Source organism: Lampetra fluviatilis, chromosome 1, assembly GCF_964198595.1.
Source record: "Lampetra fluviatilis chromosome 1, kcLamFluv1.1, whole genome shotgun sequence".
Taxonomy (NCBI): domain Eukaryota; kingdom Metazoa; phylum Chordata; class Hyperoartia; order Petromyzontiformes; family Petromyzontidae; genus Lampetra; species Lampetra fluviatilis.
Genome location: NC_136275.1, coordinates 5698451 through 5770539, shown reverse-complemented (window position 1 = coordinate 5770539; position 72089 = coordinate 5698451). Strand labels below are relative to the sequence as shown.

The 72089-nt window shown below is 50.6% G+C and overlaps 1 pseudogene; it reads left to right on the top strand.

Annotated features, from left to right (window-relative positions):
• The first annotated feature begins 38694 nt into the window (after nucleotides 1-38694).
• LOC144936397 (uncharacterized) lies at nucleotides 38695-53703 on the top strand (annotated as a pseudogene).
• Nucleotides 53704-72089: the final 18386 nt, after the last annotated feature.

The window sequence follows — 72089 nt, the reverse complement described above, 5'->3', positions numbered from 1 at the left end:
CATTTAGTCCTTGATGAACCAAGTCTTCAATGATTGCGATGGTGTCAGGCACAGGCACCTTGGTGAACAAGGAAACCACATCAAAACTGACAAGCAGGTCGTCTGGGGACAGGGCAATCCCCTTGATTGTCGATACCAGGTCAGTAGAGTTTAGTACTACCTTTCACTGGAAAAACCACCTCTGCAGTACTAAACTCTACTGACCTGGTATCGACAATCAAGGGGATTGCCCTGTCCCCAGACGACCTGCTTGTCAGTTTTGATGTGGTTTCCTTGTTCACCAAGGTGCCTGTGCCTGACACCATCGCAATCATTGAAGACTTGGTTCATCAAGGACTAAATGCTGGGGTACCCCCCCTGGTGAGACACTGCTTAACCAATACATACTTCACCTGGAATGGAACCTTCTACAAGCAAATTGAGGGCACCCCAATGGGCTCCCCCCTATCTCCGGTTGTAGCCAACATCTTCATGGAGAAATTTGAGACGGACGCCATCCAGACTGCCACTCTACGCCCGACCTTATGGAAGAGATACGTAGACGACACTTTTGTCATCTGGCCACATGGCCGGCCTGCTCTAGACCAATTTCTCGACCACATCAATTCCATACACCCAGCCATCAGATTCACCATGGAAGTCGAAAATGATGGCAAGCTACCCTTTTTGGATGTCCTAATCAAAAGGAGACCTGATGGTTCAATGAGCCACTCTGTCTACAGGAAAGCCACCCACACGGATGCTTATCTAAAACCGGATTCCCACCACCATCCATCCCAGAAGAATTCCCTCATCAAGACTCTATATCATAGAGCCCAATGCATCTCCGACCATGAACACATTTCCAGTGAACTCAAACACGTACGCCAAGCTCTTAAAGCTAATGGTTACTCCGACTACACAATCCGCAAAGCCATCACTCCAACCATCAAGAAAGATCCTGTTGAGGAGCCTTTCAAGACCATCACCTTACCCTACATTGCTGGGGTCACAAAAAAGATCTCCAAAATCCTGATTAAACACAAGATCCAGGTCCGATTCAACACAATACATAAAATCCGTGATCTGGTACCGTCTGTAAAAGATGTGATTCCAGACATACAGTACCCTGGCGTCTACAAACTAAGTTGCCTCTGTGGTAGCAGTTACATTGGGGAAACCAAACGACACGTCTCAGACCGCATTCGTGAACATAAAGCTGATCTAAAACACGGTAGGACAAACACCTCAGCCGTGGCAGACCACTGTTATAACTCAGTGGGCTCACATGACATTGACTTCTCCAAGACGGAGGTTCTCTGCAAGCCATCTGGCTATCATGAGAGATTCGTTCATGAGGCGATCCACATATACAAACACAGAGACAATTTTAACCGAGAAGATGGATTCAGGCTTAGCAATCATTGGAAGGACGTAATAAACCATTTCGATACACATTAGGGTGAGTTGAATAATACATAGTGTTATATTAAAATGTATAAAGTATAGGGTGGTTTACAGCAATAAAGTATATAATTTAATGTTGGGTTTATCTATGGCAGTATATAGTACTGTATATGCTAAGAGAATAAAGTTTAGATGGAAGTATATTATATACTTCTAACGACGTAGAATTGTAATTTATTATTTGTTGTTAGTAACTCAGCTTATTGTAGAGTATAGTAAGTATCAGTTTATATTTTAGTTTTTTATGTAGTTTTCACTTTGGTTTTCTACGTGGTTGTTTGGCAAATGCAGCTACATATCACTAACATTCCTTTCCTTTATTAACGCTGTTCCTTGCGCCCCCCCGTGGTGCTGTTGATCCTGCATAATGCATGGGCATAATGGGACTTTGAAACCCCTCCGCCCACCTCCTATGCATTGCCCATTGGTATGCTAAATTCCTCTTCATATGCACATTCTTTTGTTAAGGCGCTCCTCCTCGCTACACCTATATAAGCTCCTAGCTTGATAATGTTCTCATTCTTCGCCTGAGGACGGCTGCTTGCGTTGTGGCCGAAACGTCGTGAGAATTGTTTTATTATGTTTTATTTTTATTATTTTATTACTTCCCTTCTACGTGACTTTACCGAAAGAACCAAGAAGATAAATTTTGAAATATTAGTTGTCAGCACTTGAACATTAATATTTTAATATTTCCAAGGTGAATATGAAATTAATAGGTTTCTATGTACATGAGTTTAGTGAAAGAAACAAAAGTATAAATATGAGTTGTCTGCACACAAACATAAATTAAATAATTGCAAGGTGATTATTTAAGTAATAGGTTTCTATCTACGTGAGTTTAGCGAAAGAAGCAAGAAAATAGTACTTAACATTGCGGTGGTGAGGCCTAGTCCCGCGCAGAGCCTACAGCCTCACCTAGATTGCGCAGCCAGCCGAGGTGGCACCTTGGCAGGCTGGGGGCTGGGCCGCTACCCCTCACCCATCCCCCCAGCCATGATCCCCCCGCCCGTTCTGCAGTAATATCTACGGCCTATAGTAGTAGCGTCTACCGACTGTATAGTAATAATTCTAGATTTGAAGCTTTCGTGACTGCAAGGAATCATCTTCTTAGGTTTTTTCGGTAAAGTCACGTAGAAAGTAAAATAAAATAAAAACAAAAATCACGACGTTTCGGAGGCAACACAAGTCTCCGTCATCAGGTGGGACCGTCACAGCCAGATTAGCTGTATCAAGTGAGGCAATGATTCAAGATGTAATCCCTTAAAAGCGAGTTGAGGGGGGAGGGAGAGGGAGGGGGGAGCTCATCAGACTATGGTAGCCAATGAAAGGAACGTATCGGGAGGGAGGGGGGGCGAGGCCAAAAGGGTGGGCGATGGACGTGGAAGCGCTTGTGCGCAAGCGGCCAATTACTGCACACGCCAACACAATGGAGCGATTGTGCGCAAGCGGCCAGCCACTGCACCCGCCAACACAATGGGCAGAGAGGAGGAGGGGAGGTCTAATACACATGATAGACAAAAGAACGAAAATGATGATGGGTACAAACTTAGGGGGAGCTCATCAGACTATGGTAGCCAATGAATGGAACGTATCGGGAGGGAGGGGGGGGGCGGGGGGGGGCGAGGCCAAAAGGGTGGGCGACGGACGTGGAAGCGCTTGTGCGCAAGCGGCCAATTACTGCACACGCCAACACAATGGAGAGAGAGGGGGAGGGGGGGTCTGATACACATGATAGACAAAAGAACGAAAATGCCCATGTTTATACCAATGCTGGCTGAACAATGAAGAGAGTACTGTTAAAATAACTGGGGATATTAACACTCGGTAAAGTACAGTAAAATAGTGCCTGTCAGATAAGATGGTCCAAAACATTTGTGATTAAGTCTTTTTTGCGTGGTTGATAACATCTTTCCAATGATTACTAAGTTTGTACCCATCATCACGGTTGAAATTATGTCTGTGTTTGTATATTTGTATGGCTTCGTGTACAAACCTTTGATGGTAGCCGGGAGGTTTGCAGAGAACCTTGGTCTCGGAAAAGACAATTTCATGAGAGCCCACCGAGTTGTAGCAATGATCGAAACGTCATGTTTCTGATCCATCCATCAGATTCACCATGGAAGTGGAGAAAGACGGTAAACTACCATTCTTGGATATTCTGTTTGAGAGGAGTCCTGACGGTTCCTTGGGACATTCTGTCTACAGAAAAGCCACCCACACAGACTCCTACTTGAAACCGGATTCCCACCACCACCCATCTCAAAAGAACTCTCTCATCAAAACGCTATACCACAGAGCACATGGCATTTCTGACAAACACCACCTGACCGGTGAATTAAGACATGTACATCGGGCCCTCAGGATGAACGGATACTCTGACCGTACTATCCGCCAAGCTGTCTCTCCCACCACACAGAAACAGCCACATGAAACTCCGACCAAAACCATCACGTTACCATACATAGCTGGCGTGACCAAAAATATCTCCAAAATTCTAAACAAACATAAGATCCAAGTCCGATTCAGTACAGTGCATAAAATCCGTGATCTGATTCCATCTGTGAAGGATGTCGTTCCTGACTTACAGTATCCTGGAGTCTACAAATTGAGTTGCATTTGTGGTGATTGCTACATTGGAGAAACGAAACGTCATGTTTCTGATCGTGTCCGCGAGCACAAGTCAGATCTGAAACACGGCAGAACTGATTCTTCTGCCGTGGCCGATCATTGCTACAACTCGGTGGGCTCTCATGAAATTGTCTTTTCCGAGACCAAGGTTCTCTGCAAACCTCCCGGCTACCATCAAAGGTTTGTACACGAAGCCATACAAATATACAAACACAGACATAATTTCAACCGTGATGATGGGTACAAACTTAGTAATCATTGGAAAGATGTTATCAACCACGCAAAAAAGACTTAATCACAAATGTTTTGGACCATCTTATCTGACAGGCACTATTTTACTGTACTTTACCGAGTGTTAACATCCCCAGTTATTTTAACAGTACTCTCTTCATTGTTCAGCCAGCATTGGTATAAACATGGGCATTTTCGTTCTTTTGTCTATCATGTGTATCAGACCCCCCCTCCCCCTCTCTCTCCATTGTGTTGGCGTGTGCAGTAATTGGCCGCTTGCGCACAAGCGCTTCCACGTCCGTCGCCCACCCTTTTGGCCTCGCCCCCCCCGCCCCCCCCTCCCTCCCGATACGTTCCATTCATTGGCTACCATAGTCTGATGAGCTCCCCCTAAGTTTGTACCCATCATCATTTTCGTTCTTTTGTCTATCATGTGTATTAGACCTCCCCTCCTCCTCTCTGCCCATTGTGTTGGCGGGTGCAGTGGCTAGCCGCTTGCGCACAATCGCTCCATTGTGTTGGCGTGTGCAGTAATTGGCCGCTTGCGCACAAGCGCTTCCACGTCCATCGCCCACCATTTTGGTCTCGCCCCCCCTCCCTCCCGATACGTTCCTTTCATTGGCTACCATAGTCTGATGAGCTCCCCCCTCCCTCTCCCTCCCCCCTCAACTCGCTTTTAAGGGATTACATCTTGAATCATTGCCTCACTTGATACAGCTAATCTGGCTGTGACGGTCCCACCTGATGACGGAGACTTGTGTTGCCTCCGAAACGTCGTGATTTTTGTTTTTATTTTATTTTACTTTCTACGTGACTTTACCGAAAAAACCTAAGAAGATGTATAGTAATAACTGCACGCATCAGGGTTGGGGGGGAGAAGAGGACATCACACTGTGAAAAATGTACCTCAGCATTTTGTGTATTTTTATAGCATTTTAACGCATGCATACCGACTGTGGTGGAACCTGCTATCACTACAGCAGTGCATACCGACTGTCGTGGTACCTGCTTTCACTACCGCAGTGCATACTGACTGTGGTGGTGCCTGCTTTAACTACAGCATTGCATACCGACTGTGGTGGTTACTGATATCACTACAGCAGTGCATATTGACTGTGGTGGTGCCTGCTATCACTACAGCAGTGCATAGCGACTGTGGAGGCACCTACTTTCACTACAGCAGTGCATACTGACTGTGGTGTTACCTGCTACGATTACAGCAGTGCATACTGACTGTGGTGGTACCTGCTATGATTACAGCAGTGCATATTGACTGTGGTGGTACCTGCTATGATTACAGCAGTGCATACTGACTGTGGTGGTACCTGCTATGATTACAGCATTGCATATTGACTGTGGTGGTACCTATGATTACAGCAGTGCATACTAACAGATGGACAGACAGACAAAAAAATACATTTATAGGTAAGATAACTCTAAATCTCAGACGTAGTGGCTCTGAGGCCGAAAGTGGAACTTCCGAATGACCACCGCACTGTGTACGGCATGGGTGAGTAACACTACAGGACAACAATGCAAACGTTAACGACCCAGAAAGTGGTTCTCATTTATTGACCCATGAAGCACGGGAAGCTGAGTCAACTGCTGAGCGGGGATTAGAACTAAAACACACTTTTTTATTGTGAGAGCAGTGCTCTACCACACTACTATGTGGCTAGATTTGAAGTATAAACAAGATTCTTTGTAGCTGTTGACCCGAAAATAAATCTTAGCTGTCAAGTTCAAGCCATTTGTTCAAAACTAAATGAATAAACCTGTCAGCGTGTCCCTGATGTATACACAGACGACAAACCCTGGCAAGTGCAGGTGCATTACATGAAGGGATGTGAGGGGAGGGAGTGGGAATGGCCCTCTCTAGTTACAAGCATATCTTAACATTACATGCTCCACTGAGAACATGAGCCATTAATTTTTTTTGCGACTGCAACATTGCCCTTGACCTGACTGCACCTGGGACGGGGCAACCCTCACTTGTCATTTCCTTCAACGCATAGTCCATGTCATCCTGCTCAACGCAATTCAGAACTACAAGATGTCCATTTGTTTTTGTTGATTACAGTAACAAAGTCAATGCGTGTTCAATTAACGTACGAGAAAGAACAAAATATGTTTAAACACGCATTGAAGAAGTCTGAAGACATTAATACTGTTTCGAAAAGTGGGCCTGCTTCGGAGGAAAATAAGAATTGTAAGGAATAACACATTGCATTTCTTCGATCACAAATCTCTATTTAAAGTTGTCATTGCTAGAAAATATGTACGACAGTAACGGAACACTTTAAAAATACAAACTATCTTTAAAGTGTACTTTTTGTTGTACGAAGCACCCCATTGTAGAATGTGTCTGATTGTCAATGACTATGGTTGGTTGCCCTCTCTCCTGTGATTCAGGGCCACTGTCCAAAATGTTGTCTCACTTTTTTTTAAGCTTAAGGCAGAATTATTAACGTTGGTTGTGAGGTGTGCTTGTAAAAACACCGCTACCAACTCTGTCCCTTAAGATTTGTTCCAGTGCAACAAAACACATTCTCCTTCTTTCAATGAAGGAGAAAAGTGATGTTTCACGAAGTATATGTTTATAAAGATTCAAATCGCTTGTGAGCAAAACCAACTTGCCTTCAATCCTACCAACACTTGCCATCTAAATTGCAGTTGCTATTTTTCTTTGGAAAAAAATTCCATACTTGCCTTTTGGTGGTGGCAGCCCGACGGAGGTCTGTAATTCTGCGGCCGGTACACAGAGGGTGGGAGTGCCACCATCACTCCCTCCCCCTCCCTGCACCCTGCAATTTACATTCCTGCGAGCAGGACCCCGGGCTCCTCGGTCATGAGCACCAATGTTTTAGTTGCTGTAGAAGTCAAAACAGACAATAGGGCATTTCACACGACACACATACCACGAGACTCTAACCTAGGGCACAGGAATTAAGAATACAACTAAACTGTATCCCAGGCAGCGTTGTGTGCGCGTGTGTGTGTTTAATCTGAACCGATCATTGGCGTCCCATAGGTCGACTCAGCCTCAAATGATTACCTAGTGCAATGTGTAAACACATCCACGTGGGAGACAAAGGTGGTCGGCGTGGTGCTGGCCACTCACTCCCTCGTGTGCCGTGCCGGCCTTCATAGGTGCTCGCTGACAGCACTTGCCCCAAAAGTCTGTTAAGGCTACACGAGGGATCTTTGTTTAACACCAATTTCATGCAAGTCGACAAAATAATATTTTCGTTTGGCAATCTCAGCGTTTGAAATGCAACAGCTTGCTGTCTTAATAAGCTCCTACACCACGTTTATCACACATTAATTTGCTGAAATGAACTGTGTTATGTAGCGGACTAAGTTCTGTTTGCTTCTTGTCACCCATAACCTAAATGGGTGGATGGGTATTCTAGTGATTAGCCATCAAGGATTTGGTAAAACATTTCAAGCGGGAATAAAAAAAAATCACGATCATGTTGGAGGGTGTGCTTCGATCTGACCTTTGAACAGGGTGGCTGTATGGTGCCTCCAATCAAGTTGTCCATACTCTGCAGGACATACATTTGGTCAAAACCATATGCACTGCAGTATAGGCCCGTGCACTACAGCCAGCCATCCCATTGTCAAGAACATGTGCAGACAAACAGTTGAAATCACAATGTGCTGACGTGTGGGATCAGCGTAGTCAATAGCCCAGCCATGACCGAAAAAAATCCCTGCTCAAACAAGCAATGGGATTCTAGATTTGAAGCTTTCGTGACTGCAAGGATTCATATTCTTAGGTTTTTTCGGTAAAGTCACGTAGAAGGGAAGTAATAAAATAATGAAAATAAAACATAATAAAATAATTCTCACGACGTTTCGGCCACAATGCAAGCAGCCGTCCTCAGGTGAAACCAGGTCTGTCGAGGCGACAGCGTCTGAATGAAACAGCACACGTGCTTGGAGCATATATATAAGCTGGGTTGGAAGGGGGGGGGGGGGGAAAGGGCGTCTTTGACAAAATAATTTGCATATTAAGAGGAATTTAGCATATTTATGGGAAATTCAGGTATGTGATTAGTACTACTTATGTCCGTGCATTATGCAGGATTAGCAGCATCCAAGGGAGGGGATATGGGAAATGCAAGTATGTGAATTAGTGCTACTTTGCCCGTGCATTATGCCGGATTAGCAGCATCACAGGGAGGGGATAGGGGTAGCATTAATAAAGGGAAGAAGTGTTAATAGTATGTAGCTGCAGTAACTAAAACCACCACGTAAACAACTAAAGTATAAACTACATAGTATTATCATTATACTAAATATACTCTACAATAAGCTGAGTTACTAACAGTAAGTAATACATTACAATTCTACGTCGTAAAAAATATAATATGCTTCCATCTAAACTTTATTCTCTTACATCACACGAGTCTACACCGTACTATATACTGCCATAGACAAACCCAACATTAAATTATATACTGTATTGCTATACACCACCTTATCCATTGTAATATTACACTATGTATTATTCTACCCACCCTAATGTATATCACACTGCTGTATATTCACTATACAATTACAATATTATATATTACTTTGTACATTGTCTTAAGCATATGCATTTTTATACTATTTGTTATTATACATTGTACCGTTGGCCGTCGTGTGAAAGATACTAAGAGGAAGAAACAAGATATGTCAATGCAGCGGAGCAAAGAATCCATTCCCTGCGGAGAATACAATGCCAGTGAGTGGAACGCGGTCTGAAAGTCACCGTAAACGTGAACACAATCAGTTAAGATCCGAAATGGTTTATTACGTCCTTCCAATGATTGCTAAGCCAGAATCCATCTTCTCGGTTGAAATTGTCTCTGTGTTTGTATATGTGGATCGCCTCATGAACGAATCTCTCATGGTAGCCAGATGGCTTGCAGAGAACCTCTGTCTTGGAGAAGTCAATATCATGTGAGCCCACTGAATTGTAACAGTGATCTGCCACGGCTGAGGTGTTTGTCCTACCGTGTTTCAAGTCTGCTTTATGTTCACGGATGCGGTCCGAGACATGTCGTTTGGTTTCTCCAATGTAACTGCTACCACAGAGGCAAATTAGTTTGTAGACGCCAGGGTACTGTATATCTGGAACCACATATTTTACAGACGGGACCAGATCACGGATTTTATGTACTGTGTTGAATCGGACCTGGATCTTGTGTTTTATCAGGATTTTGGAAATCTTTTTTGTGACCCCAGCAATGTAGGGTAAGGTGATGGTCTTGAAAGGCTCCTCAACGGGATCCTTCTTGATGGTTGGAGTGATGGCTTTGTGGATTGTGTAGTCGGAGTAACCATTAGCCTTAAGAGCTTGGCGTACGTGTTTGAGTTCACTGGTAATGTGTTCTTGGTCGGATATGCATTGGGCTCTATGGTATAAAGTCTTGATGAGGGAATTCTTCTGGGATGGATGGTGGTGGGAATCCGGTTTTAGGTAAGCATCCGTATGGGTGGCTTTCCTGTAGCAGACTTGAAACACGGTAGGACAAACACCTCAGCCGAGGCAGATCACTGTTACAATTCAGTGGGCTCACATGATATTGACTTCTCCAAGACAGAGGTTCTCTGCAAGCCATCTGGCTACCATGAGAGATTCGTTCATGAGGCGATCCACATATACAAACACAGAGACAATTTCAACCGAGAAGATGGATTCTGGCTTAGCAATCATTGGAAGGAAGTAATAAACCATTTCGGATCTTAACTGATTGTGTTCACGTTTACGGTGACTTTCAGACCGCGTTCCACTCACTGGCATTGTATTCTCCGCAGGGAATGGATTCTTTGCTCCGCTGCATTGACATATCTTGTTTCTTCCTCTTAGTATCTTTCACACGACGGCCAACGGTACAATGTATAATAACAAATAGTATAAAAATGCATATGCTTAAGACAATGTACAAAGTAATATATAATATTGTAATTGTATAGTGAATATACAGCAGTGTGATATACATTAGGGTGGGTAGAATAATACATAGTGTAATATTACAATGGATAAGGTGGTGTATAGCAATACAGTATATAATTTAATGTTGGGTTTGTCTATGGCAGTATATAGTACGGTGTAGACTCGTGTGATGTAAGAGAATAAAGTTTAGATGGAAGCATATTATATTTTTTACGACGTAGAATTGTAATGTATTACTTACTGTTAGTAACTCAGCTTATTGTAGAGTATATTTAGTATAATGATGATACTATGTAGTTTATGCTTTAGTTGTTTACGTGGTGGTTTTAGTTACTGCAGCTACATACTATTAACACTTCTTCCCTTTATTAATGCTACCCCTATCCCCTCCCTGTGATGCTGCTAATCCTGCATAATGCACGGGCAAAGTAGCACTAATTCACATACCTGCATTTCCCATATCCCCTCCCTTGGATGCTGCGAATCCTGCATAATGCACGGACTTAAGTAGTACTAATCACATACCTGCATTTCCCATAAATATGCTAAATTCCTCTTGATATGCAAATTATTTTGTCAAGACGCCCTTCCCCCCCCCTTCCAACCCAGCTTATATATATGCTCCAAGCACGTGTGCTGTTTCATTCAGACGCTGTCGCCTCGACAGACCTGGTTTCACCTGAGGACGGCTGCTTGCGTTGTGGCCGAAACGTCGTGAGAATTATTTTATTATGTTTTATTTTTATTATTGTATTACTTCCCTTCTACGTGACTTTACCGAAAGAACCAAGAAGATCAATGAATATGCCTGTGCAACATAGCAAAGTCTGGTGGTAACCACTGAGACAATCCTATAAAGTGTTTGAGGATGGTTTGATTTGCCGTATAACATTGATATATTCACTCCAACAAATGCGAAAAGCTACACTTTCCCTTCCTGACCAAATGGAAATGTTTCTGTAATTTAACGTGTATTATTTTCAAGGTACCTAAAACGAATAAACCTTGTTACTAGAAAGTTAACATGCCACTTCCCAACATACAGAATGCATGGACCCTCTGTATACAGGGACGTTACCTGCAAACATCCTGGTATATAAAATACTTGCATGGCGTTTGTATCCATTAAACACATTTCATTTATATAAACGCCACAATGCTGATTCCATCCTGTCAAGCTACCTGATATGGTTCTGTGCCTCACACAATTACACAGAATCTTAAAAACCCTAATACATCTTGAAGAAATAAGAGCTTACAACACATACCACGTGATAAAAAATAACGCAGACTTTGCCTGCTGCCACACACATTGCACAATGTGCTTGCTTTTAGGAATTGTATTTCAGTGTGTGACGTGCTGTGATCTGTATGCACTATACACATTCCGAGACTGCATTCTCGTTCGGTTTCCCATTAACAGCAGAACCATGGCAAAGACACGGAGGCAAAACGCCAGGTCTGTTTGGGTTTTTTTAAAAGAGTCACACCCCTGCGGATTCCTAAACCAGCACTACGTATGTATGAAATTCAAAAAATGCACAGCCCAAAACCCCCTCATAAATTACAAAAGCTCTTTCCTGGCCCTTCAGCAGAGTCGACAGAGATCAGCAGAAGCATCACATTTCCTGAACACAATGTTGTTTATTATATGGATGGGGGAAAAATGCGAATAACTTGGCAAATTTGGAAAGTAAATGCACTGGTTCATTCTTTGATTATTTTTCACAATTGCTTAAGTGCGTAAAAGGGTTTAGTACAGAAAGTTTACAATGGGACACAGGCTCCTCTTGGCCCTGCCTATTAACAGAGGCATTTGGGCATTAGAAGATCAAATTTCTGGAATTTCAACCGGGCCACCGATTATGTCAGCACACGTTCATTCACCAATGCCTCTTAACCCAGTCTCAAAGCCAAATGTTGAAAATATACTGTCAGTAGGAACCAGACTGCATTTACAGTTTTAAAGTTTCACAATATATTTTTGTATTGTTCATGAATATTACAACTTGACTGAATAAGTTTTGACTTAAAACTTTCGTGACTGCAGGAATTAATATTCTTTGTTATTTCGGTAAAGTCACGTAGATAGAAAATTAAAATAAATTAAATTAAAAATAAATTTAAAGTGTATTTGAATGAATAAGTTTTACATTTCAAATTAGATTTTGGAAGTGCTACGGTGTTTAATAATGGTTGTCTTCTGGACACTGTCCCCTATTCCCACCGTAGTAATGTGGAACGTTTACCAATTTTTCAGAGCTGCCAATGGAGGTGAGCAATGCCTTGAGCTCATTTTAAAAGGAAGACGTTGACGTTTTTAGGGCGTTAGAATGAATTAAAATGAAACAATGAACATCATACTGAGTTTGTGATCTTAAGAGCCATTACATTCACACTGCCTGCATGGGGAACAATACAGTAAACACATAGGGCAGGGTAACTTTTATCTTTGAGCAGGAAACTTGGTTTTTAAGTATAATTATTTCTCTAGGTTTAGTTTTTATTTCAAAAAGTTTCACAGGATTTTAGTATGGGTAAGCAGTGGGCGATTTTTTTTCTCTTTAAATCTTAAAGCTAAAATGTCTGGAAATAATTAAATCCGACACAAATGGATACAAGAACATACGTGTGATATGTGTGTGCATTAGCAGGCATTTATTTTCTGATCATGTTCTGATATGATGTCACATAATGATACATGTGTTATGAATTACAGATTATAAAGAAGATGATCATATTGGAAAATTACTCATGGGTGGGTATTAAAATCTTAAAATCAAAGTGTCTGTCAAACTAAAATAAATGTTGAGTGGAATTAATCTTCGTTGGTGATCCTGCGCTACATTCCTATTGTAGGGGTGTCATGGGAAGGATTCCCACCAATAGGTGGGTTAGTGGGAGGGGTGATTGAGGAGATATAAGGAGAGAACGGGCGGGAAGAGGGGGCCTTTGGCGGGAACGAGATTGGGACGGCTGGGGACAGGTGTGGATGGGAGACAAGGATTAAAAGACGAAACCCCTGCAATCTTGTGTCGGCTCTCCTTTACATCTGGTGGCAGCGGTGGGATCTACAATGGCTACAAAGAAGAATCCCCGCGGAAAAGAGCCAAGAGAAGAGGAAGCAGGGGCCGGGGATCCTTCCCATCCCGGGCAACAAGGGGGCCTGCTATCAGAAGCAGCAGCAGGGGGCCTGGATCGCCTGGAGGACCCCATAGAGGACCGCATGGCCCGCGTGGAGAGGGCACTCCAGGAGCTACTGCAGAGGCTCCCTATGGGGGGCCCGCCAGCACCGGGACCCCCACCCCCACGCGTACTACGGGAGGAGAGGCCACGGGACCCGGAGGCCGACCAGCCGGCCGGGCAGGAGCCGCAACCAACCTCGTCACGCCAGCCGCCGCCGCTCCCGCCAAAAACCCCCAGGGCTAAACACCCAACATGGAGAGCAGGTGGCAGGACGGCCACGTCGGCTGGGGCCCGTCGACAAGTTCGTGGCTGAGGAAGAAGATTGGCAGGGGTTTGTCCGCCGAATCGAGGCTGCCTTCCACGCTCTCGAGTGGACAGATGAAGAGGCACTACGAGCGCTGCCATCTGTTCTGGGCGAAGAGGCACTCTCCTCTTACACCTCCCTTCCCTCGCACAGCAAGACCACACTACAGGCGGCCTACGAGGCTTTGGGGGAGATCTATTGCCCGGCGGAAGGAGCCTTTAAACGGTTCCAGGATCGCCAGTGAGGGGCTAGAGAATCCCCTTTAGCCTACAGGGGTGCGCTGCACGTGTTGGCGAGGAGGGCTTTCCCTCGCCTGGCTGAAGAAGCGCTCGAGGACCTCGTGGTCGAGCACCTCATCGCCTACACTTGCCGCACTGGCGTTGTAATGCCTGTGGTGACGCCGGAGGAACGCACCTCGCTGTGGGCTGCCCGGACCATCCAAGCCCACGAGCAGGTCATGGGCCGGGCGCCACCCGTGGGTCGGGTGGCTGGCGCGGCGGGGGGGAACAGCCGAGCCGTTGCCGCGGCGCTACTGGGTCCAGCGACACCAACCGCCGAACCTGCACCGTCGCCACAGGCTGCCTGTGGGGCAGCTGGGAACGGACCCCCAACGTCTGAGCCGGAGCCATCGCTGCGGGAGGTGTACGCGGCGATCCGGGGACTGGCGGAGGAGAGGGACCAGGGCCGCGACCAGCCGCCGCGTCGCTGGCAGCCGCCACTACAACATCGCGCTGAGCCCTTCCGACGGAACGCCCCGTGGGTCTGCCACCATTGTGGTCGAGAGGGGCATGTGGCGAGGGGGTGCCGCACGGAGCCGGAGGCCGCCAACGTCACCTGGAACCCGCCGGGGCCGAACGCCGACAGGATCCAGGCGAGTGACGCCGTCCCGCCCGGCCTCTCGGTCGGGCCGAGCAATGACAATTCCGATGCCGCGAACTCACCGGGAGTCTCCTCTGGGTGGGCACCGTTGGTGTCGTTCCCCGGTCCCCACTGTCCGGGTCGGGGGAAGGGGATCGCGCCGGGGATAGCGCCGGGGCCGGTGATCGCGTCGCGACCAGAAATGGCGTCGCGACCAGAAGTGGCATCGCGAACGGACGTGACGTTGCATCCGGAAGTGATGTCGCGGCCGAAAGTAGTGTCGCGGATTGCGCCGGGAATTGCGCCGGGGCCGGGGACCGCGTCGGGGATCGCGCCGAGGCCGGGGACCGCGTCGGGGATTGCGCCGAGGCCGGGGACCGCGCCGGGAATCGCGCCGAGGCCAGGAGGGACGTCGCGGGCGGAAGTGACGTCGCGGGCGGAAGTGAGGTCGCGGGCGGAAGTGACGTCGCGGGCGGGAGTGACGTCGCGGTCGGATGTGACGTCGCGGCCGGGCGTGCCATTGCGGGCGGGCGTGGTTTCGCGGGCGGGCGTGACGTCACAACCGGAAGTGGCGTCACTAGTTACCTGCGACGCCGGCGAGTTGCCAGGGGCAACGGCCCGTGGGCTGAGGCGGCACACAAAATTGACATTGCGCCCTGGAGCAGTTCCACGGCCCGCCTCACCACCGCTTTGCGGCGGAGCGAGACGGAACCAGGGGGACCACGCCCCCGTGACAAAGGAAGGGGAGGGGAGAAGGGAGGGGAGAAGGGAGGGGAGAAGGGAGGGGAGAAGGGAGGGGCCCACCCGAGGGAGGGGCCCACCCGGGAGGGGCCCACCCCCCAGTCCCCACCACCCCCTACAATGGGGGGGCCCCCCCACACCACAAGGGGGGCCCATCCTACGTCACCAAGGGGGGGCAATTTGCACCACATAGAGAGCCCAGCCCGCAACCCAGGGGGAAGCCCACACTATGTAACAAAGGTGCATTCACCCTGCTGCAACGCACTCCAAGGGGAGGAACCCCATCTTCGGTCCATTCACATCCATCCCCCATCATCTCACCATGCACCACAGGATAACGAGACTCCGCCTGGTCAGTGGCCGGACTCAGCCACACAATGGAGGAAGTTGGCAAGGCGGGTGGTAGCGGCCACGTCAGGAACCTCGGTCCTGGTCGGTGATATCGCGGGAGTGTCGGCACGTATCTTGGTGGATACGGGGGCATCAGCCACGATCATCTCGAGCACCATGCACGAGATGCTGCCGGATAAAATCCGACCTTTAGTCCCCGTCAAGACAACGTTCATTGCAGCAAATGGAGGCAGCATGGGCTTCCTGGGCCAGGTTGAAGCCCCGACACAGATTGGGCAGCTTTCGGTAGCAGGACCCATCCTTGTCTCCGCAACGTTGCCCATACCCTGCCTGTTGGGGACGGACTTTCTGAGGCGGATGCCAATGAAAATCGATCTGGCCAATGGGCGGGTGGAAGTCCAGGGAACGCATTTCCATTTCCTAAAGGCGGAGGGGGCCAGCCGGGGTGTACCCTACGTGCAGGCTCTGGTCAGTAAGTCTGTCTCCATCCCCCCGGCAGCCCAGATGCTGATTTTGCTGCGATATCGGTCCCCCCTCGTGACAGCCCGACCAGACTCACCCATCCTGGTGTCTCCGGCGTCAGCTGCCATGGATTGCCATGCGCTGGTGGGAGCCAAAACTATTGTACAGAGGAACCAGCATCTGTTCATTCAGGTGCTGAACACCTTCGATAGAACAGCGACGGTGCAGGAGGGAACAGTTCTGGCCCACGTTAGTCCCTTGTCACTAGGAGCCCCAGGGACAGAGCCCGAGCTTGTAGGCAGCATCAGCCAGTCCGAGGACAGAGGTGCTGAATCGTGGATGGACCAGCTGGCGGGGCCTGAGCCAGGATTGCCGCCCGACCAGAAACTCCAGCTGCACTCGTTATTGCATGAGTTCTCGGACGTGTTCAACCGGGGACCGTTCGACCTAGGGCGCACAAATCTGTCGCAGCACCACATCAACACGGGAGATGCCGCACCCCTGCGCCAAAACACATATAGAATGAGCCCAATGGAAAAAGGCCACATTCAACAGGCGGTGCAGGAGATGCTGCGGGCCGACATAATTTCTCCATCCTCGAGTCCCTGGGGGGCACCGGTGGTCCTAGTCAAGAAGTCAGATGGGTCACTGAAATTCTGTGTGGACTTCCGACGCATCAATGCCGTCACGCTGGCCGACGCATATCCCCTACCACGTATCGACGACTCATTGGATGCACTGGCGGGAGCAACATTTTTCAGTACGATAGATTTATTGTCCGGGTTCTGGCAGGTCCCACTAGACGCGGACTTCCGGCCTAAAACAGCGTTCCGGACACCACAGGGCCTGTTCGAGTTCAACTGCCTGCCTATGGGCCTCCAGACTGCGTCGGCGACGTTCCAACGCATAATGGAGTTGGCCTTAGCAGGCCTCCAATGGGAAACGTGCCTCATCTACCTGGATGACGTCATTGTCTTCAGCCGATCATTCGAGGAACACATTGACCGATTACGTCAGGTATTCCTGCGGTTCCGGAACGCGAACTTGAAGCTCAAGCTGTCGAAGTGCCACCTTATGCAGTCTTCGGTACGCTACTTGGGCCACGTCGTCAGTGAGTCTGGAGTGGCTACAGACCCGGAAAAGACGGCCTGCGTGAGGGCCTGGGCTGTTCCCACAACGGTTCCAGAGGTACGCCGGTTTGTGGGTTTCGTTTCTTACTACCGCCGGTTTGTACCCAACTTCGCAACTATTGCCAAGCCCTTGCACCTGTTGACGGCGAAGAACCAGAGGTTTTATTGGGGCCCTCTGGAGGAAGAGGCATTCCAACAGCTGTGCTCAAGTCTGACAGATGCACCACCATTGGCCTTTCCGGATTTTGGCCTCCCCTTTATCCTGGACACGGACGCCAGCGATGTGGGCATCGGCAGTGTTTTGTCGCAAGTCCAGCAGGGTCGGGAGGTGGTTATTGCCTACGGTAGTCGCGTGCTTTCATCAGCGGAGCAGCGCTACTGCGTCACACGTAGGGAACTCCTGGCAGTCGTTCACTTCGTGCAGCAATTCCGACCCTACCTGTATGGTCGCAAATTTACGGTCCTCACTGACCACGCGGCCTTGCAGTATTCACTCCGCATCGACCAGCCTTCGGGCCAGCTAGCCAGATGGATAGAGCGCCTGCAGGAGTACAGGTGTAATGCGGGCGTAAATGGGCAGGTCGGATGTGACGATCCGAGAGGGAGGAGTCAGAGTCACGTGGGGGGAGGTTGGAGAGTGGCGAGATCGCCACAGAGGCCACGCAGGGCGGAGGTTGGAGAGTGGCGAGATCGCCACACACAGTAAGACTCGGCACCGTCGGCCAGCGGTGACCGAGCACGGAGGAACGGGGAGCAGCGGTGGAGCTGCTGTGAGAGCAGCCGGAGGACTGCACAAGGGGAACCTACAGCGGAGCTGCACCGGAGTGAGAAAGGCTATGGGAGCGAAGGCAGAGGTCGAGCTGCCAAGCGGGGGAGGCTCTGAGTGAGGGCCGTGTGGGACAAGTGTAAAGAACACGAATAAAGGACAACGGAGACAGACCCAGTAAACGAGTCCTTTATTACACAGGTACCAAGTAGTGCATCGCAAAGGGACCAGACATGCCAACGCAGACGCATTGTCCCGACTGGCGCCCCAGGGCCCTTGTGCATGCACCACAGGCGGGGCACGCTGCAAGGAGGCGAGGCCGGAGGGGACGGTCATCGCTCCCGTACGCACGGTGGAGGGCGCACAGGGTGAGGTCTAGCTGACCGACCACGACCTGGGGCTGACCTTGGACGATTGGAGACGGCTACAGCTGGAGGAAGCCCCACTGCGAACGCTACGCGCCTCAGCAGAGGCAGGGGGGGAGGAGTACATCGTATGGGAGGACCTCCTCATGCGATGGGACCCGACAGGGCGCCGGCGATGCCTGGTAGTTCCGGAGTCGCTGCGTCAACAATTGGTTATGGATGTACACGGCCGCCAGCTGCTGCACCTGGCAGGGCGGAAGACACTGTACACATTACAGCGTCGGTACTTTTGGCCAGGTATGACCGCTGACGTGCATCGATGGGTCGCTACCTGCGTCGAATGTGCACGGCGAAAGCCGCCACCCCGGGTAAGCCGGGCGCCCCTACAGCCCATCACGGTGACCAGGGTCAACGAATTGGTTGCGTTGGACATCCTGGGACCACTGCCGGTCACGCCACGGGGAAATAAATACCTCTTGGTCGGAGTCGAGTACTGCACGAGGTGGCCGATGGCGTGGGCCCTCCCTGACCAAATGGCACAGACCATCGCCGATCCTTGATAAGGGGGCACCGGAGCGGTTGCTCACGGATCAGGGCAGGAATTTCTCCTCACAGCTATTGAAGGACGTCTGCTCTATCCTGGGCACTAAAAAGGTCCGAACATCTCTGTATCATCCCCAGACCAATGGGATGGTAGAGCGGCTTAAACGCACCATAGCGGCCATGCTGTCCCAAGTGGTGGACGAAAACCATTCCGACTGGGACCTCCACATTCCATCGGTCTTAGCGGCGTACAGGGTGGCCCCGCACGCGGCGACGGGGTTCTCGCCGTTTTTCCTGATGTACGGACGGGATCCCGTTCCGCCTATTGAGGTGCAGCTGATGGACATTCCCGCAAGAGCTGACGCATGGCCGAAGGCACTAAAGACCTCCCTCATTTATTTGAGAGAGGCCCGCCAAGCAGCCGAGGCCGCATCGGCCACGAGCCAAGAGAGTAATGTACGGATACGGGAGAGGACAGTGACAGCCAAGCCCTTTAAAGTCGGGGACCAGGCATGGCTACACTGTCCTCAGGTGCCGGTTGGCCTCTCACCAAAGCTGCACCGACCCTGGAAAGGGCCGGTCGAGGTCATTAAAGCACTCCGACCGCAGTGCGTCCAGGTCCAACTGGGTAAGCGACGATGGATTGTACACCCCACCCGCCTTAAGCCATACATCTCTCCACTGTCATCTTCACCAACATCACCACCAACATCACTGCCAACATCATCATCATCCCTACCCAGGCCAAGGTCGCCGACCACCACACGCCGACCGGCAGGGGGTTCAGTGCCCTGTGTTCCCTTGTCACCTACAGCACCCCATGTGAGGCCTGACGGAGCGGCGGCACGAGCGGGGGCCGGAGAGACAGCGGCGCCAGGCAAGGCGACACTGGCACCACCGAACCAGGGATCGCGACGAGAGGGCCTTCGAAGGAGGGGGCCGCCATGGTCATCTGCTGCCTGTGGATGTCCGGGCTGTTACGGGACGCTGGCTGGAGACCCGGGCAGGCCGTGCAATTGATTTTGTTGTGTTATATTGCATTGTATGGTTGTGGGGGGGTTAAGGGCTGTCGTCACTGTCAGTGGTGGGAGGCATGGGGAGAATTAAATGGTCCATGGGGGAGGCAGAACCGAGGACGGTTATTTTTTCTCCGGGGGGGGGGGGGGGGGGGGGTGATGTAGGGGTGTCAGGGGAAGGATTCCCACCAATAGGTGGGTTAGTGGGAGGGGTGATTGAGGAGATATAAGGAGAGAACGGGCGGGAAGAGGGGGCCTTTGGCGGGAACGAGATTGGGACGGCTGGGGACAGGTGTGGATGGGAGACAAGGATTAAAAGACGAAACCCCTGCAATCTTGTGTCGGCTCTCCTTTACACTATTATAGAGAAATATATATCATTAGGTCTACATTTCACAAAATGGACAAGTATCTAAATCTAATTTATAAAAAAAAAATAGAGGACAATCATTTTCAGGCAGCGAGAAACTCTGTTGTAGAGCTATATATCCATTCCTGGGGAAATTTATAAACTAGAAATTAGAGTATTACCGATATAATACAGATTTAATAAAGCATTATTAGGCTATTAGTTAAGGTGGTCAAGTATTAAACAATAAAATGAAAACATGTATAGGAATAGTCTCCCTTAAAATAGAGATATGTTGTCTCAATGAGTTGTTACCTGGTAATCAGAATCTGTATTTATCCTGGACAAACATGATGAGCCATGAAACTCTTTTTCAGAGATGTCCAGTAAATTTAAGTGAATATGCCACGTCGAACTACTATATATCCGTGCTCAAATGGATATGGTACAGTGTTGATCTTGCTGGTGGTCCTAAGGCAACAGTGGAAACTCCTTATTCCTATGGCAGAGACAAGGTTAAAAAGAATGGCCACTCGACATTCAACAACATTGTCCGAACTGTATCAATTGCAAATGGATAAAGGGTTGAGTCACCCCTCGCCATGATTTTAACTTAGTTATCTACAAGCACCGCAGTCATCACAAGCATCACTTTGTTGATGGTGCAACAGGCAGCAGAACTATGTATGCGCTGGATCATTTCAACCAGTACTTCTGCTGCGGCATGGCTTAGAAGACAAGTGGCGTCTGCTACGCATGTGTGTTCAGATTTATCAAGCAGCATACTGAGTGAGGTCATCATTTTCTTATCTCTCAAAGTAATTACGTTCATATCTGATGATAGAAAAAAACTGCGAGACGCCTTATGACATCATTTGTAAAACCGATAAGTCAGGGATGGGAGAGTCAGTTACTCGTGCTCAGCACCATCTGCCTATGGCTGGCGGCTGGCATCTGTGGTGGGAAACTCAATGACATCACCTCCGATGAGCACGGTTGGCCACGTACGGTGCGAAAGAGGCTTAACATACACACATACAGCCCCGAGGGGGCACGTGGGTAATGGTCACATTTTTCAGGACGTGTCATTTAACTTTTCATGAACTGTTTATGAGTGTGTGTGTGTGCAGGGGAAATGGTCGCTTACCACTGAATGCATTGCGCTGCAAACCCCGGCGTCTTGGTTCGATTCCTGGCCATAGATAACATCAGCGGAAATGTTTATCTTAGCCTGTGTTGGGCCTCACCCAGACTGGACCTTAAATTAGTACCTTGTCGGATACGTAAACATCAGCATTGGTTGGACAAAGGCAGCAGGGTCTAGTTCTGGCTACACCATCCCCTTGTGTGCTGTGCTGTCCTTAATGGATGCTTGCTAATAGCACTAAAGTCACTGAGGCTAAATAGGGTTATTTGATTTTGTTTGTGTAGGGAGTGGTGGCATAGTGATTTTCACACCACATTACAACCCCAGAGATTCAGTTTCAATTCCTAGTCAAGTACTGTACAATAACGGTCATTGATATTTTAAGGACTGGGATGTTTGTAGGTTAACTCAGCCTGAAATTAGTGCCTGGCATGTGGGTTTAGTATAAACGCCATCATTGGGGAGAAACGGCGGCCCGGAATTAGGCTGGCCACAAAACCCCTTTTTAATAGTTGCAACTCTAACAGCCCCTTCCTCAATCGTTAGCACAGTTTAATGAAGAGTTAACTTCAGCACTTGCGTGTGTATGAGTGCAAACATACTTCAAGGACGTGTTTCCCTCAAAAGGCCTTAGCTAACAGCGCCTATGTACCCAGACAGTCTGTATGACTAAATAATGGAATCCGCGTGTGTGCTTGTGCACACGTACACGGTGCTCATTGTGCACTCTATGTAGTTTATAATCAATTGTTACTCGAAGAAATAAGCAAAGCACACTTCAAATAATGTGGCAGACTATTTTATACATTCCGACTTTATAAAATGTAATAATATAAAACACGTAAATTATGAAGTCATAGACCTGAGGGTGTTCTTGCCATTAATTTGAAGAGTAAATATCAAAATAATGTTTCCTCAAACCAGTTTTGCTTGAAGGGTTTATATTAGAATAGTATATTAGAATAGTATAATACACAGACGATATGATGGTCCTTTGATCAAATAACCACAACTTCCATTCATCAAAACAAAACGAGAATATGTTTGCAATGGGTCATGCAATATTTCAGGAATTTACTCTATTGAAACATTCCAAGAAAAATCTAAGCCTGTTTCCCCCTTTCATTAATGTAGTTGCTAAGCAGACCTTCTAGTCCAATGAAACACAGCAACCAGCAACAAAGAGAGCGAGCAACAATTAAACCGGGGTGAGAGTTGACAGGCTTCTTGAATTGAATCAAGTTGAACTAACCTGGTAAAAGAGAAAAACAAGTTTGACTCTGGTTCTCAGCCAGGTCAATCACCAATGACATTTCATTTGACTGAAATTGGCTTATTCCAGCTTTCGACATTAAACATTTCAGTTTGCCTCACATGGACAAACAAAACTCGCTGGGCATACACAAGGTGAAACCCCCAGTTTGGGAAAGGAACATTTTTGAAGAAAGTTAAAAAGTATATCTGTGAATACTCTTAGTTTTTTCGGTAAAGTCACGTAGGTAAAAAATTTAATTAAAATTAATAAAAATAAAATACATTTATTTTATTTTATTTTTATTAATTTTAATGAATCCTTGCAGTCACGAAAGCTTCAAATCTAGAATTAGATCTGTGAAGTTATTGCCCAAGTCAATTCTCTGACACAGGATGATGCTCTGCTAGCTGCAAGGGTTTTGAAGTGAAATGTCATCTTCTCATGGCATGACACCAACAGCACAAATGTAATCTATGTTACTCATAGGGGTTTGGCAAGTAACAAAAAATATAATTGTAGAAAACAAGACATGTTGAAGAATTACGATGCAAAATTACGTACCATGTACAGCTGTGTTAGTGATTCTCAAACTAAAGACTCAATACTGTAATGCATTATCCATGTAGGTGCACTTCCACTGATTTCTAATGGCTCTGCAGACCATTCTTTTCCTCAAGCAGCACCCCCAGGCTCACGGAACAGACTCTTACGCAAGTAGTGCAAAGTGTGACATTTAAAAGATTTCATGATTCACGCTGCGATAACACAGACGTCCATCTGCAGATATACAGTAAGTTCATGCACCTGGCTACAGTAAACAAAAATAAGCACACGCAACCAGTACCTGATGATAGCTGACCATAAATCATTATTTTTTTACTTTGACTTTGATTATAATCAAAGTGACTCTTTGCCCAAACATGCTTTGCCTAAATCATGATTCTTATTTTTTGGTTCGGACCCAGTGGTGGAAATTCCATATGTTAGGAGCCAGTCTCCCCATGGATAGGTTGCTATTGACTCCCGAGAAATTAGTACGCATTTCCTTGACCTCTGATGGATTAATTACAATTGCATTTGAAGAGGATTTAAACGTACAACCCTTCAATTATGCATCAATCACTTTAATCGCAGTGCGACCATGGCTGTACATCTGAGCAATTTGAAACAATCTTAATGCCATATTCGATGGCTGGATGTTGCTGCTTTTTACTCTTCAGGGCAATGACCATGCATACTGGGAGGTGAACCCATACGTGTTAGGATGCGATTGTTGGCATTTATTTTTAACACTAGAAAATAGGTGTTTTGGCAGTGTGTGTGACACCATGGGTATGAGACTCCTATTTACAGAGGCAGTGCGGTGATTTGCAGTTCACTATTTTGTAACAATGCTTGAGTATTTATGCCCTATAAAGGGGATAGTGCTTTTATGCACTTTGGCTTCCTCTCACATGCAACAATACTAAATGAAGGAGTGACTAAACTTCCCAAACTGAATACTCATGACAAAGTAAAAAAAATCAGCTATGAGGCTTCCCTAGACAAATACATAATTAATGATGCATTACTGTAAATTACCCAATGGAAATCTATGAAACACACATCTACGAAACACAAAATAAATGCTTCTGCCTGAGACCTGAGGGAAACTTGAAAACATGGCACCAACGAAACCTAGAATATGGATGGCACAAAATTATGTTTTTTTAAAGGATTATTACAAAAAGGTAGAGATGTAGGAAACGTTTGCAGGAAATGTTTTCAGGGTTACCTGCAGGCAGTTCACACGACCGCAGAATCATAAGGTTTTTGGCGACATTCCTATTGCAGTTCAATAGCTTCTGAAACTGCTATACACAACAGATAGCCATGTGACTGCACGAAAACATAGAGCCCTCCTATAGATCTACAGACTGTTGGGGCAAGTGCAGTTAGTGAGCACCTACAGTATTGTCTCCCCAATGTTGATGTTTGTGTAGGGGTGTTAGAGAGAGAGCCGTTATGCATGGCAGCTTATGGGAAACAAACACAGTGGGCGGGGCTACGTGAGTGCACGGGGGGGGGTGCTCTCAACGACGTCCGCACCAGGCGGCCCGGGGCCCCACCCCTCAGCGGGGGTGGAGTATAAAGGGGGATGTGTCAGAGGGCTCAGGGCAGAATGTTAAAGCTAAACCAGTGAAGACCGAAGATCGTCTAGCTAGAGCCCTGGACTCCCCTGGGACGCCGCCCTTGTCAGGGCCGCGCAGGACCGAGCCAACGGCGTGGTCCCGAGAACCAGAGCTAGTGCTCTGGGACTCCGGGTACCGTAGCCCGACTTACCAGTGTCAGGCCAGACAGCCTCCCCTAGCCCGTTAGTGGAGGACTAGGAGGTAAGTCAGAGATAGTTAGCAGTGTATTCCCAGCTAGCCGGGTGAGGGGGCCGATACCCCCTCTAGTATTGTATGTCCACAGTTGTGACTACTTGTACGGAATAAATACGTGTGCCTCACCAACGGTGTCCAAGAGTCATCAACGGTACTTCATCTGGTGTCAGAACAACTACGAACATGGACACGCGCCGGACAGCTCGAGCCGGAGTACCGCAGGTGGAGGATACCGCTGAAATTGTCGAGCCCAAGACGGCTCAACAAGACATCGTGCAGCCGGGGCCGGACGCATTCTTACCGGGGCATCAGGATGAAGAGGAGCCGCCATGAGAAGGGCTGAGGCTGGCTCACGCGAGGCTGGCGGAGCTGCTTTACGCCGCTGCCGCCACACTCGAACACATCACGCGGCTGGGGGCTGGTGGACCACCACGGGGCGAGGAGAACTGACGTCCGATGCGCCTTCCCGCCATCTCAACGGATTCAAACTTTGAATCTCCCGCCATCGCCGCAGCAGCTGCTGAGGGCGTGGCCGGCCTGAACCTCGGGTCCAACATCGCTCTCGCTGGGGCTGCCGCGTCACCGCCAGCGGAGGGAGCGTCATCACGGCTGCGACAGGCGATACCATCTGCCGTTCGCGCCGAAGCGCAGCCGAGTTACGGGGACAGCAGCCTGCGAGCTTCCATGGCGACCGCTGCGCTGCACCAACGGCTGCCTCCGCTCAAAGAGTTTGTTGGCGCGGAGGGCGACTGGGGCGGCTTCCAGCGACGCTTCCTCGCCCACCAAGAAATGGCACGGTGGTCGGATGCTGAGGCTCTCTGCGCGCTGCCGGCGCTCTTCGACAGCGACGCACTCGCCGCCCTTACATCGGCGCCGAGGGAGAAGCGCTCCATGCTACAGATGGCGCTGCAGTTGCTGGCCGGGGTCTACGGACCTTCAGCGGAATGCAGACAGCAGTTTTACGATCGCCAGCGGGGTGCAAAGGAGTCGCCCCTGGCGTACAGGACGAGTCTCCTGGCACTGGCGAAGATGGCCTTCCCTCGAATGGATGACGACGGCGTGGACGCCATGGTCACAGAAAAAATCCTCCTGCTGGCAGACGACCTGGACATCGCTGTCGTTGCACAGGAGGACACGGAGATGAGTTCCCTCCAGGCTGCGCGGCTCCTCCACGCCAACCTGCTGTCACAGCGTCGGAAAGCCAGCAGGGCAGCGGCCGGGCGTGCGGTGGCTGCAGCCACCCTCCCGGCGGAGGAGGTTTACGCCGTCGACCATCGACGGCAGCAGGGGACGGGAGCACGGTCGGGCCGGGATGGGTCGAGCCGCTTCGACCGTCCGTCATCGCCGCCGGCGCTCCCGCGTTGCTTCAACTGCGGCGTCCGGGGCCATGTCGCCTCGGGGTGCCGCTCTCCTCGGCAGCGCGGGACGACGCCTCGACAGGACGCCGGCACTCCTCCTCCCAAGCTCCATCAACATAATCCGGCGAGTCGCGGCACCCCTCATGTTTGGCCCAAGCACACACTCGTCACACACTCGCACACCGCAACGAACGGGGGGCCGACATTGCGCTGCGACGGGCCAACACGCACCACTATGGGGACTCAAATCGAACCCAGGCAGTGGTCCATGTTGGCCCATCGCGTTGTGGCCGCGTCGTCGGGGTCGTCGGCCGTGGTGGGACACATTGACGGGGTGGAGGTACGCATCCTGGTCGATACGGGGGCATCGGCGACCATCATTTCCGAACTCATTTACAATATTCTACCTGTCCAGAGCCGTCCTTTACTGCCGGTTAACGTCCCATTCTATGCTGCTAACGGGGGCTCTCTTGGCATCATTTGACAGATTCGAGCGCAAATTTGTATCGGGGATATCAAATTGTCGGGCACGATTTTTGTTTCCTCCTCGCTGGCGGTTCCGTGCCTGCTGGGGACGGACTTCTTGGGCAAAATGCCGATTCGTATTTTAATAGACCAGGGATGCATTGAGCTCCCGTCGGGACGACGCATGGCGTTCCTGCCTTCCCCTAGTACCAGCGTTCGTTGTTAAAACAGTTCGTGTGCCGCCGGGAGCTCAAATGTTGGTGCCTCTAAAACTTCGTCGGCCCTTCGCTGAGGGCATTGGGGACCAGGGAATTCTGCTGGGACCATCTAGGGCCGGGGTTAGTGGACCTCATTTGATTCCGGCCCAGACCGTCGTAAGAGGGGACGGGGACCCTTTCATCGCGGTCCTCAATGTGGGGTCGCAGACAGTGGTAGTTCCTCAAGGGACAGTTCTTGCTCACGCGACGCCGGTGCCCTGCGAGGAACCTGTTGCGAATCACGTCGGCACTGCTCCCCGGCCGCACCCACATTCGGACAGCGATGGAGGGTGGCTCGATGCGCTTTGTGCGGGATCGACGGACCTGTCAAATTCAGAGCGCCAACAGCTTAGAACGCTACTGCGGGAATTTTCCGACGTTTTCAGTCGGGACAAATACGATTTGGGTTGCACTCATCTGCTGCGTCACCATATTGACACGGGTGACAGCGCGCCAATACGCCAGAATCCGTTTCGGTTAAGTCCCGCCGAAAAGGACCATGTCAAATCGGCTATTGATGACATGTTAGCCGCCGACATCATTTCTCCTTCCACCAGCCCTTGGGGAGCGCCGATCGTCCTGGTTAAAAAGCAGGACGGCTCGTTGCGGTTTTGCGCTGATTTTCGGCGCCTTAACAAAATTTCGGTTGCCGACGCATACCCGCTCTCACGGATGGACGAATCGCTGGACGCCTTGGCGGGAGCGCGATTCTTCTCCACACTGGATTTACTTTCGGGATTCTGGCAGCTTCCTCTGGACGATGATTCAAAGCCTAAAACTGCTTTCCGTACACCGCACGGCCTGTTCCAATTCAACCGGTTGCCGATGGGCTTACACTCAGCGCCGGCAACTTTCCAGCGTTTGATGGAATTGGTTTTGGCTGGATTGCAATGGGAGTCGTGCCTGATTTATTTGGATGACGTTATCGTCTTTAGTAAAACTTTTGACGAACATCTCCAGAGGTTGCGGGCGGTTTTCCTAAAGATGCGGGCTGCTAATTTGAAATTCAAACCCCAAAAATGTCATTTGTTACGCGATTCGGTGCGTTATTTGGGGCACATCGTGGGGCACTCAGGTATTGCTACCGATCCCGCCAAAACGCAGTGTGTCAGCTCCTGGCCGACTCCCACCTCGGTGGGAGATGTCAAGAGTTTCATTGGCTTCGCGTCGTATTACCGACGGTTCGTCGCTGATTTTGCGACGATTGCCAAACCCCTACACGCTTTAACATCAAAAGGGGTTCGGTTCCACTGGGGTCAGGAGGAGGAGGCTGCTTTCTGCTCCCTTCGAGACGCCCTGGTAAAAGCTCCTCCCTTGATTTACCCCGATTTTTCGGAACCATTTTTGCTCGACACCAATGCGAGCAACACGGGTATTGGGGGCATGCTTTCCCAGGTGGTTGACGGCGTGGAACGGGTGGTTGCGTATGGCAGTCGGGTGTTGTCTCCAGCGGAGCAAAGATATTGTGTCACCCGTAGGGAACTGTTGGCAATTGTCTATTTCATCCAACAGTATCGCCCATATCTGTACGGTCGGCATTTCACCGTCCGCACAGATCATGCGGCACTGCAGTACGCCCTGCGAGTTCAACAGCCATCGGGACAATTGTCCCGATGGTTGGAGATCCTCCAGGATTTTGATTTCGAAACCACCTACCGTAAGGGCGTTCGCCACACCAACGCGGACGCTCTGTCGCGCATGCCAACCACCTCCGAATGTGCATGCCTCCTGGGGTCGGGACGTTGCAAGCCAGCAGGGGACATGCCGGTTCCGGTCCTGGCGGCCGCCGCCGACGACGAAACATTGCTTCCAAATTCTATCGCACAACAGGGAAAAGATTCCCTGCTGGGTTTGCCTGTTAATGAATGGGGGCGCCTCCAGATGGAGGATACCTCCCTCCTCGCATCGCGTCGTCGCGCCGGGGAGGCGGGGCGGGGGATGGGTGATGCCGACGCATGGGAAATGCACGCGGGGTTGCTGATACATTGGGACGGGAAATCCCATCGACACCGGCTGGTGGTCCCTTCTGGGTTACGGGGTAGGGTGGTGTGGGCTGCTCATGAGCGCCTCCTCCACCTGGGTACCCAAAAGACCCTCGCCTTGCTCCAGCTTGATTTATTTTGGCCAGGCATGACGAGGGATGTCGCAGATCTGTTGGCATCATGCCCTCGGTGTGAGCAGCGAAAACCACCAGCACGGGAGTCAAACCCGCCTTTGCAGTCTATCAGAGTCTCCAGAGTGAACGAACTTGTCGCCCTGGATATTCTGGGGCCATTTTCCGCCACCCCTAGGGGCAATAGATATTTGTTGACCGGGGTGGAATACTTTACGCGCTGGCCTATGGCCTGGTCCCTGGCCAACCAGTCGGCAGCAGCCATCGTGGAGGCCTTTGTCCAAGGTTACGTCATGGACAAAGGTGCTCCGGAGCGGCTGCTGACCGACCAGGGAAAAAAAATTTCCGGCAAACTCCTCCATCAGGTCTGTGAGCTCCTGGGAACGAAAAAAATTCGTACCTCTCCCTATCACCCGCAAACTGACGGGATGGTCGAGCGTCTGCATCGAACCATCACGTCTATGTTGTCGCAGCAGGTTTCGGACTCACAGACCGATTGGGACTTGCAAATTCAAGGGGTCCTGGCAGCATACAGATTGGCCCCCCATGCTGCGACGGGATTTTCACCCTTCTTCCTCATGTATGGCCGCGAACCTGACCCACCTGTTCGGGCACAGCTGCAGATCCCCGCGCCGCTGGGAAAAACTAAATTGGCCGACCATGTTAAATTTAACCTTGCAAAATTGACTGAGGCACGGGATGCTGCCATGCTAAATTCCGACAGGCGTCAGAAAGAGAATGAGCGCCTCAGACTGGGTCGCGCGCACGTGCTACAGTGGAAGCCGGGGGACAGGGCATGGCTGCACTGTCCCCAGGTACCACTCGCGACCTCCTCAAAACTGGTGCGGCCGTGGCGGGGCCCCGTCGAGGTGGTCGAGGTTTTGCGGCCTCAGTGCGTTCGCATCAAATGGGGGAAGCGCCGGTGGTTTGTGCACCCCTCTAGGCTGAAACCCTTCGTTGCGGTGCGAGGCCCCACTCCACACACGCGTGGCCAAACATGTGGGGGGTCGGCCGACTCAAAGGGTCCGTCTCTGCTGCTCTCGCCTGACGTGTTGCCGGCTGTCCCGCCCCCAGGTGCACCAGGAATGACGGGCTCCCGCCCAACAACCCCTACGGGGGATGCCGAGGGTCTCGCGACATCAAGCGCAGACTCACTTCGAAATGGACAGCTGCCACCGGATGGTCCGCCATCCGGGGTTGCCCCGTGTGACGGGCCTGCGGCAAGGACGCGCGCAAGAATGCGCAGACTCTTGTGATGCACAAAAAGAAGAATTTTTTTTATTTTTTATTTTCACGTGTATCGTTACTGTGCGCTGCGTCGGTGGTGTGCTCCTGGCACATTGTTGTGTTGTGTGTGTGTTGGGGGTTCCTTGCGATTTGTATATACGTTGCTTTTACGGAATTCGTATTTATTCGGGGGGGGTGCGTCGGGTTGTTTTCCCTTCGGGGTTTTCTGGTTCTTGTTGTTGTTCTCTTCGCGTTATGTTGAAAAATAGTGAGGCACACGCGCGGTCAGGGGGTAAATGCGCTTTTATTGTTGTTTTTTTTGTATGTTGGCAGCCGGGACGGCTGCAAGCTATGCGGGGGGGGGGGGGGTGATGTAGGGGTGTTAGAGAGAGAGCCGTTATGCATGGCAGCTTATGGGAAACAAACACAGTGGGCGGGGCTACGTGAGTGCACGGGGGGGGGGTGCTCTCAACGACGTCCGCACCAGGCAGCCCGGGGCCCCACCCCTCAGCGGGGGTGGAGTATAAAGGGGGATGTGTCAGAGGGCTCAGGGCAGAATGTTAAAGCTAAACCAGTGAAGACCGAAGATCGTCTAGCTAGAGCCCTGGACTCCCCTGGGACGCCGCCCTTGTCAGGGCCGCGCAGGACCGAGCCAGCGGCGTGGTCCCGAGAACCAGAGCTAGTGCTCTGGGACTCCGGGTACCGTAGCCCGACTTACCAGTGTCGGGCCAGACAGCCTCCCCTAGCCCGTTAGTGGAGGACTAGGAGGTAGGTCAGAGATAGCTAGCAGTGTATTCCCAGCTAGCCGGGTGAGGGGGCCGATACCCCCTCTAGTATTGTATGTCCACAGTTGTGACTACTTGTACGGAATAAATACGTGTGCCTCACCAACGGTGTACAAGAGTCATCAACGGTACTTTATTTGCACAGACCACAAGAGGTACTCATTTAAAGCTGAGTCCATCTAGGCTCTAGGGGGTATTCAGGTGAGTGTCTTCCACACTTTGATTTTAGCATGATCCACCAACCCTATCTAAAAATCACGGTATCAAAAGCATGAGTTCGTGCAACTGATCTTAATTTTAGCAAACTGGGCATGGGTAATTTTCTATATTAGCTACGAAACGGACAAAACAACATGCCATGCTTGTGAAAAATGTCACTTGGTGTTTAATGTCCACTGTATATCAGATGGTGAGCTTTGGTAATTCCAAGCAGATATCACTGGGGGATGCCAGAGTAATTTGTATCCAGTTGTATGCTGTCTTGTCTATCCGCTGCAACATGGTCTGGTGTTTCACAGTGCATAGTCACATAAATAATTACTTTTCTGCATCCATGACATCATCTGATAGGACTCCAAATAGACCAATGTCACTTAGTCTACGTGTATCCAGATAAACAGCTGGCCAACTTCCGAATTTTTTATTGTATCCTGTCATTATCATTGGTCTGTGCAACCTTGGCATTGTTGATACACAATTGAATTCCGAAATGTTTACTACGGCTGGATAAACACAATTGATTTAAGTACAGGATTATATAAGGGAAGGCTTTAGACAGCCATGAGTCATGGGCATTTTGGTTTAAATGTCTTTTCGGTAAAAAAAAAAAATGCACATGTACGTGCACAAACCAACATAGGGTTTTTTTAAAATATATACATTTTATATAATATATTTACAAACTAATACTTACACTGCTTTACATATGCCACTAAATATAATATATCAATATGAACTCATTAAATATTGTTTACACTAATGATAAAAGTCTCCATAGTATCTTGTAAAATTATTCATATTTAAACAGTCCTGTATTACACGAATTAAGTAATATGTAAGCTGTAACGTCTCGAAATAGTCGATATAAGGTGTACTATTTTGTGAGACGTCTCCAATGGGTGTCCTTGAGGAGATGAACTCTTGAAATGGGGCCGTGGAGTGACCATCGCTCACTGTGGGCCAGTGCCGAATTAAGCTAGTGTATGGCCTGTAGCACATGTTATAAAGGGGCCCTAAGTAATAAAAAACAGGTAAATATTAAAACACTATTTTTTTTACTTGCATTGTAAATTGTATTTTTTCATTAGCTATACAGCTAGATAATACGACAAATCGCTAACCTCAAACACCCAGTCTTTCATAAACGTTGAAGGCAGTATAGTACTATAGTAATATAGCAAGTGCAGAATCACTGAACCGGAATTGATAGCATGAAAGCATTTAGCGATGTGCCCTTGAAAGTGCGGGGCCCGTAGAATGTTACTTTTTCTACTTGGATAATCCTGTACTGCTGTGGGCTGACAATTGATATGGGGTATCTCTCCACGCTCTTTTGAGCCTGGAGATATTTTCAAGTTTAACTTTTTGAAAGTCCCGTTGAAAGTTCTGAACGAACATGCATAACAATAGGTGCAAATGTCATACGCATGTTATGTCTTCATATGTACAGTAGTGCACCGAGGAAAAAAGTTAGAACAATGTTGAGAAAAACAGATACTTCTAAAAGTGTATTACACGATACAAACTGTTCACATAAAACCCCCAGAGAACGTTATCATGGCCAATTTAGTGGCCATTAGACTATGAATGCAAGCTGGCTTTAGAAAAAGGTTGTTCTACCATTGAACAAATATGATTGCACACTACTTGAGCTGAGGCCCCTTTATTGTGTCACGCGATATTTAGGCCACACCCATAGGCCAATGAAAGAGCGTTGTGAGGTCAGAGTGAGATGAAGTTCAGTTATTGCCAACGGCAGGTGTACGATTTCAGTTTCGGGGCAGTGTTGAGACTACACATACACATACGTAGCAGTGCGTATTCTGCAACAGTGAACATACACAAGAGCGCACATGGGTGGATTAATCACCGCTGGAGGGAGAAAAAACACTCCAACGCAAACCTTAGCAGCTGGGTTTATTAAAGTGCCACCTGAATGTGTCTTTCATAAATATCTGATTCAATTCAGATCAGTCATCAGTGACCTTTTCCAAGCTGCACAAACAGTGGTGCTATCAGGCGAAATCGCGGAGGAGATGGTCTGTAGCATTAATAATGTCTCCTTATATCTTATTAATAAACAGCTGCTCTTCAGAGTTTGGTGGATTGAAGAAGACTAAATATTTTTTAATGTTTATCGCAGTTGTCACAGCCTTCAATGGCTTGGCCATAATTCCCAAAGGCCACTTATCTTTTTCATTATCTTTGTTAGCTTTCTAAGAGGGCTGCTTGAGTAATGTCCAGAGCACCGTGGCCTTTTATTAATTCATAATTATCACAATACTGTACACATGATTTGAGGCTGGTTAGCATTTAAAACATTTAAGTCACAGACTATTACTAACAGCCTAATTGTTTACTACATCCATTGTTCAATAGGGCACCAGGACCAATAGTACTAACAAATATATTCTAGGTGGATACTTTAAAAATATAAAGTGATAACTACACATGCATTGTATGACCATACACCACCGTGCTCGTAGATGTGGGTTTATGAAGCATGGGAGGTGACCAGGACTGGTTTAGACATCACTAATCGCTAATGCTAGCCATGTCTCGGAATATAACTCATGTCAGCAGCACAGTGCACTAACCACTGCACCACCTCTCCAACCTACGTAAACATTATGCTAAGAGAGTATACTAATGCTGTTTAAATGATGGTTAAAAGAATAAAATATAAGTCCAGTTCACAAATGCTTTTCAATGTTTCAGCTATTACGTTTTCAAGAAAGGCACGAGGCAGTGAGCGAGCATGGGAGAGATAATTGTGAAACATACACTCCATTCTCATAAGCAGTTGTAACACCATTGTGAGCCTCCGTAAAATGTGGAAGAAATGTAGAGACCTTCATGACAGAATCCGTGTTACCATGGCAGTGTTAAAGCACATCGTTAAACTGTACTACAGACAACCAGATGAATGACACGGAACACATCTACACCACTACAGCATAACTCAGAGACAGTTCGAAGTTATGTTTTTCTATAAAAAAAAACAATTGGTGCATGGATGACATTTAGGAATGACTATCATAGTGCCGTCAAGAAACACATTTTTTTTTAACAATGCACGACTTTGGTGAATTGAGTAATAATAAACACGATTGGGATTTGTATATTAAATATGTATATGAAATGTAATTTTAACGTACGGGTATTTTGGACATGAGGATCAATTTATCTCAATGGCATATACTTGTGTGATGCCGCCGCCACGAAGCCGTTCAGCAGGCGCCCCATCCCCGACCTCGCCACCACCAAGGGACGGAGCCGACCCCTCGTCCCCCTCACCTCACCTCACATGAACACACCCGCACGCATTTCCCCCCCCCCCCATAGAACTGGAAGGGGAGGACACCTGATCGACCGGTTTTTATCCGAGAAACCCTTATCGGGATTAACTCTCACGGTTTCCGGCGATCAGGGAGTTGGATGACCTCCCCCGACGCTACGTTGCACCGCGGCGCTGCGACCGACCTTAAGATGGTATGGTTGCGGCGAGGGGCATTCGGCCACTGCGGTTGAGGCGCACCCCCCACACCCACCCCCACGTGTCGACGAGGCAAGCAGGGACGGGACGGCATAATTAGCAGGAATGCGGCGGCTCTCGCATAGTCACGGAAGGTTGGGATGGTTGCGCTTGAGCGCGCAGGCACAATTGTTGGGGAGGGTAAATGATTAAGCTGAAGGTATGAATAGATCGGGAGAGGGGAGGCGCGCGGGGAGCCGTGCACAGATTCCCACGACGGGCCTTTGTGATGGACACCGCCGCATGAACTTCAATAATGGGGGCCTGCGTGAGAAAGGGATTGATTGGAATTTGCGCTAAGCAACGCCGCACATTGATTAGCATATCACAGGCGCCCGGAACCACGGTGCGCGTGCTAGAGGACGCGAGCCCATTGTTAAGGAAAAGCTGTGGGCCACCATCCCGCTCGGAGCCTTTGATGTAGGGAGGATAAATAGGGGGCGCAAAGGGGAAATCGGGCTCTCACTCCAGCGCGAGGCGACAAGACACAGCTCCAGCCCAGCGACCCGGACGTCCGTGGGACGCACCGAGGTACGCTGCGAGCAGGGGATCAACGGACCGCCGTGAGCACCTAACAGTGAGTAAGGAGGTGAATTATAATCATAGCAGATAAATCGGGAATAGGCATAAAAGTATGAGCGTGGGCCATCCTCGTCGACTCACTGATTTAACACCTAGTTCCAGGTATCGGACAATAAATCATTAATAGCGAATCGTGGCCTCGTGTGATCTCGTGGAGAGGTGTGCACGTGTGTGGTCCTGCGTACACAGTGGTTCGCCACGTGAGTGACACGCGGCGCGGAGCTGCGTGTGTGGGTGCGCGTGTGTTCACTACGTGTATGATACAGGTGTAGGGTTGTTACGGGAGGGCTGTAGGTGCATGGGATCCAACGGGGAATAAACACAGTGGGCGGAGCTCCGGGAGTACACGGGGGGGGTGCCCGCAGCGACGTCCGCATCAGGCAGCCTGGGGGGTTGTGATCCTGACGGGGGGTATAAAGGGGGAGGACAGAGAGAGCTCGTGGCTCAGTCTGGGAACGAAGGAAGAAGAAGGAAGATCTTCTAGTTAGAAGCCCTGGACTCCCCTCGACGCCGCCCTTGTAAGGGCTGCGGAGGATCGAGCCAGAGGCGTGGTTCCGTGAACCAGGGTCAGTACCCTGGGACTCCGGAGACCGTAGCCCGACTCACCAGTGTCGGGCCAGTTAGCCTCCCCTAGCCCGTTAGTGGAGGACTTGGGAGTAGGTCAGGATTAGCTAGGGTGTATCCCCAGTTATCCGGGTGAGGGGGCCGCTACCCCCTCTAGTGCTGTCCTGTACCGACAACTTGTAATAAAGATACGTGTGCCTCAACCTGGGTGTCCAGCGTACTTACCGGTACTTCACAGGTGCGCGATCACAACGTGAGTGCTCCGTGGTGAGTGAGTGCCGCGGGGAGCTGTGTGCGTGAGTGCGCGTACGTTCACTACGTGTATGATACAGGTGCGCGATCACAACGTGAGTGCTCCGTGGTGAGTGAGTGCCGCGGGGAGCTGTGTGCGTGAGTGCGCGTACGTTCGCTATGTGTCGGATACGGGTGCGCATTGGTAACGTGGTTATTCGACGTGGAGGCGAGTGCCGCACAGGGCTGTAGACGGGCGCACGCTCGCAGCGTGCGCGCACTGTACATAGCGGCGTAAAGAGGGGGAGTATGGCGTTTGATTGATGATGCCGTGCGCACTTATGCTTGCGGCGTGGGAGCGCTGCGTGAAGCCGTATGGGTAGGAGCGTCGCGTTCGAAGGCCGGCGAAACCCTAGCGGGTATTAGGGAGGTGGGGTAACATAAACGGAATAGGGGATGATGGCGGGAGAGACCCCGGGGGCCAACGGCCACCACACATTGGTGTCAGAAGTCGTACGAACCCTCACATCTTCACGGGAAGGTAGCGCGTTACTCCACGCAAAGGTAAGGCATGTGTTCACCGGCCAGGGGACCCCTACATGGAAAGCGTTTTCCTGCAATATCATAGGGGCTAAAGAGCTTAATGGCTGGTCAGACGCGCAGGCGTTACGACATCTTACGTTGAACCTGGAGGGTCGGGCAGCCGACTTTGTAGAGGCACTACCCGAAAGCGCGCAAACCCAACTAGAGGAACTAATGCGTAGATTAGATCGGCGTTTCGGCACGCGCAACGCGATACAGGCAAAGACGGCCTTAGAGGCGCGCCGACGCCAACCCGACGAGGACTTCCGAGACTATGCCGAGGACGTGCGATCACTAACCCGTATCGCCCACCCAAGGTATCCCAATTAGAGTCCGAGTTAGAACAACTACATACAGGGAGAGGGAGCGGGCAGGGGGCCCACTACGGAGCCGCCACCCCTCCCCGGACGTGTTATGTGTGCGACCGTTGAGGGCATCTCAGGAGGGACTGCCCTCAGCTCGCCCGTGCAAGGCCGATGCATAGGTCAAACACTAAGGCCCCCCTAGAGAGGGGACTACCGGGGGATGAAATCGACGTAGACCCGACCCAAACCAGCTGTAATGATAATGGCGAGCGAGCGATCTCCACACAGATTCCAGCCACGACACCAAGGAACGCGGCGACTCCTGGCGACTGGCTGCTGGTGGCGGGAATCACGGGGGCCACGTCGCTGGTGGAAGGGGAGGTAAACGGAGTGCGTACCCGAATCCTGCTGGACACGGGGGCGGTGGCCTCGCTCGTGAGCGCAGCGCACTGCAGCGCGATCGGGGTCGACGTGCGTCACCTGCAGGCACCGGACCGCGCGCTGCACACGGCGAGCGGAGCCGGAATGGGGCTGCTGGGGAGAGCCACCCTAGAGGTCCACATAGGCAGCCAGGTGTGCACCCAGGAGTTCTACGTGTCGAGTGCGTTGTGTCACGAGTATATTGCAGGTACCGACCTCTTAGAACAGCTGGGACTCAACGTGCAACCCCGCCAGCAATGCGCCACCATGGAGAGCAACGGCGAGCGGATACCGTTCCTGGGACGAGAACCAACGCGCCCCCGCTTCGCACCTGTGGCCGCTATCCTGGCGACGGCAGTCACCATCGGGCCGCTCACCGAGATGCTGGTGCCTGTGGCAACATCCCTCACCGACCCCGCGCTCCGACCATCAGGAGAGGTAATGCTAACTCCTCACCCGGAGTTGGCAAAACGGTATGGGGTCGTGGGATCCGCCACGTTGGTAAACGCAGATGGGGACCGATTGTTTATGCGGATGTTTAACCCCCACAGTACCCCAGCGATACTGCGACGGCGCACCCTGATAGCCACCGTACACCCCCTGCACGCACGCCACTCTAACGACTCGGTGTTCGCACTCTGGGCTGAGGACCCCGGTCGTCCTGAGGGTGACCAGGACCTGGCCTGGCGAGTCGGCCCGACTCCCTGAGCCGAGGTCGTTCCCCTGCTCGACGCGTTACATGTACCATGGGCGGATTTACCTAAGGGAGAGGCCGATCGGCTGCGCGAGTTACTGCGGGAGTATGCCGACGTATTCAGTGAACACGACTCGGACGTGGGTCGGACCGACCTTGTTAAGCACCAAATTGACACCGGTGCAGCCCGACCCATCAAACTCCCTGCGTACCGAGTGGGCGCACCCGAACGCACCCAGATCAAAGAGGCAGTTGGGGACATGCTTCGCGATAATATAATTCAGCCCTCGGCGAGCCCCTGGTCAGCCCCAGTGGTACTAGTAACGAAAAAGGATGGGTCATCCCGGTTCTGCGTCGATTACCATAAACTGAACGCAGTCACGCTCGGCGACGCCTTCCCCATACCCCGCATCGACGACACTTTTGACAGCCTCGCCGGAGCGCGATATTTTTCCACCCTCGATCTCGCGTCCAGGTACTGGCAGGTGGAGATGGCGGAGGAGGATCGGCCGAAAACCGCATTCACCACCCCGATGGGACTATTCGAGTTTCGAGTACTCCCGTTCGCACTCACCAATGCGCCCGCGACGTTCCAGCGGCTGATGGAGTTGGTGATGCGGGGTTTGCAATGGGAACAGTGCCTGATTTACTTGGACGATGTGATCGTGTTCAGTAGATCTTTGTCTGAGCATTGGTCCAGGCTACGAGAGGTGTTCCAGCGACTGCGAGTGGCTCATCTCAAGCTCAAGCCCCGTAAGTGTTACATCGCACAACGCGAGGTGGGGTACCTCGGGCATCGCGTCAGCGAGTCAGGCGTGCGCACCGATCCGGAGAAGGTACGCGCCGTAGTGGAGTGGCCACGGCCAAGGAATCTGACGGAGATCAGATCATTTTTGGGGCTCGCCACCTATTATCGTCGATTTGTAAAGGGATTCAGCGAGATTGCACGCCCCCTCACCCAACTCACTTCCCCTAAGCACCCCTATCAGTGGACGGGGGCCTGCCAGACGGCCTTCACCACTCTCAAAGACCACCTCACCCACGCCCCCACCCTCGCTTTCCCCGATTTTACCACCGATTTTATTTTGGACACCGACGCCTGCAGCAGCGGGCTGGGCGCGGTGTTGTCACAGGTACAGGATGGGACGGAACGAGTCATCGCGTACGCCAGCCGGACCTTGAGTGGGGCCGAGCTGAACTATTGCGTGACCCGCCAAGAGTTGTACGCAGTGATTTTCGCATGAAAGCAGTTCCGGCCGTATTTATACGGCAGGAAATGTCGCGTACGCACTGACCATTATGCTCTGCAGTTTCTTCTTACATTCAAGGAGCCGCGGGGGCAGATGGCCCGGTGGTTGGCGCAGTTGCAGGAGTACAACCTGCAAATCGAGTATCGGGCTGGCCGGACGCATGCAAACGCGGACGCCTTGTCGAGGCGGCCCACGGTGTACGCCGAGACAAGGGCGGAGGAGGCCTGCCCGTGTTTCACGGGGGGACGCTGCCGGCAGGCAACGGACCCCCGAGGGGCCGCGGCCACTGACCCCCCCCAGCGAGAGAGAGTGTAGTGTGTGCCACAGAGACCCTCACAGGTGGCACCGAGGATCCCGTCGACCGCCCGGCAAGCGCGGGACCCACGGCTCGGGACCCGGCGGATCACCCTGCCCCGATCGGACGGATCCAGGAGGACGTCGGCTGCGCCTTCCCGGGCCTGAACGACGAGCAGCTGAGACAGACCCAGCAGCGGGATCCCGATCTGGCGGCAGTGGAGGCGGCACTGCGGGAGGAAAAGAGTGCCCTACCAGGACCCTGGAGCGGTTTGTATGCCCGGTTGTGCGTGCAGAACGGAGTGGTACGGGAGTTAACCGAGGCCGGCCAGCCGGGGTGTATCTGTGTTCCTGCCCAGGTGCGACCCCAGCTGCTACGGCTGGTGCATGACCACCCACTCGGGGGCCACGATGGGGAACGACACACTCGAGAGACCCTGCGTCGCCAGTATCTCTGGCCCAAATTGGCACAAGACGTGGCGGCCTGGGTACAGGGCTGCCGCGCCTGTCAGCAGTGCGGGCCGAAACCGGCACGATACCAGGTACCCCTAAGGCCGTTCCGCGTCAGCCGCACGAATCAGCTGGTCGGGATCGACCTACAGGGACCATTCCCGCGATCCCATCGAGGCAACCGGTATATCCTGGTCGCAGTAGAGTATTTCACCCGCTACCCCGTGGCAGTGGCCATCCCTGATAAAACGGCCTTGGTGGTGGCCCGGGCATTTGTGGAACATTACGTACTGAAGCACGGGATCCCAAAACGAGTCCTCACCGACCAGGGTAGCGAGTTTGAGGCCGAGCTGTTCCAGGCACTGTGCCGAGAATTCGGAATCCAGAAGGACCGAACCACAGCGTACCACCCCCAAGCGAACGGTATGGTGGAGCGCATGAATCAGACCCTTGCGGGGAAACTCAAACGTATGGCGGCCGCAAATCAACGGGATTGGGACGAACACCTCCCCTACGCCCTTTTCGCCTACGCCACCACCGTACACACGTCGACGGGACAAACCCTGTTTTTAATGATGTTCGGCCGTGAGTCTCGTTTACCCGCAAATCTGCTATTCGGCGTCCCTTCCCCCCAGCTGGAGGAGGGAAGCCGCCCCGTGGAACACCTGTTGGAGACCCTGCGAGAAGCCCGAGGCTGAGCATACCCGCAAGGGGAAGCCGCGCATCGGCGGCAGGAACAGGGCACCTGACCCCGCATGGAACCCCCCTTATTCCTGACAGGCGCTAAGGTGTGGCTACACACCCCTCGCATCGGGGCCGGGCAGGTGGGGAAACAGACGACCTACTGGCGGGGACCCTGGACCGTGGTGCGACAGATCTCCCCCTGGACGGTACTAATTTATGGCGGGGAGAGGGATCGAGAGACGGTGGTCAACGTCCGCCGCTTAAAACCGTGGAAAGCAGCCCCGGCGAGAGAGAACCCCGTACCCGAAGGCCCCGAAATCCCGGAGTACCCGCACCCCTCGTGCTGGGGGGCCTCGCACCCTACATGGGCCCCGCCGGGCCCCCGAGATGCCCCGATCCAGTCAGGAGACGACGCGGACGACGGCTCCTAAACCCTTCCGCTGCTGAGTTTGTGCCCCAGCCCGCAGGTACCGAGGGACAGGGAGAGCCGCTGGAGTGGAGGAGGAGGCCGTCGCAGGAGCTGCAGAGGACGGCGTCACCCGCCCCGAGACCAGCCACAAGGTCCAGACGGATCCCCCGGACCCCGCAACGTTTTCTCGTGGGCGCGGCCCAAGCGAGGTGCTCCAGTCAACCCGGGACGGGGACTGGCACCTCGGGGGGCTATGTGATGCCGCCGCCACGAAGCCGTTCAGCAGGCGCCCCATCCCCGACCTCGCCACCACCAAGGGACGGAGCCGACCCCTCGTCCCCCTCACCTCACCTCACATGAACACACCCGCACGCATTTCCCCCCCCCCATAGAGCTGGAAGGGGAGGACACCTGATCGACCGGTTTTTATCCGAGAAACCCTTATCGGGATTAACTCTCACGGTTTCCGGCGATCAGGTAGTTGGATGACCTCCCCCGACGCTACGTTGCACCGCGGCGCTGCGACCGACCTTAAGATGGTATGGTTGCGGCGAGGGGCATTCGGCCACTGCGGTTGAGGCGCACCCCCCACACGCGATCGGGGTCGACGTGCGTCACCTGCAGGCACCGGACCGCGCGCTGCACACGGCGAGCGGAGCCGGAATGGGGCTGCTGGGGAGAGCCACCCTAGAGGTCCACATAGGCAGCCAGGTGTGCACCCAGGAGTTCTACGTGTCGAGTGCGTTGTGTCACGAGTATATTGCAGGTACCGACCTCTTAGAACAGCTGGGACTCAACGTGCAACCCCGCCAGCAATGCGCCACCATGGAGAGCAACGGCGAGCGGATACCGTTCCTGGGACGAGAACCAACGCGCCCCCGCTTCGCACCTGTGGCCGCTATCCTGGCGACGGCAGTCACCATCGGGCCGCTCACCGAGATGCTGGTGCCTGTGGCAACATCCCTCACCGACCCCGCGCTCCGACTATCAGGAGAGGTAATGCTAACTCCTCACCCGGAGTTGGCAAAACGGTATGGGGTCGTGGGATCCGCCACGTTGGTAAACGCAGATGGGGACCGATTGTTTATGCGGATGTTTAACCCCCACAGTACCCCAGCGATACTGCGACGGCGCACCCTGATAGCCACCGTACACCCCCTGCACGCACGCCACTCTAACGACTCGGTGTTCGCACTCTGGGCTGAGGACCCCGGTCGTCCTGAGGGTGACCAGGACCTGGCCTGGCGAGTCGGCCCGACTCCCTGAGCCGAGGTCGTTCCCCTGCTCGACGCGTTACATGTACCATGGGCGGATTTACCTAAGGGAGAGGCCGATCGGCTGCGCGAGTTACTGCGGGAGTATGCCGACGTATTCAGTGAACACGACTCGGACGTGGGTCGGACCGACCTTGTTAAGCACCAAATTGACACCGGTGCAGCCCGACCCATCAAACTCCCTGCGTACCGAGTGGGCGCACCCGAACGCACCCAGATCAAAGAGGCAGTTGGGGACATGCTTCGCGATAATATAATTCAGCCCTCGGCGAGCCCCTGGTCAGCCCCAGTGGTACTAGTAACGAAAAAGGATGGGTCATCCCGGTTCTGCGTCGATTACCGTAAACTGAACGCAGTCACGCTCGGCGACGCCTTCCCCATACCCCGCATCGACGACACTTTTGACAGCCTCGCCGGAGCGCGATATTTTTCCACCCTCGATCTCGCGTCCAGGTACTGGCAGGTGGAGATGGTGGAGGAGGATCGGCCGAAAACCGCATTCACCACCCCGATGGGACTATTCGAGTTTCGAGTACTCCCGTTCGCACTCACCAATGCGCCCGCGACGTTCCAGCGGCTGATGGAGTTGGTGATGCGGGGTTTGCAATGGGAACAGTGCCTGATTTACTTGGACGATGTGATCGTGTTCAATAGATCTTTGTCTGAGCATTGGTCCAGGCTACGAGAGGTGTTCCAGCGACTGCGAGTGGCTCATCTCAAGCTCAAGCCCCGTAAGTGTTACATCGCACAACGCGAGGTGGGGTACCTCGGGCATCGCGTCAGCGAGTCAGGCGTGCGCACCGATCCGGAGAAGGTACGCGCCGTAGTGGAGTGGCCACGGCCAAGGAATCTGACGGAGATCAGATCATTTTTGGGGCTCGCCACCTATTATCGTCGATTTGTAAAGGGATTCAGCGAGATTGCACGCCCCCTCACCCAACTCACTTCCCCTAAGCACCCCTATCAGTGGACGGGGGCCTGCCAGACGGCCTTCACCACTCTCAAAGACCACCTCACCCACGCCCCCACCCTCGCTTTCCCCGATTTTACCACCGATTTTATTTTGGACACCGACGCCTGCAGCAGCGGGCTGGGCGCGGTGTTGTCACAGGTACAGGATGGGACGGAACGAGTCATCGCGTACGCCAGCCGGACCTTGAGTGGGGCCGAGCTGAACTATTGCGTGACCCGCCAAGAGTTGTACGCAGTGATTTTCGCATGTAAGCAGTTCCGGCCGTATTTATACGGCAGGAAATGTCGCGTACGCACTGACCATTATGCTCTGCAGTTTCTTCTTACATTCAAGGAGCCGCGGGGGCAGATGGCCCGGTGGTTGGCGCAGTTGCAGGAGTACAACCTGCAAATCGAGTATCGGGCTGGCCGGACGCATGCAAATGCGGACGCCTTGTCGAGGCGGCCCACGGTGTACGCCGAGACAAGGGCGGAGGAGGCCTGCCCGTGTTTCACGGGGGGACGCTGCCGGCAGGCGACGGACCCCCGAGGGGCCGCGGCCACTGACCCCCCCCAGTGAGAGAGAGTGTAGTGTGTGCCACAGAGACCCTCACAGGTGGCACCGAGGATCCCGTCGACCGCCCGGCAAGCGCGGGACCCACGGCTCGGGACCCGGCGGATCACCCTGCCCCGATCGGACGGATCCAGGAGGACGTCGGCTGCGCCTTCCCGGGCCTGAACGACGAGCAGCTGAGACAGACCCAGCAGCGGGATCCCGATCTGGCGGCAGTGGAGGCGGCACTGCGGGAGGAAAAGAGTGCCTTACCAGGACCCTGGAGCGGTTTGTATGCCCGGTTGTGCGTGCAGAACGGAGTGGTACGGGAGTTAACCGAGGCCGGCCAGCCGGGGTGTATCTGTGTTCCTGCCCAGGTGCGACCCCAGCTGCTACGGCTGGTGCATGACCACCCACTCGGGGGCCACGATGGGGAACGACGCACTCGAGAGACCCTGCGTCGCCAGTATCTCTGGCCCAAATTGGCACAAGACGTGGCGGCCTGGGTACAGGGCTGCCGCGCCTGTCAGCAGTGCGGGCCGAAACCGGCACGATACCAGGTACCCCTAAGGCCGTTCCGCGTCAGCCGCACGAATCAGCTGGTCGGGATCGACCTACAGGGACCATTCCCGCGATCCCATCGAGGCAACCGGTATATCCTGGTCGCAGTAGAGTATTTCACCCGCTACCCCGTGGCAGTGGCCATCCCTGATAAAACGGCCTTGGTGGTGGCCCGGGCAATTGTGGAACATTACGTACTGAAGCACGGGATCCCAAAACGAGTCCTCACCAACCAGGGTAGCGAGTTTGAGGCCGAGCTGTTCCAGGCACTGTGCCGAGAATTTGGAATCCAGAAGGACCGAACCACAGCGTACCACCCCCAAGCGAACGGTATGGTGGAGCGCATGAATCAGACCCTTGCGGGGAAACTCAAACGTATGGCGGCCGCAAATCAACGGGATTGGGACGAACACCTCCCCTACGCCCTTTTCGCCTACGCCACCACCGTACACACGTCGATGGGACAAACCCTGTTTTTAATGATGTTCGGCCGTGAGTCTCGTTTACCCGCAAATCTGCTATTCGGCGTCCCTTCCCCCCAGCTGGAGGAGGGAAGCCGCCCCGTGGAACACCTGTTGGAGACCCTGCGAGAAGCCCGAGGCTGAGCATACCCGCAAGGGGAAGCCGCGCATCGGCGGCAGGAACAGGGCACCTGACCCCGCATGGAACCCCCCTTATTCCTGACAGGCGCTAAGGTGTGGCTACACACCCCTCGCGTCGGGGCCGGGCAGGTGGGGAAACAGACGACCTACTGGCGGGGACCCTGGACCGTGGTGCGACAGATCTCCCCCTGGACGGTACTAATTTATGGCGGGGAGAGGGATCGAGAGACGGTGGTCAACGTCCGCCGCTTAAAACCGTGGAAAGCAACCCTGGCGAGAGAGAACCCCGTACCCGAAGGCCCCGAAATCCCGGAGTACCCGCACCCCTCGTGCTGGGGGGCCTCGCACCCTACATGGGCCCCGCCGGGCCCCCGAGACGCCCCGATCCAGTCAGGAGACGACGCGGACGACGGCTCCTAAACCCTTCCGCTGCTGAGTTTGTGCCCCAGCCCGCAGGTACCGAGGGACAGGGAGAGCCGCTGGAGTGGAGGAGGAGGCCGTCGCAGGAGCTGCAGAGGACGGCGTCACCCGCCCCGAGACCAGCCACAAGGTCCGGACGGATCCCCCGGACCCCGCAACGTTTTCTCGTGGGCGCGGCCCAAGCGAGGTGCTCCAGTCAACCCGGGACGGGGACTGGCACCTCGGGGGGCTATGTGATGCCGCCGCCACGAAGCCGTTCAGCAGGCGCCCCATCCCCGACCTCGCCACCACCAAGGGACGGAGCCGACCCCTCGTCCCCCTCACCTCACCTCACATGAACACACCCGCACGCATTTCCCCCCCCCCATAGAGCTGGAAGGGGAGGACACCTGATCGACCGGTTTTTATCCGAGAAACCCTTATCGGGATTAACTCTCACGGTTTCCGGCGATCAGGGAGTTGGATGACCTCCCCCGACGCTACGTTGCACCGCGGCGCTGCGACCGACCTTAAGATGGTATGGTTGCGGCGAGGGGCATTCGGCCACTGCGGTTGAGGCGCACCCCCCACACCCACCCCCACGTGTCGACGAGGCAAGCAGGGACGGGACGGCATAATTAGCAGGAATGCGGCGGCTCTCACATAGTCACATAAGGTTGGGATGGTTGCGCTTGAGCGTGCAGGCACAATTGTTGGGGAGGGTAAATGATTAAGCTGAAGGTATGAATAGATCGGGAGAGGGGAGGCGCGTGGGGAGCCGTGCACAGATTCCCACGACGGGCCTTTGTGATGGACACCGCCGCATGAACTTCAATAATAGGGGCCTGCGTGAGAAAGGGATTGATTGGAATTTGCGCTGCGCAACGCCGCACATTGATTAGCATATCACAGGCACCCGGAACCGCGGTGCGCGTGCTAGAGGGCGCGAGCCCATTGTTAAGGAAAAGCTGTGGGCCACCATCCCGCTCGGAGCCTTTGATGTAGGGAGGATAAATAGGGGGCGCAAAGGGGATATCGGGCTCTCACTCCAGCGCGAGGCGACAAGACGCAGCTCCAGCCCAGCGACCCGGACGTCCGTGGGACGCACCGAGGTACGCTGCAAGCAGGGGATCAACGGACCGCCGTGAACACCTAACAGTGAGTAAGGAGGTGAATTATAATCATAGCAGATAAATCGGGAATAGGCATAAAAGTATCAGCGTGGGCCATCCTCGTCGACTCACTGATTTAACACCTAGTTCCAGGTAGCGGACAATAAATCATTAATAGCGAATCGTGGCCTCGTGTGATCTCGTGGAGAGGTGTGCACGTGTGTGGTCCTGCGTACACAGTGGTTCGCCACGTGAGTGAGCGCGGCGCGGAGCTGCGCGTGTGGGTGCGCATGTGTTCACTACGTGTATGATACAGGTGCGCGATCACAACGTGAGTGCTCCGTGGTGAGTGAGTGCCGCGGGGAGCTGTGTGCGTAAGTGCGCGTACGTTCACTACGTGTATGATACAGGTGCGCGATCACAACGTGAGTGCTCCGTGGTGAGTGAGTGCCGCGGGGAGCTGTGTGCGTGAGTGCGCGTACGTCCGCTACGTGTCGGATACGGGTGCGCATTGGTAACGTGGTTATTCAACGTGGAGGCGAGTGCCGCACAGGGCTGTAGACGGGCGCACGCTCGCAGCGTGCGAGCGCTGTACGTAGCGGCGTAAAGAGGGGGAGTATGGCGTTTGATTGATGATACCGTGCGCACGTATGCTTGCGGCGTGGGAGCGCTGCGTGAAGCCGTATGGGTAGGGGCGTCGCGTTCGAAGGCCGGCGAAACCCTAGCGGGTATTAGGGAGGTGGGGTAACATAAACGGAATAGGGGATGATGGCGGGAGAGACCCCGGGGGCCAACGGCCACCACACTTGTCGTGATGTTATTTCACCCAGACAACTTTTTCTTTTTCTCCTGTGTCACTATTCGTACAGAACTCCTCGCGTTCAACACCACGCGTCTCCGTTGCAACTCTTCCGCTCCGCTTGTACTGCTCGTCCGCCACGCTCCGCTCGCCCCATCTCGCTCCGTTAGCCTCTATGTTGCACTGTCAGCTTCTCTACTGCTAGCCTCTCACTATATACTCCACCAGCTTCTCTACTGCTAGCCTTAGCACACTCACACTTAGGATTCCGCCAGCCTCTCTCCTGCTAGCCTGTCTACCCTCACTCCTCCAACCTCGCCCTTGCATCCAGCGGGGGATCAGCCAACACCGCTAGAGAGGACGAGGTGTGGCGAGCGGGGTCCCGGACTTCTCTTGTCTTCGCTCTTTTCTTCACTCCCACCAACTCAACCTCTCTGCCTCACACGTTCCCTATTTATCCTCCTCATTAAGTGCCCTCAGATGGCCCTCGTTAATCCGGAGTCGTCCCGCCGCCTCTTGCACGTGTTCTCCCCAATCTCGCCACTCCGTGTCTGTATTTGCAGCCAGCCAATCACTGCTATGCATCTTAATTATTCACCTTTCTCTGGTTTCTCTCTCTTTCTCTCTGCACCTGTTTGCCCTGACGTGACTGCACTGTCCATAGCTCACACATTCGTGCACAATGTTTGCAAAACCCCGCTCCGCTCCACCACTACATATTTATGAAAATAAATGTTTGGCCCAACAGTATCTATGGATTACTCCTGCCCATATTTTACCTAGTAGTATTACTCTAACTAACAAAAACTTGCTTATGAGACTCAAAACCAGTCCTGAGGTTTCCTTTTTGGCTATGAACATATGTGATATGGGAAATCGTTTAGTTGATGACTTTAATGTAATTTCATTTTGGTAATGAAGCAAATTCTACGTCATTTTTTTTATCCTTATACTATTTGGCCTGCAAATCAACCATTTATTCATCAACATTAACACGTGAACTGGCAATTTAAGTCTACATGTCCCCATATTCAATTAAGCATAACCCTCTATTGCCAGTCCTGAACCGTTGATGGAGGTTCTACATTCCTATGGTGGGAAACATTGGCCAACCACCGTTGATATTGGCCCCAGAGGGATGGTGATCGTTTGCTGCAGCAGACCCGTACGCGTGTATATGATTAAGCATATAATAATACACGAGCACAGTGTCTCAATGTTCAAGCCCTAACCTTAAAGATCATGTTCTCTACCCAAACCTACTCGATCTTCAACGATCATCATATTTCTGTCGGATACCCATACATATCAAATCAACCCCTAAGTGTACAGTGACTGGGTGTGAAAACGGTCGGCAGGATACACTGGAGAAACAAGGAGTTCAATGACATGACGCAATTCATATCATTACCCACGATGTTTTAGGAACTAGAATCAACAGTATTTTGCACGTGACTCAATCAGGTTTATCTGTAGATAGGATGAGGAATGATGAATGATGTAGTATGACTATTGGGCTACGTCTTATATGCATCGTGCGGGATATAAAAAAAAGCAGACAGCCGTACGTATACGTGATCCCTGGCAGATGATTGTTGATAATTACAAATCAATCACATGTTTATCAATGAGTTTTTATCTCTCTCCCCCATAGAGCACATGGTTTGTAAGAGCTTGAACAACTGCACCAGTTTTCACTCAATCAAATTATCTTTCATAGACAGCAATAGCTAGGCAAAATGGCATATGATATGCATTTGTCTAATTTAAAATCGAATTTAATAATGCGGCTAATGGTAAAAAAACGTTATAACTCTAGTTTGCTCACATGGTTGTTAAGCCGATATTTGTATTATTATTTTGTTTCCAAATGATCACATTTGACATGTAGCCATTGTAGGAAGGTGACTTCAATTCGGCAACTGTACATATCTACACGATGTAGACCTCTCATGTTATTGAAGGTGTTCTTCACATTGGTGACTGAGCAGTCTCCTGACATTTTGATAACATTCATGTTTTCCTATTGATAACTGCTGGTGAGTGTAGAATGCGTGGTGTGTGTGTGAGAAATAGTTAATCATACATCTTGGGCTTATGATTTTTATGCAAAGGGAAGGGTGATTTGACATGGTCATATCAATCAATCAATCTTTATTTTACGTGACAATATCGCCCTCAATAAAGTATGCATCAGTGTATATTACAACTAAACGGGAACGGTAAAGGGGGCATACATCAACAGGAATGAAAAGAGAAACCTGTCACGCCTTGAGCAAAGCAACTTGCAACCGCGCGCAAAATAAAGTGCAATCGTGCGAAACGAATAGCATAAGAAATCTAAATAGTAAATCAAATAAATAAAAAGTAAAGACACTGTTTATTTACTTATTTAAGATGCTATGAGAAGGTGAGTCTGAATAGATCTGTCTTGCACAGACCACGGGTTTGAGAGACTCTCGGCACGTTTCGGACATCTGGTGGCAGGCAGCGTGCTGTTACAGATTTTTGGGGCTCCGTTCGCAAGGTAGTTTATGCACCATGGCCAATGATTGTCCATGAGGCCAATCCGTGTTCGTCTCTGTGTCTAAAAGTGTGCACACGCATGCATACATGTGCACAAGTTCACAATTTCTCTCTGTAGGTTTACTGTGTATATAGTAAATGTTCTGTTGCACAGTATTTCATGATTGTCGTTTATTTGGACTTTACCCATAGCGCGGCAGGGGGAAAGAAAGACCCAGCGAGGTGGATTTCCACACAGCTACCTCATTGACATGCTAATTTCTCTGCTCCAGCAGATCCACCTCTCTCTCTGCCCCAACCTCCCCTCTCTATTTAAGGCCACGACACAGAGGCATTGGGTCTCTGTGTGTCTATGTTGTGTGCCTCTCTCTCTGTGTCTCTGTGTTGTCTCCCTCTGTTTGTGTGTCTGTCTGTGTATCTCCATGTCTGTGTTTTGTCTCTCTCTCGAATTTAGTTCTACCTGATGACTGCTTGTGTTGCAATTGAAACGTCGTATTCTATTGAATTTATTTTCTTTCTACGTGACTTTACCAAAGAACCAAAGAGTAATTCCTGCAGTCACGAAAGCTTCAAATCAAGTTTGAACCACCTCTACGGGGAGGATGTAAGTTTGTTTTCTCTCTCTCTGTGTCTCTATTTGTCAAATTTCACACTTAACTTATAATTTAGCAATCTATGGAGAACGTAATCAACCAGGCTATTTGTTAACTGTGTGTTAGCCGACTCTCTGCGTTGCATTGCATTACATTTCCAAAAAAATACTAAGTTTGTTCTCTCAATACCAGACTTGCTGGGTCTTTCTCTCCCCCTGCCGCCGCGAGGTGGATTTCCACACAGCTCTCTCATTGACATGCTAATTTCACTGCTCCAGCAGACCCACCTCTCTCTCTGCCCCAACCTCCCCTCTCTATTTAAGGCCACGACACAGAGGCATTGGGTCTCTGTGTGTCTATGTTGTGTGTCTCTCTGTGTGTGTGTGTCTCTGTGTTGTCTCTCTCTGCTTGTGTGTCTGTCCGTGTGTGTCCATGTCTGTGTTTTGTCTCTCTCTCGAATTTAGTTCTACCTGATGGCGACTGCTTGTGTTGCAATCGAAATGTCATATTATATAAAATTTATTTTCTTTCTACGTGACTTTACCGAAAGAACCAGAGTAATCCCTGCAGTCACGAACGCTCCAAATCAAGTTTTTACCCATAGCCTTGGTGTTTCACATTGTACTTTTTTTTATAATAGCAAATGTGTGATTTGGCTGTGAGACTCGCAAATTAATGGGCTACTTGTTTCTAAGAGCAATTTATTTTTTACAGTTTCATATTCCCTCATAAATGTAATGTTTTCATCTAAGTATGGTTTACATTCTCAAGAACTCCCATTAGTGTGCTTCTGTAAATAAACACTGCCAATGGTCATTAACTTATTCCCTTTTTGAAAAGAAGCAGCAGGATTTTTCTCTTCCAGTAAAAGGCATACTAATCATATAAATACGTGGTATTGTACATATTTTTTGCACTCGTTTAATGTACAGACAGATGACCTACATAACCGCACAACTATAATCTCACATACTCTTTGGTTATTTCGGTAAAGTCACGTAGTTAGAAATAAAATAAAATTAAACAAATCACGACGTTTCGATCACAACACAAGCAATCGTCATCAGGTGGGACAACTACAGCAAGAAACAACTGCTGAAGAAGTTGAGAGAGCTGCCGTGGCACGAGGTTATATAGACTACTAGCTGTACTACCCGGCTTCGCCCGGGACTTGGATCCACCACGCCCGGCCGCCTTTGTCTCCCCAGTGGCGAAGTTCACACACCACAACAGTTACTCGTTTGAGGCTGAGTCGACCTAGGGGAGGCCCAGGAGCAGTTGAAATGATCGTTACCGGTGGTGGTCGTGAGCGGGAATCAAACTCGGGTCGCTGGGTTTGTAGCGCGGCGCGCTAACCACTACACTACAATGCGTTACGCTTCCACATGCGTGGGTCACGTGACAGATTTGACGTCACAGCTCACTTGCCGTGCAAAAAAATATATGCATTATTGAGCTCCACCCCCCCCCCCCAAATAAAAGTGTATATTTATCATTTTTGCATGGTGTACAGTCTGGAAAGTACCCATATGGCAAATTTCCAGTTTGTTGCATGTCGGGAAGAACACTAAACATTTTGAACAGCCACACAATCACCACTTTGCCTTTTATATATATGGAGATATAGGTAGGGTACATGGGCGGGGCTAGAGATGGGGGGGGGGGCAGAGTAAGATCTGCGGAGGCGACAGGAGAGCTAGGGGGAGAGAGGTGGGGGTTGCCAATGCAGCAACAATGCCAATGAAGCAACAATGCCTATGCAGCAGCAATGCCAAACGCTGGGGATGAGGGGGGAAATTATTACATGTGTAATGCGGGCGTAAATGGGCGGGCCGGATGTGACGATCCGAGAGGGAGGAGTCAGGGTCACGTGGGGGGAGATGGTATAGCGGGGAGACAGGAAGACATCTGGGTCAGTCGGGGGAGTGAAGAGTGGAGACCGCGTTGGGTGGTCGCCGTGCCTCAGCCTGGTGGCTGAGGGGCTCATGATGGTGCCAGCCAGCGGGATGGAAGAGAGAGTGTGGGAGATAGAGTTACAGTGAGGCCACGCAGGGCGGAGGTCGAGGAGTGGCGAGATCGCCACACACACGGAGAGTAAGACTTGGCACCGTCGGCCAGTGGTGACCAAGCACGGAGGAACGACGGGCAGCGGTGGAGCTGCAGTGAGGGCAGCGGTGGAGCTGCAGTGAGTGCAGCCGGAGGACTGTACAGGAGTCTGCAGCGGAGCTGCAGAGGTGTGGAGGCTACGGGAGCGAGGGCAGCTATGGAGCTGCCAAGGGGAGAGCTCTGAGCGAGGGCCGTGTGGGAAAAGTGTAAGAACCCGAATAAAGGACAACGGAGACAGACCCAGGATCGAGTCCTTTATTACACATGCAAAAGGATTCGTTGTGGAAAAAACCCGCATGGTTTGTAATGAACACATCTGTCAGATAGACCATGAGGATGATGGACACTATGTATGGCTAGTGGGCACTGTTACGCAAGGGGCTCAATCTGCTTTTCAGAATCCTGCAAATGTGGGGGCTGACATCCGCCCCGCCGCCCTCGTTGGGCAGGTGGAGCGCAACGTTTGCCGCCTCCACTCCCTCCTCCACTCCTTTCTCCACCGCGCCATTCGACCCCTCTCGCCGGGCCCCGCCAATCGGGTGATCGGTCCCCCCGTGCCAGCATCCACTCTGAGGGACATAGCTGATTGGCTGGTTCACCACCGCCCAGGGTTATCCCGCACACGCCCACGTACACCACCACAAAAACTAACGCGGAGGCGTGCATGCGCGCGCCCCTGCAGGCCCTTATTCCGCGCAAAGGTTAGCGCTAAAGAAAATGGTGGTATAAATATGCGCGCGCAATCCCCGGGTGGTTAAGCCCAAATTCGCAGCACATAAAGGCTAATGCTAAAGGGCTGTATGAATTTGCGCGTACGCCTCGCCGTTAATGATATTGTCGCTGTGTAAACACGCTGTATAAACTCCGGCGAGTGGGTTGATCGCACCCGCCCCCGCCCTAATTACTCACGCGGCACACTGCAGTCGCTCGTGTTTCACACACAAACGCGTAAACACGCGCCAGCGTTGGCGGCCGTGTATGTTTTAATACACGCGCGCCTCACACACACGATCAAATTACCAGTACTGCGCCGAGGTTCCCCCCACACACACAGAAATCACACTGCACCGATCCTCTGAGCTAAAATGTATTACCGACGCAAATACACTCTACCTGGAGGTGGAATACTTTGCGAGAATAAATTAGCCAAACTCTGCCTACGAAACCAGTCACTCAAGCGTTCTACCACGTACCTCGAAGTTGGACTCATGGCGTTGCACGGACGCTGTGAGAGTCGGAGGGAGAAGGACATGAGAAGACTTTACCTATCACTGCCTCATAGCAGCAATCGCTGGCATCACACAGATGCTGCGAGCGGTTCGAGGAGGCAGGACGGCAGGGGGTGGGTCTTGACAGCCTGGAGATTGAAGACAACTAACCTAATCGTCCCGGGGCTCCCACCTTAATTCTCTATACTTCAAAGGCCCAGGGGGACGTTGCGCCGCGCAGCCAATCATGCGCCTACTTTTCGATTTTAAACTGATATCCCGCCCTTACCTGGAGCGTTATTTTCCGTTATGCCTCGACCCATTGTCTACGTGCCCGCCCTCCACCTTTCAGATTCAGCCAGTTTGGTCGGTGTTGCCATCCCGCGGAATACACCTCCGCGGGGGGTCCAGTGCTTTACCTCCCCCTCCCCGTCTGCGCCGCCCGCGTGCTATTTCCCCCCTGGCCCTCCCCCCCCCGTGCTGTGAGCGTTCTCATTGCGGTTAGCCTGGTGAGTTTCTGTGCGCCCATTTTATTTTAAGCCAATTTAGGGACACCGCAATGTAACCTATCCTGTTAGGGTCGGCCAATCTCCTGGCAGCGGGAAACCATAGGACTCTCCCTCTAGGGGCTCTTCGGATTAAAACCCGATGTGCCAGACAACCCCCCATCAGGATACTAAGTGGGTGTGCTGTGTGCGGGTGTATGTTTAGTGCGGGGGCCGCGAGGGGATTGCGGCGTTTGCGGAGTTGCTCCGCTGTCGTGGCACCACATAGACGCCCGAGGTGCCCGTCCCTGTCCCGAGTTGACTGGAGCACCTTGCCTGGGCCGCTCCAACCAGGTAGCGCTGCGGAGTCCGTGGGACTTGCCTGGCCCTCGTTGCCGGTTTCGTGGGCAGTGGCTCCGCTGTCCGAGGCTCCAGCGGTAGTCTCCGTCTCCATTCCATAGGCGCCTCCCATTCTCCGGCGTACGCTGGCTGGGGAACAAACTCAGGGGCAGAGGGGTTTAGGTGCCGCCGCGCCCATTGCCTCCTGGCCGGGCCGGGGTCCTCTGGGGGTTTGGGCCCAGTGGGATGGCGCGAAGCTATCGGGTATGGGGGGCATGGGGGGTGCGATGATTCCAGGGTTTCAGGATACCTGAAGGGTGGGTGCCTCCCCCTCCGGGGCCGCCCTCCACGGTTTTAGTTGGCGGATATTGACCACAGTCTCTCGGCCCCTCTCCCCGCCCTAGATCAGTACTGTCCAGGGGAAGATCTGCCGCACCATGGTCCAGGGTCCACACCAGTAGGTGGTCAGCTTCCCCACCTGTCCGGCCCCTATGCGCGGGGTATGCAGCCATACCTTAGAGCCCAACGAGTAGAAGGGGGGCTCCACACGGGGGCGGGCGCCATGCTCCTGCCACTGAGGTTCGGCCTCCCCCTGTTGTTAGGCCCGGCTACGGGCCCCTCGCAGGGTCCCCATCAGGTGCTCCACGAGCTGGCTCCCTTCCTCCGGTTGTGGTGAGAGAACGCCGAACAACAGATCTGCCGGTAGGCGAAACTCCCGACCAAACATCATTAGGAAGGGGGTCTGCCCAGCGGAGGTGTGCACCGTGGTGGTGTAGGTGAACAGAGCATGTTCATTCCAATCCTGCTGATTGGCGGCTTCTATACTTTTGAGCTTCCCGGCTAAGGTCTGGTTCATGCGCTCGACCATACCATTTTCCTGGGGGTGGTATGCCGTGTTTCGGTCCTTCTGGATTCTAAACTCCTAGCACAGCGCCTGAAATAGCTCTGCCTTGAACTCACTTCCCTGGTTAGTAATGCCTCCTTCGGGCATCCCATGTTTAAGCACGTAATGCTCCACAAATGCCCAGGCGACCAAAAGGGCCGTCTCATCGGGGATGGCCACTGCCACTGGATAGTGCGTGAAATACTCTACCGCTACGAGAATGTACCGGTTGCCCTGGTGGGATCGCCGGAATGGCCCCTGTAGGTTGACCCCAACTAGCTGGTTGGCCCGGCTGACGTGGAATGGCCTTAGGGGCACCTGATACCGCGCCGACAAGCGCGGCAGCCCTGTACCGAGGCGGCCACATCTTGCGTCAGTTTGGGCCAGAGAAACTGGCGACGCAGTGTCTCCCGAGTACGCCATTCCCCATCATGGCCCCCGAGCAGGTGGTCGTGCACCAGCCGTAGTAGCTGGGACTGCACCTGGGCAGCTTCGGTTAGTTCCCCGCACCACCCCATTCTTTACACACAACCGGGCGTACAAACCACTCCAGGGTCCCTGTATGGTGATTTTTTCCTCCCTCAGGGCCGCCTCCACCACCGCCAGGTCTGGGTCCCGCTGCTGGGCCTGTCGCAGCTGCTCGTCGTCCAGGCCCGGGAACGGACAGCCGACGTCCTCTTGGATCTGACCGGGCGGGGCCGAGCGGCCCGTCGGGCTCCTGGGTGCGGGCTCCGCCCCCGCCGGGCGGCCCACCGGGCCCCCGGCTCCTTCCGCAGGGACCTCTGTGGCACACACGGTACTCTCTCTCAAGGGAGGGGGGTTAGTCTCAGGGCGTTCCAGGGGTGCCGTTGCCTGTCAGCAGCATCCCCCTGTGAAGCATGGGCAGGCCTCCTCAGCCCGTGTCTCGGAGCACGCCGCGGGTCGCCTTGACAATGCATCCGCGTTTGCATGCGTCTGTCCAGCCCTGTACTCGATTTGCAGGTTATACTCCTGCAGCTGCGTCAGCCACCGGGCTATCTGCCCCCGTGGTTCCTTGAATATGAGGAGTAACTGCAGAGCATAATGGTCAGTGCGCACACGCGACATTTCCTGCCGTACAGATATATGGCCAGAACTGCTTACACGCAAAAATTATGGCATACAGTTCCTGACGGGTCACGCAATAGTTCAGTATGGCCGCACTCAGGGTCCGGCTGGCATATGCGATGACCCGCTCCGTCCCATCCTGCACCTGGGACAATACAGCGCCCTGCCTACTGCTGCAGGCGTTAGTGTCCAAAATAAAATCTGTGGAAAAATCAGGGAACGCAAGGGTGGGGATATGGATGAGGTGGTCCTTGAGGGTGGTGAAGGCCGTCTGGCAGGCCTCCGTCCACTGATAGGGGTTCTTAGGGGAAGTGAGTTGGGTGAGGGGGCATGCAATCTCACTGAATCCCTTCATAAATTGACGATAGTAAGTGGCTAGCCCCAAAAATGACCTGATCTCCATCAGGTTCCTCAGCCGTGGCCATTCCACTATGGCACATACCTTTTCCGGGTAGGTGCGCACCCCTGCCTCGCTGACGCATTGTCTGAGGTACCCAACCTCGCGCTGTGCAATATGGCACTTACGTGGCTTGAGATTGAGATGGGCTGCTCGCAGTCATTGGAACACCTCCCGTCACCTGGACCAGTGCTCAGACAGGGACCTTCTGAACACTATCACTTCATCTAGGTAAATTAGGTACTGCTCCCATTACAAGCCCCACATCACCAACTCCATCAACCGCTGGAACGTCGCAGGCACGTTAGTGAGTCTGAACGAAAGTACTAGGAACTCGAATAGTCCCATCGGGATGGTAAATGCGGTCTTTGGCCGATCCTCCCCCGCCATTTCCACCTGCCAGTTCCCAGACGCTAGATTGAGGGTGGAAAAATACCGCGCCCCCACGAGGCTGTCAAAGGTGTCGTCGATGCGGGGGATAGGGAAGGCGTCGCTGAGGGTAACCGCGTTCAGCTTTCGATAATCAACGCAAAACCGGGTCGACCCATCCTATTTCGTCACCAGTACAAATGGGGCAGACCAGGGGCTCACTAAGGGCTGGATTATGTTATCGCGAAGTATATCCGCGACTGCCTCTTTAATCTGTGCCTGTTCGGGTACGCCCACCTGGTATGCAGGGAGTTTAATGGGTCAGGCTGCACCGGTGTCAATTTGGTTCTTAAGGAGGTCTGTCCGGTCCACTTCCGAATCGTGCTAACTGAACACGTCGGCGTACTCCCGCAGTAACCCTCGCAGCTGATCAGCCTCCCCCTTGGGTAAATCTTTTCAGGGTACCTGCAGTGCGTCAAGCAGGGGAACGACCTCTGCTCTGGGAGTCGGACCGACACGCCAGGCAAGATCCTGGTTGTCCAGCTGTTAGAGTGGCGAGCATGCAGGGGGTGTACTGTGGCTACCATGGTGCTTCGTCAGAGCGTTTCTGGGGTACTGTGGGGGTTAAATACCTCCTCATTGCGCACGCCGAAGCGTTGGTAGAGTTGGCGTATTAGTTCCCCCCACTGTGCTTGCGCGCTTGCGTGTAGCGCGTCTACAAAGTCGGCTGCCCACCCATCCAAATGCATATTCAGCTCTTGTAACACGTGCGCGTCCGTCCAGCCGTTAATATCTTTAGTGTACGTGAGGTTCCAGGCAAACGATTTCCATGACGGAATCCCTTGCCCGGTGAATATGTATCTTACCTTAGTTTGGGGTGGGGCGCCTCTCTCCCTTGGAGGCGTGGGGGGTCGTACCACCTCTGATACCAAATTATGGGGGCCAACGTCCACCCCGTCGCCCGTGTTGGGCAGGTGGAGCGCAACGTTTGCCCCCTCCACTCCCTCCTCCACTCCTTCCTCCACCGCTCGCCGGGCCCCCGCCGATCGAGTGATCGGCCCCCCCACGCCGGCGCCCTCTCTGAGGGACATGGCTGATTGGCTGGCTCACCACCACCCGGGGTTATCCCGCACATGCCCACGTACACCACCACAAAGCTAACGCGGAGGCGTGCATGCGCGCGCCCCTGCAGGCGCTTGCACACAAAGGCTAATGCTAAAGGGCTGTTAGAATTTGCGCGTACGTGTATGTTTTAGTACATGCGCGCATCACACACACGCTAAAATTACCAGCACCGCGCCGAGGTTGCCCCCACACACAGATATGACACTGCACCGATCCTCTGAACTAAAGTTTATTACCAGCGCAAATACACTCTACCTGGATGGGCAATACTTTGCGAGATGAGATTAGCCTAACTCTGCCTATGAACCCAGTCACTCAAGCATTCTACCACGTACCTCGAAGCTAGACTCACGGCGTCAAACGGATGCTGTGAGAGTCAGAGGGAGACGGACGTGAGAAGACTTTACCTATCACCGCCTCATAGCAGCACTCGCTGGCATCACACAGATGCTGCGAGCGGTTCGAGGAGGCAGGACGGCAGGGGGTGGGTCTTGATGGCCCAGAGGTTGCAGACAACTGACCTATTCGTCCCGGGGCTCCCACCTTTATTCTCTAAACTTAAAAGGCCCAGGGGGACGTCGCGCTGCGCAGCCAATCATGTGCCTACCTTTCCATTATGCCTCGACCGATTGTCTACGTGCCCGCCCTCCCCCTTCCGGATTGAGACAGTTTGGTCGATGTTGCCATCCCGCTGAATACACCTCTGCCGGGGATCCAGGGCTTTCCCTCCCCCCTCCCCGTCTGCGCCGCCCGCATGCTATTTCTACCCTGGCCCCTCCCCCCCGTGCTGTGAACATTCTTATTGCGGTTAGCCTGGTGAGTTTCTATGCGCCTTTACAATTTTAAGCCAATTTAGGGGCACCGCAATGTAACCTGTCATGTGAGGGTCGGCCAATCTCCTGGCACCGGGAAACCGTGGGACTCTCTCTCTAGGGGCCCTTCGGATTAAAACCCGATGTGCAAGGCAACCCCCAATCAGGACACTATGTGGGTGCGCTGCGTGCGGGTGTGTGTTTAGTGCGGGGGCCGGGAGGGGATCGCGGCGTTTGCAAAGTTGCTCCGCGGTCGTGGCACCACACACACACGCACGACTGACAGCAGCCCACATCATTTCTCTCAGAGTAGAGTAACATAATTCCTCAGACCCACACAGAGCACCACAAATTTGAATGCGAGCTTTTCAGCGAAACTGCAAATGTTGGAGGTGGTGTAACCGGAGAATGTAAAGCAACGGAGATTGCAGGAGGGGGTGGGTGGGGAGGCAATGCATAATTGCATCGTTCATGCCATCGTAACGTGCTCATGCACATGCACACACCTACATAGAGACACGCTTTCACAAAAAAAGTGCACCGGACAGACGGTACACACAACAGCACACGCACGCAAAACGTAGGTACGTGTGTATGCTTGTTGAACTTCTTTCGCACCCTACATAGCACACCGTGATAATCTGAGGTGCGGGGGAAAGACAACAAACTAAACACAAAAAGCAATTCTAAAGAAGTGATTTTCAATATAGATTTGAAAGTAGATAGCTCCGGTCGCCTCCTAATATTGGAAGGAAGAGCATTCCAGATGGCTGCAGAAGCGCATCTGAAAGCGCACGATGCAGTAACGATTTTTGTTTGATGCTTAGAAAAGACAAATCCCCGAGTTAGCCTTTTTTATAGTATGTTGAGACAGCTGTTGTTAGCAAGCATCTAGCACAGTGCTCAAGAGAGTGATACGGTTAAAACCATGCATGGCTGGCCATTTTCCTGATCAGATTTAGTATGCATTTAAAGCTGAGAAGAACTCGGAATCTGGATCAGGTTCAAATACAATTGCCACAAATGTTCTGCTTCAACTAAGCATTGAACACATATTGCAAGGATTGTAAAGCAGTTAGAGAAACACTGTGCCATTTTTCCCCCACACACAAACACATCATACATGTATATTCACCACTTAGTCCTATAGGCCGTCTGGGTAAGTGGTGTTGGCAAACATTTATTAGAACCAGCAGAGTACGTGCATACATATACAAAGATCTCCCATTTAGCTGTAGAGACTGTTGAAACAAATTATGTTAGCAAACACCTACTAAGGTCCCAACAGCACACACGAAGGTGGCAGAGCAAACATTGCATAAGCACTGCTGCGTTTATCATCTTACTACTCTGCTTACGTTGACTCTGCACAAAACACTCATTTTAAGTTGAGTCGACCTATGCAAACATCTGCAAAGTTTGGAGACCAATTACAAACGCTCTACGCTGCTTGGCCAGCAATTGAAATTGAGCCGATAAGATCGTTATGTATTGTACCAGTAAGTTGGCACAGTGTGCTGAACAGGCATATCAGTTGGTTAACACATAACAACCGGGTCCGTCCCATGAACTTCCTTCCAGCAAACACATGGCACTTGACTTTGTCTCTAAATGCACCTAACCTGACTAAATTTAGGCCGGTTTTTTATCTTTTCCAAAGGGTTTCATTTCAAAAGCGGTCGAATATTATATTGGGCTCTGACTGATATTTTAAAAAAATCGGCAACATTTCATAAACTTGTAAAACCATAATTCTAGATTTGAAGCTTTCGTGACTGCAATGATTCATATTCTCAGGTTTTTTCGGTAAAGTCACGTAGGTAAAAACATTAAAATTAATGAAAGTAAAATAAAACAAAACAAAAATAAAATTCACGACGTTTCGGAGGCAACACAAGTCTCCGTCATCAGGTGGGACCGTCACAGCCGAATTAGCTGCATCAAGTGAAGCAATGATTCAAGATGTAATCCCTTATAAGCAAGTTGCTTATAAGCAAGTTGCTTATAAGGGATTACATCTTGAATCATTGCTTCACTTGATGCAGCTAATTCGGCTGTGACGGTCCCACCTGATGACGGAGACTTGTGTTGCCTCCGAAACGTCGTGAATTTTATTTTTGTTTTGTTTTATTTTACTTTCATTAATTTTAATGTTTTTACCTACGTGACTTTACCGAAAAAACCTGAGAATTTGTAAAACCATCGCTATGCTTCTTCGGTGGATGATGCAGTTTAGTGTGGCAGGAGAGAACAGGCCGATGGAGAAGTAGGACAGATGAGGTGGGGGCATGGAAGATGTCAAAATGTCACCCCTTGAGGAATTGTGACCAATACGCTCTCCAATGTTGTGCTGAAAAGGCTTTTATGAGAGTGCAACTGATCGTGTGCACACAGCATGCTTGAGAGCTAAGACTTATCCAAAGCCCTTTTTGGCGCAAAGGAGAGGCATTTTAGGTTCAAAGCTGATAGCTGAACTACCAGCTCGAGACTTAGTTCTGCTCTTTGATAAGAACAACAAAAACTAACATGAGATTTAAGAGAACACAAAAGACCGCCATTTCCAGCTTTTAAATTTTACAACCCAAAACACTCTCAGAGATGAACTCGAGATAATCGCAATGTAATAGCTGAAACTCAATCCTATACACATACACACGTACAAATACACGTGCTAAAGCTTGGCTTTGAACTTAATCCTCATCTTGAAGATTCCAGGGAAAAGTCAGCGACCGAGAGAAAAGTTCATGTTATGTCCAAGTCCTTTTGAACTATTGAGGACATGGCAGAAATATCTCACACTTCTCAAAAGATAACTATTATTTTGTTTTAATACATAGTGACCAACATGCAACAGCTGGCATAGTGCCGCATTTTTAATATTCAGTGTTTAATGATGAGTCAATGTGAAATGTCACCATTTTCTTTTGAGATGAAGTAAAAAAGGCAACTTTTCAAACATTTGATTGAGAGTTGAATAATCCAATACTCTCATCTCCGTCTAAATTTGTAGAATGTGTTCGTGTATAGCCTTCTACTCTTACGTGTTTTGCAAATATTGACGAATTTACTAGGCAACCACTGGTAACAGACAAAGGATTTCTCCTATTTATCCTCAGCATCTCTTGCCATGCAGATCATTGAATGTCTTATTGACCCAATTTGGTTCCATATAAAGAGGAGAAATGTGGAGCATACCAATGCGATATAGTAAATGCAACAACTTAATACGAAATATATTATAATTTATAGAATGTTATCAGTCCACTGCTAGCTGTAGGCCTCCACATGCCTTTTTATAATGGGGTTTATTTGAACATACTTCATCATACTGGTCAGTATCAGTTGGTGAATACGAGCCCAGGACTATTCATGATTTAACTTGTGCACTGTTAGCCGTGACTGCAGTTGAAATGAATAATCGTGCAGTGGGGTTAACCACTGCACCGCTGCTCTACACGATATTCAGTTTGCACATGCATCTAGTATTGCCTGTATACTGCACACATTACACAAACAACACTTTTCTTTACAGACATTTGCTTTTCATAACATCAGATAATAATAGCCCTCATTTATCCATCAAAGCCTCACTGAGTCTCAATCATCAATTTTTTTGTGTCATACAGGTCGCAGGCAACCAGGGGAATCTAAGAAAACTTGCATGGAAGGAAATAAACATCCATAAAATCCACACAGATGGGTTACAATCCAATTTGCTGCACTGCCATCTTCTGGCCACATCACAGCCCTGCCTTACAAGTTCCAGATTTAGAAGCACGCACCGCGATGTTAATGGACTGGGAAAATGTACATGTACTGCGGGTGATTTGACCATAACTTTACCATGGTGGTCAATGCGGGGAGTATAAACCTCGTTTTCAACACCGTCTATAGCACCTACCCGCTTTTTCTTACGCGTGGTGGTCACCCATTCAAGCACCATGCAGGTTCAAAGCTGCTTTGCTTTCGAGATCGACCAAGCTCAGCAGCATTTCATGGTGACCTGCTCATCGGCAATGCTTGTAATTAACATACAATTGTAATTTGCATAAATTGTAGTCGGGCCTAAATTACGAGAGGCAACAATTTCATTCTTCAGACACGTACATGGCCTGTCATGCAAATGTATGTACGTACGTACGTTGAACTTATTTCGTACCGTACGTAGCCAACCGTACTAATCGGAGGTGCTGGGGAAGGACAACAAACTAACACACACACATTATTTCACACTGTACGTAGCCAACCGTGCAGTTGCAGTGGCGCATCCTGCAATTCAGTAACATCGAGACCAGGGTCCTCGTATACATGGACTGCCATTATAGGGAAACAATGTACCAGTACAGTAAGTAGGTTCCTGAACTAGCATCATGCAATTGTGAGGGTTATCCCCTTGTATCCATAGGTGTATTCCAGGCACTCTGGTTTCCTCTCACATGAAAAAAGAATACTGCAAAAAATGGTTTAAAGATTCCAAATAGCACCCTCCTGAAAAGTCTTCAGTTTCAATGAGGATGCTTTGGCTAAACAAGCATTGCTGTAATAACAACATTTTTACAGCCTCTGTGTCATTCCACTGCTGGACGAAAACCTGCAAAACACTGTTGGCCGTGGGTCTTATTTTACCATACTTCACCATGTTGGCAGTGCACATTAATGAAGAGGGGGGAGGTCCCAGGTCCAGTTGAGATAAAATAATAATAATTATGACCCCTACACTCGTTAATATATATTTACAATCAATTTACTTGGAATAATGAATGGGGCCAATAAAGCTATTCTCGACTAATGTCCTATTACAGATGATAACCGCTGATGGAATGAGCCTCACCAGGTGAGTCTCAACACTGACTGAATGAATGGTCCCCATCGAAACATCAACTTCAAAGCAGCCATGCGGTGCCGTCGACTTTGTTTCAATTCGCACGCCCTGATTCGTGCTCGCCTGGGTGAGAATCGAGCATAAAGACCACCCCGTCTGATGTGACCCCAACATTCCGGTGGTCTCATCACAAACAAACCCACTTCTTTTTTTTATCCCCAGCAAAGATTAAAGGCAATGTAACAGCTATTGGTGGAGCCTTTGGAGGCCTGTGGCCTGCTTCCACTGCAGACAAACGAGTTAGTCATTTTGCTGTACTATGTGGTTAATTGCAGACAAATACCATGAATGGCTGAGGTTTTTGTGGAGAGCTTTATGGGTACCTATTGTCGTCTGTTGATCAAAGACTGCAGTGTCATTTTAAATTTCAACCGACATAAATGGTCAAACAGATGGGATCATAACTGACTAAAAGTTAATTCGCAAAAAAACACACAACACAAGATATATGTGTTTACAATCAATTCGTGACAATCATTTCTAAGGTAACATTTTAAGAGTCAAAAACAACATTAGTTCAAACGTGCCCTTTTATGATGGAACCCTTAATTTTAGAACTTAAATTTGCTTTTTTTTACTATTTAAGAAAATCCCTTTGTTCTCAAATACATGTGCTATGTCTAATGGGGTAAAATACGTTATTTTAGCAGTCACGGAAAAAAATATCTGCTCACTTACACTTTCACGATTCAAAATTGCCTGTCATTTACGCTTGAAAGGGCAAAGGAGTGAAGGTATCAGGGCACTACACTGAGCTAAGTGCAGGACGCAAAAAAGGAGATGTCCAGCCAGGTGGCCCTGTGGTTAGAGTGCTTGACTCACAATCGGAAAGATTTGGGGTTCAAGTTCCCTGTAGGGGGTCGACTCAGCCATTGAGCGATAAATGAGTCCCAACTTTGTGGGTAATAAAGAATAGTCATCTCATATATATGCTGGTACCCACCATGAAAATGTGGAATTCCCACCAATCGCTTAGGCCTGGCAACAGAGATGAGTGCTTATTTGAGCATTGGAAACTAATACTTGGTTTTGCCAAAGTGACACATTCACAGACAAGAAAATAGTTTGTCGGTTTATGGAAGAAAATGAACGCTTAGCAGAGACTGCCAAAATTATACATGAATATATCATAATTGAGTCCCGGTCATGGCTAACATCAGTGGCGAGTGATAACTAACTCAGCTATGGGCACCACCGTCTTCACCAACCCGCACTGATGAGCGTTGGTGATGTATGGTCAAACAACCCTGATGACCAACGTAGCATCATGAGACTCTCATCCAAATGTGCCGTTATTATTTGACATGGGCAATGCACTGCACATGCAGCTACTGAATGGGACACACTAATATGTGACATGCACTTTGGCAGGGAGGCAGAATACTTAATTGATTGAATAGGCCTTGACATTGACAACTTAACCGAACCCCTGATGGGAACACTCAACCCAAAGAGAGAAACCATTAAGTTTTACAGCCACCTACTTCATGGTATCGATTGGAGGTTGGCAAAGAAACCATGACAGTCCTGCATTAGTGATGCCCCTTAAGACCATTCTATTTCTCAGCATAAATACAAGACCACAAGTTGAAAATTGGACACTGGCGGTACAAAAGGCAGAACACTTAATAAGAATAAAGCAGGTGGAACCTGTCCACGTGACTCATAATGACACAATTGTAGCTTGTTTTTGAACAAAGACACTTTTTACAATCACCCAGTCTATATTTCTCTCTCTCTCACTAAAGCCTCTGACCACAAGGAATGTGTTTACGAGCGAGTTGCAGGTAGGCATGGGCGGTAGGGCTGTGATCTCAGTCATTAGTAGTGAGCAAGACACACGGAAGCCACAAGGTGACTCAAACCTTCCCAAGATCACCATCATATTTCAAGGTACTATTTCTTATTTGAAGAAATAATATTTTTTTTATAAAGAAGGTTTACGTTGATTGTTTATGAAAATTCAATGGAAACATTAGTGAAACCAGTTGTTTTTTTTATATCAAAAGTGATGCCGACAAGTTTGTTCTCCCACAGGCCTTCAGATACCCAGATACTCAATTTGGACGATTATTTTTTTTAAATAAAATTTTACTTTTAGGCTAATTATGGTTTTTACTTTTTTAATCACGACACATTAGCACGGTTGGCTACATACGTTGTGAAATAAGTTCAACATACCAATACCTGCCATTCGCCACTAAGTGATGGTGGCGTCACCACAGCACCTGTGCTAGGCCAGGTGCACTTTGAGGCCACGTGAAGTGTCGAAGGTTCGATTAAAGGATGTCATGGGACAGACCCAGGTGCCATGGGTTGGCTGACTGAGATGACTGGTAGATGCACCAGCTGTTCCCCCTACTGTGCCAACTTGCTGCATTTTAGCCACCCGGCGGTCCGCTAGTTGTGAGCGTCACTCATCTACCCTCTGTTGTTGTTGGAGGGAAAATGCTTCCAACTGCCCAGTAGCAGCGTCCTTCACGAGCCTCCTCCACAGAGACCTATCTTGAAACCGCTGCTATCAGTCACCGGCAAGTCCACTCAGCTCCACATCCTCCGGTACCACATTAGGCCATCTCTTCTCCAGCCCGTGTCGTGCCTGTTTAGCCCCCTCTATGCAGCCAAACAAAAGCTGCTTGGGCCTATGGTGACTGGGCATGCAGACTACATGACTCAGCCAATGCAGCATTGCCTGACGAAGGAGCTCACTGATGGAAATGTGTCCAGATCTTTCAAGGATTTGTGAGCTCCCCACACAATCCAGCCTGATTAAACCCAGGATTGATCGTAGGCAGGCCAGCCTGAATGTTTCTAACCGGCGCAGATGTTCCACCAGAGGGTTCCACGTTTCACAAGCACAAAGGGAGGACATGACTATGGCCAAGAAGACCCAAAACTTCGTGTGGAGCGATAGACCAGGTAGCTTCCACACATCATTATGCAGCCGATGAAAAGATAATGCAGCACGACTGATTCGAGGTGAGACCTCTCCTGTCAAACAGAAACTGGTTTGACAGTTCAACATACATATATATACATAAATCGTGTATAACCTGCTATCATGTATGGATTGGGAACGTGAAAACTGATGAGGATGAAGGAATACAAGCTCAAAAGTGTGGAAAGAAGCAGCTTTTCATTTAGCATTTGATTGATTATGGCTGATTATTGTGATTTAATTCACTTTGTCTCAAACTCTTTGTCAGCGCCATTCCTTTAAGACCGTGTACTCCATTCAGCATATGCTATATCAAAAGTCTTCAAGAGCAGAGTTAATTTTTTTCAATGATAAGTATTGGCAGTTTTGAGTTGAGTTTATGGACTGAACAGAAATTACCATGAGACATCCAACATGCAGGGCTATGAGCTTGCCAAGAAAAAAATATATTCGGACATTTGTGAGGTTTTGGGGGGGGGGGGTTTGGTTTTTTATTCATATAATTTTTTCCCAGGAAGACTGCAGCTGTATGTCTGCCAGTGTTTGACGGTTACAGATGGTTATCTCTGTGCTCATTTCCTATTCACTAGCCTCTCTAATAAGGGATTTTTTTTTCAAACACACCAGCCACATCCGTCATTTCACCACTTTTTTTGTTATACACCACAGCCTGGGAAAATGCGAACATTGTACCTTTGTCTTGTAAAATGAAACACGTTTCCTGGTCCTGAAGGGACGGTGAATAAACGGAGCATCGTGCAGCCGAGGGCTCCACAAGTGGCGTTGCCAAAAGCTTATTCTGGAACAATTACTCACAGTGTCAGGCAGACTAAACAAATCAAATTCGCATCAGACACATGGCGCATGGAGGTCGAATAGACACCATGACTTCATTTGCTGGTGTCAGAGCTTCCCTTCAGGCGATGGGCGCAAACCACTGACTAAGATTATATCAGCCCTACCGACCCAGCGTGCCCCTCGTTTCCCATCTCCCCTCTGCTCAACTCTTTTTGTCACCGTTATTAAACGCCCACTTGCACCTCACGCGGCAAGAGTTTGGTACACTCCAGGGTTTGTCCTTTGTTTTAAATGGAGTTGTGTTTTTCAGCCAAAACCATGAGGGCCATTTTCTTAATTTTCACTTAGCCAAAGAGACAGGGTTTCACAACAGAGGCATTTTGAAAGCATTCCGCTCTAGTTGCACAGGCAATAGCTACTCCACAAATTCCATTGCCATTCCAGTCCAGGAGCACTGACAATTCCTCTAAAGGAGAGTATAATTTACATGTTTTATTACAGTGTTTGGCCACTTGTGGAACTAACCATGCTTCAATGGGGAAACGAGGAATTGTTGCATTCCGAGTTAATATTCTTGGGTATTTCGGTAAAGTCACGTAGATAGGTTCAAAGAAAATCACAAAAAACTACGACGTTTCGATCGAAACAAAGTGACTGCTTTAAGTCGAGATTCCGAGTCAATGTTTGCATTTCAACGTACACGTTTATATCACAGAAGTTGGCATGCATGATCTTTGTTTTGCTCTTACATATCTTGAGTTCAACTTGGCATCCTTATTTATTAAGGTCGTCTAATATGTAGTTCAATCCCATTGGAAGTCGTCATGACTATGTTGTCAGCAAATGCCAAATGGTAAATATTTGCTTCATTTACATGTATACTTTTGTTTGTTTGGACCACTTTTTGGAAAACATCTTCGATAATGCCACTGTGAATAACTTTGTCACCTTCTATGATTCCCCATCCATTCTCATCGTGGATGTTCTATGTATTTCTTAATATATATATTTTCAGCATTGAATTGTGAGAGCTTGGATTACTGCATCAATCTTTACAGGGGCAAATGTTTTCCCAGATTTTACAAAGGCCAGGCACAGTGGGAATTGAAATGCATTTGTCTTTTTTTAGATCTGATTCATAGGTTGAAAGTGGTCAAAGGCTGAGAGACCTTTCCTCCACCAAGCTCAGTTCTGTGGTGGGAAATTCTAACATTCTTAAGGCAAGAGACAGTCCTTCTGTATGTATGTTGAATTTATTTCACACCATACGTAGCCAACCGTGCAAACCGTAGGTGCTAGGGAAGGACAACAAACTAAACACAAAATTAGTGCTACCCCTTGAGGAGTAATCAGCTCTCAGTTGGGATGTACACACAAGGTTGTTTCACCAGTGCCACCCAAGCTAGATGAACCAAGGTTCAGTAGTCAAACAGAATCTATTAAAATTACAATTACACAAATAATAATTAAGTGTTTGTTCAATCCACTTTTGGATTAAGGTTTCCTCATGCCGTGTTGGTAATGGGCGTTGTTTGACCGTACTTCACCATGCTGGTTAGTTGTGGGTTTGTGAAGGGGGCGGCGGGAGCTTAGGAAAGGTTCAGATATCGGTAGCCGTGGTGGGGAATTAAATTCAGGCCACTGGGTTGATATGTGCAGTGCACAAACCACGGCACGACCACAACACCCTTAAAGTTATCCATAGAACAATGTGTGTGCGAATGTAATAAATACAAATCATATTTTGTCAGCAAAAAATGTTGCTTTTATTGATAAGCGCAGAATATGAATACAACATTTGATTAAATATGCCTTATCATTCCAAACATGAATAATTATGGGGCAGCAGGGTAAACACAGTGGCATTTGTACCTCACAGCAAGAAGCACCTGGGTTCAAGTCCCGAATCGGGTGCCCTTCTGTGTGGTGTTTGAATGTTGTTCAGTTTCTTCCCATACCCCCCAACAAAACCCCACACAATGGAACTGATATTGGCCAAACATCCCAATACAGTTTTTTTAGATCTGAAAATTACTGAATAGGGATTATACAGAGCAACATTGCCCCCTCTACTGGGGAACCTTGGCAGGATCCTCCAAAAAAGAAACTTTAAGACTCAGTGAGGTGGTTGTAGTAATAATAATATGATTTACACTGAGCTGAAAACAGTTGATTTAAAATAATAATAATAGTTCAATTTATAACGCGCGCAAATTTGCGGACGTAGTGGCCGCAACTCAGAGGCGTGGAGCCAAGCTCAGAGTCGCTCGAAAGCATGATTGTAGAGGTGAGTTTTTAAGTCTCTCTTGAAGGAGGCGATTGAGGTGATGCTGCGAATGTGCAGAGGGATATCGTTCCAGACTGTTAGGGCTGCCTCCGAGAAGCGGCGCATAGACATGACCATCCTGGATCTTGGTATCAAGAGGAGGTCGTGAGTCGCGCTGCGCAGGCATCTGCCGTGTCCTGAGCTGCAAGTTGTCAATAATGAAGAAAGGTACGGCGGGCAGGCGGATATGAAGGCATTGTGGCAGAGGCAGGCGGTCTTGTATGTGACCCTACTGGCGATGGGTAGCCAGTTGAGAGCACGGAAACAAGCTAGTGAGTCGAGACGGGGATGAGTGTGGGAAATGCCGATGCGTGCTAGGTTGTTTTGTAGTCTTTGAAGTTTCTTTAGGTTGCCAGCGGAGGTCCGGACTAGGACGGAGTTGCAATAGTCAAGGCGAGACCCAACTATGCAACATGCCAATGTGTTGGCAATTTCAGTAGAGATGAGAGGACGTATGTGTCTGAGAGCCTTCAGGTGAAAGTTACATGAGCTGATGATATGGTTGGTTTGACGGTCGAAGGATAAAGTTGAATCTAGGATGACACCGAGGTAGCTGAAGTGGTCGGTGAACTTGATGCTGTGACCGAAGATGTGTATGTGTGTGGGGAGTGCTGATGAATTGAGACGTTGCTTGGTACCTAACATGATGGCCACTGACTTTTTCGGATTAAGGGCTAGGTTGTGTGCAGTGAACCATTGTTGCACGGCGGTGGTACATTCCGAGAGCCTCTCGAGTCCAGATGCATTGCTAGAATCGATGGCGGTGAATAGAATCGTGTCATCCGCGTATGAGTGGTGCTTAACACCAAAGCTTGCGATGAGCCGGCCGATCGGGGAAGAGTAGGCTGTGAAGAGCAGGGGACCTAGTACAGAGCCCTGGGGAACCCCGCATAATGCTGTTGTTTCAGGCGATGTGGACATGCCCACCCTGACTGTACGTTTCTGCCCTTTACTGCCCACTTCTATCAGGTGTCACTGGACATATATATGATGGATAAACTCCCGAGTAATGTCATCACCTTTTGCAATATGTGGTAGTACTATAAGTTATTGTAACAGTGCAAATATTTCATCAAAGTAACAAAGTAACATTTCTTACTTCCAACTTTTACGTATGTCATTTCTTTTTACCCCAACTATCTACTCAGCAGTCATGTTTGTTAAACAATTGTGACGAGGTTGCCAGACGTTATTGGCGAAAGCAGTTTATTTAAACAAGTTACATTTTTTTAAACTATTTACGACACATTGGGAATTACCAGCCTTCAATCTTATGAGAGATGGTTTGACTTCCGCAAGGAAATCGTAATCATCATTGTTCGGATATGTCCCATTGTCACAACATGCTTAATTAGACAGAGACTGATTGATGGGAGGGACAGCAAAGATTGGACAGTTATTATTTTTCAAATGATTCTTCTTGAACTATTTGGATGCCATTGTA